This window comes from Phaenicophaeus curvirostris, chromosome 7 (assembly GCF_032191515.1).
Source record: "Phaenicophaeus curvirostris isolate KB17595 chromosome 7, BPBGC_Pcur_1.0, whole genome shotgun sequence".
Taxonomy (NCBI): Eukaryota; Metazoa; Chordata; class Aves; order Cuculiformes; family Cuculidae; genus Phaenicophaeus; species Phaenicophaeus curvirostris.
Genome location: NC_091398.1, coordinates 10,427,896 through 10,499,984, shown reverse-complemented (window position 1 = coordinate 10,499,984; position 72,089 = coordinate 10,427,896). Strand labels below are relative to the sequence as shown.

The following is a 72,089-nucleotide window of genomic DNA, read 5'->3' as shown; positions in this document are numbered from 1 at the left end:
AAACTTGGCAACGGAAGTAAAGAGTAACAAGAAGGGCTTCTACAGGTATGTCAATCAAAAGAAGAAGGTCAAAGAAAACATAATGAAACTGGTGGTTGGAAATGGTGATCATGTATCAACAGCCGAGGAGAAGGCTGAGGTACTTAAATTTTGCCTCAGTCTTCACTGATAACTGCTTTCCTCATCCCTCCTGGGTCATGGGATGGCAAGATGGTGACCAGGGGGGTAAACCCCTCCCAATGTAGAGCAAGATCAGGTTTGTGACCACCTGAGGAACCTGAACATCAGGTCTACGGGACCTGATGAGGTGCATCCCAGAGTCCTGAGGGAATTGGCAGATGTGGTTGCCAAGCCACTCTCCAGGATATTTGAAAAGTCATGGCAATCAGGAAGAGTCCCTGGTGACTGGAAGAAGGGTAACATTATGACCATTTTTAAAAAACACAGAAAAGTTGACCCTGAGAACTACCGACCTGTCAGTCTCCCCTGTGTGCCTGGGAAGATCATGGAACAGATCCTCCTAGAAACTATGCTAAAGCACATGGAGGACATGGAGGTGATTAATGGCAGCCAGCACAGCTTCACCAGGGGCAAATCCTGTATGAACAACTTAGTGGCTTTCTATGATGGGGTAACCACAGCAGTGGACACGGGTAAAATGACGGATGTGATCTGTCTAGACTTCTGTAAAGCCTCTGACACGGTCCGCCACAACATCCTTCTCTCTAAATTGGAGAGATACGGATTTGATGGGCGGATGGCATGGTGGATAAGAAACTGGTTGGAGGGTTGTATTCAGAGAGAAGTGGTCAATGGTTCAAAGTCCAGATGGAGATCTGTGATCTGAGGTGTCCCTCAGGGGTCCGTACTGTGACCAGTGCTGTTTAGTATCTTCATATTGACAGTGAGATTGAGTGCACACTCAGCAAGTTTGCAGATGACACCAAGCTGAGTGGTGTAGTTGCCACATCGTAAGGACAGCATGTCATCCAGAGGGACCTGGACAGGCTGGAGAAGTGGGCCTCTGAGAACCTCATGCGGTTCAACAGGGCCAAGTGCAAGGTCCTGCACCTGGGTGGGGGCAATCCCCGGTTTCAGTACACGATGGGGGATGATGTGATTGAGAGTTGCCATGCAGAGAAGGACTTGGGGGTGCTGGTCGATGAGAAGCTCAACATGAGCTGGCAATGTGCGCTTGCAGCCCAGAAGGCCAACCGTATCCTGGGCTGCATCAAAAGAAGTGTGGCCAGCAGGTCGAGGGAGGGGATTCTACCCCTTTATTGCTCTCTTGTGAGACCTCGCCTGGAGTATTGTGTCCTGTTCTGTAGTCCTCAATGTAAGAAGAAGATGGAGCTATTGGAACGGGTCCATAGGAGGCCACAAAGATGATCCAAGGGCTGGAGCACCTTCCATATGAGGACGGGCTGAGAGAGTTTGGCTTGTTCAGTCTGGAGAAGAGAAGGCTCCAAGGAGATCTTACAGCGACCTTCCACTGCCTGAGAGGAGCCTACAAGAAAGCTGGAGAGGGACTATTAATAAAGGCTTGTGGTGATAGGATGAGGGGGAACGGGTATAAAATGGAGAAGGGCATATTTAGAAGGAAGATTTAGATTCATAAGGAAGAATTTCTTCACCATGAGAGTGGTGAGACAGTGGCACAGGTTGCCAAGGGAAGTTGTGGCTGCCCCATCCCTGGAGGCGTTCAAGGCCACGTTGGATGGGGCCTTGGGTAACCTGATGTAGTGGGATGTCCCTGCCCATGGCAAGGAGGTTGGAACTAGATGGTCTTGAAGGTCCCTTCTATGGTTATATGATTCTATGATCTTTCTTTCAGCGTATTAAAATGTGACTGGTTAAGCTCAAAGTGTCAGTTTGGATAAGGGGGAAGGGTAATTTGGTTTCAAAATCTTAAAACTTGGCGTTTGACTCTACTGGAACAAAAAATTCTGTCACTCACTTGTGCAAATACAAATTCATCTCTTTGTTGTATGAAATCTTGCTCTAAGGAGTGACTATGACAAACTGAAGGGGCAATTTTCTGGATTGTTTGTGTGACTTTGGACAAAGCAGTTCAGTGTTTTCCATCCAGAACCAATAGCAGTAAGAAGACTAATTGTTAAATGGAGACCTTATTCTTTCTATTGATACAAGTAGCTATCTGCCTATACAGTTATGGGGCATGCCCGCACCCCACAAAGCAATGCTGTGTTGAGACACTGGAGCCAGCTCTGAAAGAGCTGACATATCCCTACTGTCACTGCGAGACAGAGTCACACAGCACAATATACTTACGTGTGCCCAGCGCTATACCCTAGCTTGTTCAGAGCCAGTTCAGCTCCCTCTATTCAACCCTTCACTGCACGCACATATGTTAAGCCTACATATTTTCCAAACTTTCCCACCTATTCCCCTCATTATCCCTCATTTTCCCACTGTTAAAAAGTAAATGCAATTTTCTACTTGTAGAATAGCTGTGAGAACGAGATTTATGATGTTCCAAGATCCTGTGGCAATGAGACCTCTGTAAGTGTGTAGGCAGCAAGGTAAGGAGATGGCAAGTGGTACAGGTTGCAGAAAGTAAGTAGCTATTTAACCACTGATAGTTTGTGATGCTGTTCATAGACGAGCTAGAAAAAATACTAAATATTCTTGTTTGGGCTGAAACTATTAATCTTCATGTATGCTGTCTGATTCAGAAGAACGGAGGCTTGAAATGCTTGTCTGTCTGTGCGTTCTTTTGACACTTGCTGAAAAGAAGTTTTCAGACCATGTGTGTTCGTGAGCTCTTGGCCGAGACACTGAGCTACTCCTTAAGTTCACTACATGCAGGCTTATTTTGGAGTTGAGTTTTGTTGCGGCAATTGCATGCAGTTGTTGGCTTTTCATCACAGAGTCAGCTCTTCACTGGATTTTTCCAGCTCGTGAGATGTCACACCATATACAAGTGGGATGTTGAACTTTGAGCAATGCAAGATGAACAATGTTTAATTCAGACATCAAAAAGCAGACTTTGGGTGAGGGGAAGAAAGAAGAGACAGAAGGAGAGTGAGAAGTGTCTCAAGTTAGTAGGAATGGATTTCCTACATTAAGATGTAGGCTTGTTGGCAGACCACCTGGGAGAAGATGGCCTTGCTGGAATTTTGGTGATCCATTTGTCTCTCTGAGATTATATTTCCTATATTAACTACTTGATCAAATAAGGACTTGCTCTCTGATGAATCTCTCAGTATAGCGTGAGTGCTACACAGACCATCCAGAACTAATACTTATTCCAAAAGAAATATTCTGCCATGCTCATGATGTCCTCAAGACATTTTTCCCCCTAAGATAAATTACTTGTGCTATATCAAAGCCTAATTTTCCCTCCTGAAATCAAACTGCAAAGGGGATGGCATGGGGGCCTATTTATATCATGAATTAAATCCCTTTTCTTCTTTGCCATTTTGATTTGCCGTAAGATTTCTATTTACAACTCAAAAAAAAATTTATCGTGTCTTGCTCTTTTATCTACATACTGTCATAAATCTCGCTGCATACGAGAGATCTGTTTTTAACATTGTTCAGATGGAAACCTCTTTATATAGCAGAAAGGATATCTACTATTGGATAGTACTTTAGGTAAGATAAGACAATTAAGATCATTTGAATATTGGCTAATATCTGTACACTTCAAAATTCTTATGTGAGGTAGTCATGACGATAGATCTTTGTCAGTAAATTAGTCTTTTTTGAAAATTAATTTCAAATGTATCTTTTCATTTCAGTGACAGCTGAAGTAATTTTGTGGCGTTATAAAGAATTTTATATGACATTTGTGTTGCAAAACGTGATGTTAGTATATGAGAGAAAGTACATAGGGTTTGATCTTGGCCAGCGAGGCAATTTAGAAGCAGTCTTCAGCAGCAATAGTCTGATTCAGTCACCCATAAACCTCTCTGAGGGTGGCATGTCCTCAGCATCCGTATGCTTCAGTACTCTATCATTGTCCTAATGTAGCCTCTGAGGGAATCTCTACCCCAGCTTCTCTTTAAGATGTCTTCTGGCTCATTTTTTATTTGAAAAATCCATTTTTTCTGTGCTCAAAAGGAGCCAGATTTTCTGCACTAATGCACTGACCAATTCGGACTGCACTACAAGGTGAGTCCTTGGTGAGCTCCCCATGGGCTCCCAGTGCTGGGCAGGCAGCTTAACAATGAAATAAAAGATATCCCTTAAAGTGAGGGGGGATGCATGCATGTTCTTAAGGAAAATTGAAAGCAATGGACCAGGCTCTTAAAATAGCAAGAAACTTTTCAGCTGTTCCTGTGGCAGCAAAAGTCCCCCTTTCACAAGTTTGTCTGTATGGCTTCTTTTCTCAAGGTTGAGAAACTGATCTTCTAGGCAAAGGTAGTTTGGGGAGTTACTACAGATGCTAGGAAAAATTCTCCATCGCATACCATTAGGCACCTTCAGCCTTGTCTATAAAAACACATGGAGAGCACATTTCCGGGAACATTTTAGTTCTTAGGGGCAGGCTGATTTCCTCTGAACAAAGCCACGATGAAATAAAGTCATGGTCTGGCCCCCAGCCAACAGCCAAACAAGTTCAACTGTTATGGGAAGACTGGGTCCTTAAATCCCTCTTGTTTCTCTCAACTGTTTCCCTTTGTGCGGCAATTTTTATACAGCTACTGATTCATTGCTGTCCTCAGAGCTCTTGGGTTATGGTGTGCCAGTGTGTGATTTTTGGGGTTTGCCAGATAATATTTGACTATCACAAAGCTATAATTTTCAGTGTAGAAAGAAAATGGCGTTGTTTGCAGCCTTGTGTCACAGGGAAGCCTTATGTGATGTATTGCAGTGCACATCCCAGAGTCTGAGTTTATTCTAGAAGAGATCTAAATGCAAAAGATTTACCCACTTTCTGTCTATCTGGCTCCTCAGCTGACTGTAATGCTGGTGGGTGGCTTTTCAGCTGCAAATCTCTTTTGATCCTCTTTGCCATATTCTAATGCCTCGTGTGTAGTTAATCCTCTCCACTGTGCTGCTCCCTGGTGTATTCAGGGATGCAGTTTGCATGTCCTCCCATGCTTCATGTTTTATTGCTGTTAGACGTTGATAAAAAAATAAAGATCACTTGCATATAAATTAGTAATATTTTTCCAGCTGGTATTCTGTCTTATTAGCAATAATGTAAATAATATTTGGCATTTGCTGTTTTCCTGGTTTGTGTTTTCTATCAGTGCACACAGGGTAAGGAAGGATGGTTTCTGGAGTCTGTACACAAACAACACCTGAACAGTGGGGTGGCTGAAGCCACATGTCCACATTGCCTCTTATGGACAACTCACTGCTATTCTTTTGTCAAACACAATCTCCAGTTTTATACAAAGACTGAAGCAAAAGGTACAGCTGCCTCTTTCCTCAAAGCTCTTAGGAAGTTTTATTGCTGCTGTTGTGGTTTTCCTTCACAATGAATGTGCAGTGCTGCTTTGGCGATTTAGTGCTCAGCTTCTCTTTACACCATGGAAGGGAGCCAACAATTAGAAAGGTTCCCTAAAAATCCCGTAGTCATTACTGTGGTGCCAAGATAAGCCACAGGCTTGAGACCGGTGTTTGTAATTCCCTGGAGAAAAACATTTACCCCTCTGATAGCACAAAGCCCAGGTCAGGGCTCAGCACCATGGAGAGTTCATTAGTTCAAATGGTCAACCTCCTCCTGCTGAAAGAAATTCCACTATTCTGGAAAAATTGTCATCTTGAATGAGAATTAATATGCATATTTTTTTTTTACATTTCTTGGCTGCTTCTGAATTCCTCAGGTGTCTGCTCTGCTGTTGCCTGGAGACCCTGACTGCTCTGCACCTGGGAAGCAGGGGTAATTCAGAGAGTCCCAGGAAGTCAGCACTGCTTCCTCTTGCAGGAGACACAATCTGAAAAGCCTCAAGAGTGTCAGGAAAGCATGAGGCTTTATAGCACAATAATCTTTATGCTTTAGAGCAGCCCAGAAGAATCTAGTATGGTGAAACTACTTCCTATCAGTCCAGATAAATACAAAAGTCTTGAATTTTTAGTTATTTTTCTTAGTTTAAAAACAATTTTTCTTCTAGCTACACTTCTAGAGCATATGGTGCATATAACACAAGGCTTTATGTTACAAAAGCATATCAATTGTTTGAAGGAAGGAAGGATACACTTGTATATGGTGTGCCTCATAATCCAAAAGTCAATTAACCCCATTATTTCTCTAACAGATAGAATCATAGAATCATAGAATCATAGAATAACCAGGTTGGAAGAGACCCACCGGATCATCGAGTCCAACCATTCCTATCAAACACTAAACCATGCCCCTTAGCACCTCATCCACCCGTGCCTTAAACACCTCCAGGGAAGGTGACTCAACCACCTTCCTGGACAGCCTGTTCCAGTGTCCAATGACCCTTTCTGTGAAGAATTTTTTCCTAATGTCCAGCCTAAACCTCCCCTGGTGGAGCTTGAGGCCATTCCCTCTTGTCCTATATAATGTCTTGTCCATAATGGTTGGTATGATGTCCTCCTTCAGTCCTACAACCTTTTTCCTTACATCTTTAGGCCAGCTCTAGTCCTGCCTTTACCTCACTATGTGTGGGCTACAATGAAATTGTCTTTTTGTATTGAAACAGTGCTACAAAAGATGTAACCTATGTCACATAGCTATGTTTTAGTGATTAATATTTACTCTGTCTTATTAATGTTTCTTGATAAACAAAGGTATAAGATAAGAGAGGTACAAAATTGATGAAGAATGGAAAAGAGGAAACTTATTACAAAACAGGCATCAGTTTTCTGACTAAAAAGCAGAAATAAGGAAACCATTTCAGGCCTTACCTTGCAGAAAACAGAGGACAAAAGCCTCCATGGGCTACTTCTGACTTAAAGCTCTCTTGTAAAATCGGTCTTGTCTGTTCTACAAAAAAACCAATGTATTTTCTTAATGGGGTCCTTTTAACAGTATGGCAATGAGATGTTATGATGTTATTTCTGGAAAATATTGCAGGTTTTAATCAAACAATCAAAACCCATTTTGTGAATTAACTCTTGTTTTAAAGATTCCTATAATTGCCTAGATTTCCACTACAAATTTTCTATTAACTTCTGGCTTAACAGCTAACAGACATTGGAACAGAAGCATCCAAAAACTGTTCTATTCAGCTGGCTAAGAATTTGTACTGTATAGAAACGTAACTTAGTTTGTATCCCCTCTTCTGGTTTCCTCTTTTTTATTACTGATGACTATAGTTCTCTGGGAGAAAAGAATTAATACCCCTCATTACATCTCATTTTATTTGAGCAGAGCACTTTTACAGTGTAACATTTTGTCATAATTGTGTTTTTAGTGCATTTGTAAGCATCTCAGCAAGTTCTATGTGAGTCATGTTGTTTCTTCACATAAAAATTTGCCAATATGGTAGCTGAAGTAGTTCCAAATGTATTCACATAGGTGTTGGTGACTGGATGAAATGAACTACTGTCCACTGAAGCACTGCAGGACACGTTGAAGTGTAAGTACACAAGTAAAACTGAGAATTTCCTTCAAGTTCTGCTTCTAAATGGGGTATTTCACCCTTTTTTAAAAAAAAAAAAACCAAACCAAATAACCTATGTCTTTCCCCAAATATCCCATTGTGATCATGATGAAGACTGATGATAAGAGTTAACTGTTCTCACATAATTCTGGGGATTCATTCATGTGTATGAAAGTCTATGAATATACACATGGTCCATGTGCTTTTTCTCCTTTGAACTATAGCGGTATATGTACATCCAAGTGACAAAATCCCCACCCCCAAATTAATAGCAATGGTTAAACATTAAATAGTCACGATATCTTCATACAAGAAAGATGGAATTAGACTTTACATTTATATTCTAAATTCAAAGCTAAAGGTTATTAAATCTTTTTTTGAGAGCAGGAGGATGGGATGTTCCAAAAATAATTGTCATCTAGAAATCAATGCTGTGCCATAAGGTTTGGAGCAAACATGCAACTATTGTCACATACTTTTGGTAGTAACAGAGTTGAAAACTAGGGCAGCCCTGAGTGATTTCTGTGGCATATGCCTGAGCATACTCTAATCACACTTGTTCTTAATTTTAATCAACCTGCTACCAAACATCAAGGAAATATGTTAAGAAAAGAGGAGCTTTGAGAAAAGGCTCTGGGAAATCTCAGTTGTGCGCAGAATATAAGAGCAATGCAAAATGAAACAAGCATTAGGTAAAAAAAAGAGAAAAAAGTATAGCTGAGGAAAGGAACATCTTTCCCGTTAACAAAGTATTTGAAAATAGAGCACTTATTTAAAAGGCAGTTACTTACTCTATAAAACTGTTTGTTGCAGTGAAGTACACCTGTACTGGGGCAGACACTACCTGTCCTAGATTCCCTTCTTTAACTCCTCAACTGAATTAAAAATGCGTGCCTCAATCCAGCCCTCCCTAATACAGGTGTATGCATGTATGGTAAAACAAAAATTAACTGAGAAAACAGAGTAAGTATGAAGTTGCTCAGACAACAACCAAAGATTAGGGTCTGAGTTGGCAGTTGGACTTGGACAGATCCAATACTCCTCCATGGAGTTTGGTAGCCCTTTTTGAGTACCACATCCCATGTCAATTGGTTCTTAAATTAAGCATCGTTTGGGAGAGAGAATTCTTCTTTCTTTGCTTTGTGCAAACTTTTGCACAGCTGTCATCTGGTCTTGTAATGTCCATGATTCAATTTGTACCATTTTCCTCCCATTGCAAATGTATTTACAGTACATGCACCTTATTATCAAAAGTGCCTGTCTCTCTCCGGGGACACCCAAGGAGTTGTCCCTCACTGGGGTGAACACCTGAAAACAGAGCAGAGCATGCCATGCATTTAGAGGGTTTACCTATATTACAGGAAGTTCTAGCAAACTCTAAGTAAATAACTAATAAATCTAGCTAATAAAATGAATACAAGATCTTACAACATCAAACTTGTTTCAAAACTATTTCTTCCAGAGGCAGAGTGCCCTTGTCATGGTATAGCCCTACCTAGCCAAATTCAGCAGCTAAGACTGTGCAGTTGAGCCTCCAAAATCCCTTCCGCCCCACACTCTGCAGGGAAAGGGAAGAAGGAAATGGGTGGAAAAGGGCTTATAGGTTGGAAACCAGAACTACAGCTTTAATGAAATGATAATGATAATGATAATGATAATGATAATGATAATGATAATGATAATGATAACAACACAAATAATTAGAAAGTAATAAAATATACACAAATATACGAGATCGTGCCCCCCACTCCTTGATGACTGTACGTCACAACAAATGATGCAGAGTAGACACTACGGAATGGGTCTATGGCTAGAAGGGAGCTGGACTCAGGAACTGGATTCAGGAACACATGGATCCGGGTTCAGAAGCAACCAGACAAACTATGTCCTTGCTGGACGTCAGCCATTGCAGAAGAGAGACACTCATGATCTCTGAAGTTTATACTGAGTATGACGTATGTGGGATGGAATACTCTGTTGGTCAGTTTAGAGTCACCTGCCATATTTGCCCCTCCTCACAGGCGCACCTCCTTTTCTGCCAGCTTGGGGATGGCCTTGGTTAAGTATAAGCATTGGTCTTTTTGCATACCAGTGCCCTGTGTTATCACTTTAAGGAAGACTGTCTCAAAATCATGCAGTTAGCTTTCAGAGAATGAAGTTACTTACAGCAGGTGAGTTAGTCACAAAACTGACTCTAATTTACCTCAGACTACAACCGCATTAGGAAATTGCTTTCAGCCACTCAGACTGGGTAGTGGGGAGTACAAGAGGCAGCACAATCTGGGAAACTGAGTCCCAGGAAAGTCTTTGGTACCTGTGTCCTCCCAAACCAGTCCATGTGCAGCATGGGCTCCTGTGTCCTGGCAGGAGTAGGGTACTCTGGGGATCCTATGGCCCCATTCCCTGGGCAATTCCTGCACCTCTGAGGCCTCTGTGCTGCGGCTGTGGTACCTCAGATTTGGGCATTGTGGTGTGCAATATCACTGCACCTGTGCCTGGACCCAACCTTTCACATTGACATGTTTTACTAAATATTTCATTGACTGCCTAGTGATAGTCATTTCAAATGGATGCTCTGCATTTGAGAAGACTAACTGCTTTGCTTAAGCCAAACATAATAAGCTGTCTTGCATACTCCACAGCTAATAAAATATTAAATACATTTTGGCACCCAGGAATAAATACCAGCTCAAAATCTCATCACACAGATCTCTGTCTCCTTAACTCCCTGTTCCCTCCAGCTTCACACTGAAGTGCTGCTGCTCAGACCAAATTGTTGTCACGTCACGACATGGGGAGGCACGTGGGGCTCAAGAGCTATACGTAGTTATCTTTTAGGACGTAATGATGCAGTCAGATTGGGCACTGCTGATGTACTCAGAGTCATGCAGAAGCACATTCTATACCTGTGAAATGGCTGACCTGCCTCTTGAAATTGCTCAGCGAGAACTGCACTCACTTAAAAGCTGAAGTTAAAAGTAGAGTCTTGAGTTAGAAAACAGGCTAGGAAAAAAAGAGAGCACAGTAGCCATAAAGTGCGACAAAGATGCTCATAATTTAGTTAGGAAATTTTTATTTAAAACAAGTTTGTATATAGCTTAAAATCACTTCCATAATAATACCACTGTGTTAATGCAAGGTAATGATGCCTTTCCACTACTCTGTCCTGTTTGAATTCCCAGGACTATGATTTTATTTGATTTGCTCCTCCATACACCCAGAGGCAAACTAAACCAGCAATAAAAACATCTGACAAAAATCTATCCAGGTCAGTGGGTACTGAGTGGCTCCTTGAAATCAAAGCATGTAGTGCTGCTGGATTTAATGGGCTTTGGGACAAGTTTCTAAAACCTGCTCCTGCAAACACTTGCTTACATGCACTTAGCTCCCAAGCAGATGGCTCCTGGCTGGGGGACTTATCATCCCAAAATCATGCATGTGAAGAACCAGGGCCAGTGCTGGTCCCTGTGGTTGCCTGCCCTGGGAACTACTGTGAGGAGGTTGGCAGGGCGAGTCGGGCTTAACCCCTGCCCTCTCCCTTTAGTCTCAAAGGGCAGCACAGTTCCCATTAGTGCTTTGGTGAAATGATGAAGCAAATGCAGCACATACAAACCCCGCACACAGCACTTGTCAGCTGAATGCTTTCAATGGACCCTGGAGACAGTAATTAGTTGGTCACAGGAGCTGCAAGAAGGGATCCTTTCACATAAGGATTCTGTTTGTGGAGGTGTACAGCTGCCCGCTCCCTGCCCCCAGCTCCCTAGGCTAGGAAAGGAAGGCTTTGCTCTTCCCTGTCACAGAGTGGGCAGTGGGGACCAGAGGGATGCAGTCTTCTGTGACTGTCTAACCCCATGCTCAATGCAGCCCCTTCAGGACCTTGTAACAGCAGTGGAATGGACTAACTCTGACCCAGCAGCTACACTTGCAGTAGCATTTTTCTTGCCTAATGTTACCAGCGTGGTCTTTTGTTTGGTTTTAATAGTGTTGCAATAAATTGCTTGGCTGGCCCATACCTAACTGGAGACGTGTTAGAAACGTACTTGACAAAAAACCTGCTGCATAAATACACAGGAGGACTTAGAACAGGTGTTTAAAAGGGAGTGCTACCACTACGGAAAGGCATGAGCGCAGTGTCAAGCCCTGCAGCAACCCTGGCTTTTCTCCTGTTGTGCAGGACCCGGGCCAGCGTGAGCCTCAAGTCCCGAAGCTGCTGCACGTCCTGGGGTGCTGTTTTCCAGTCCCAGCCAGGTGTGAGCACGGCAGCAGCCTCTTGCAAGCAATATGCAAGGTGTGCCTTTTGCAGAAGCTTTGCTGTCAAGCCAGCTCAAAGGCAAGAATGCTTTGAGATCTTCATTCACCCCTGTTAAGAAACGTTTTTTAGTTTTCGCATCACTTTTCTCTTAGAAAGACTAAAAGTGTTACTTCAGGTGCTTTGTCGAGGAAGCTTTCTTTTAGGGCAAGGGCATTTTTAGAAAAGCTTTGCATTACCTAGTGTTTCTCCGTAGCGGTGCACGATTTGGTGCTCATTGTCAAGATAAAACAGGAGGAACATCATCCGGGCCTCGCCCCTCTCCTTTCCAAGGGCTTTCTCCCCTCCAGCTTCCCCAGAGCATCCTCGCCGCCGGCTCCGAGCGCGCCGGTGTTTCCGAAGGGCTGAGCCGCCCGCGCGGTGCCGGCAGCCGCGAGCTCTCATAGGGCAACTCTGCCCTTCCTCATTTCCACGGCGGAGAAGCCAATGGGAGGCGGCTTTCCTGGGTGGCTGGTGTTATATTCCCCCCCGCAACCCCATTTCTTCGTAATTTCTCGTCGCAGGCCCCACCCCGGCGGCGCCCGGCAGGTCGGAGCGTGGCGGCGGGCAGCCCCGCCGCGCTGTTGGGATGGACTTTGACGGGGTTTTCGTCTCCTCGTCGTTTCCCAACAGGATCTTGCGGGACGAGGGCCTGACCGTGCCGGTGCCTTCGGAGGAGTTTCTGCCCCAGGGAGGGCGGTGGGCGCCCCGTTCCGGCCGCCCCCGTGCTGGTATGGCAGGCGGGGGCACCCCGCCCCGCTGCCGCGAGGATGGGCGGCGGGTTCGGTGCGGGAGGGATGCGCTGTGACCCCTCGCGGCGTGCGGTGACCCTTGGTCGGGGCGAGCGGTGGCCGTGGGCAGGACCGGCGTCGTGAGCTTATGCTGTGGAGGAGCGGAGGAAGCGCAGGGATTCGAGGTGGGGTTCCTAGGACAGGCGGTGGCGAATGCCTCACTCCTCCCATCTTCTCAGAGTGAGGTTGCTAGCAACGAAGTCATCCAAACTGAGCGAAAGAGGTGCTGCTCCAGCTGGGCATCACCTTAGAAGAGGGGTAGCGCCGTGTAAAACGACGTGAGGGATGCGGAATGGGAAGGTAAAAGGCATGGCTGCTTCTCTATAAGCCACGTTCCTGCTGCGAGGAAGACGGAAGACAACTGTATTTGTTGGACGAGGTGGTGTGAGGGTTTCTTGTCTGCCCCTGCTCTGCCACAAGTTATTTTTCCAAGCTTCAGCACAAACCCATGTAGGAAAGGTTACCTTGATCTACCATGCTGTAAAATACAGATTTTGGACTGTAAGATCAGCCATGGCAGAAACTGTAAAACATTTAGAAATATCTCCTGCTTTCTCACAGTTCAGGAAGTAGGAGTCCAAATTAGGTTTCTAAATATAGTAGGTTTTGGGGGGAAAAAAGGGAAGAATACAGGGATTTATACTATAGTCTTAAAGTGGCATTTTTAACCTTCAAGTATGTATGAATTAGTTTTCTTCTGAACATGATGTTCTGCTGAGAAAATTCTTTCTTTAAAATCACTTTGGTTTGTACTAGACATACTGGGGGTTGGTTCGTGCTTCATAATGCTCACATCTCTGAGGACCAGTTGGTTCTGTGGGCAGGGTCCTGTGGGGAGAACCAGCAGTGCTGCCAGGTTGTGTGGGGCACAATGGCCTTGGCGCAGGCCTGGCCACCCCACTTCTTGGGTGCAAAGGTGCAGCTCCATGGAAGTAGAAGCTGGCATGTTAGGAGTGATGAAATTCAAGAAAACAAATGCTGGGGAGAGCGATGAAACAGAGTGATTTTTAAGGTTGATGCAGTTCCTTTTGCAGTTCTGAGTAGCTTTTGTACAGCTGGAGCATCTGGTCAGTAACTCTTCACCTTGTTTTTCTTGCTCCTTGCCTGGTTTCTACTAATTGTTAGTAACATAGTTGTGATTTTAAAACATGGGACAGTGTGTTCCTCTATGTTCCTATGTAGGACATGGGAAAATGGGTCTTCTGTTGCATTCTGAATTCTGATTTCCAGTTTTACGATTAGTTACTGTATAAGGAGATTAAAGAACACAGTGGGGTTGTGTGCTGCTGTTCTTGTACTCTTCTCTGGTTCATCTTAGGCAGATCCTGGCTATCTCCTTCCTTCTGGCTTTCGTTTGCATGAATCCAGTAGGGTCTTTGCCTTTGTAAGGACATCGTGAAGCAAACCAGTGTGCCTCATTCATATCTTATGATCTACAGCTCCACATGTTCACAGTTGAATCTACTACAGTAAAACGCAACCCTGTCAGACCGAGATACTGATCCACTGTTTTACCTGCTGCTGCTCATCAGTTCTTGCTGGCAGGATCCCCAGGCTGGGCAGCAGCCAGTGACAATGGAAGGAGGGGCTTTCTTGCTTGTAAAGATTTGTTCATTGCTGTTTGTCATCTGTAGCAGTCTGTCTTTGGCTGGCACCTGTAAAGGACAGTAAACAAGGCTAGATCCTCAGTTTTAGCACAAGCATAAATGGCTTGATGTCTAGTGTATTCCTGAAGGTGGGCTGTTAATAGGTAGGCTGTAACTCCACAGTTGACTTACTGGGACGGAAGTTCTGTGCTATATATGGGAAAATACAGCCTTCTGCTCTACCTCATTCAAAACAGTGTCACAGCATTGTAGTAAACCAACAAGCTGTTTCATTTTGATCCAGTGCCATGCTTTAAAGCAGTCTGACCTTGGTATGGGACTCAGCTAGTCTCTCCAACTTGCTTTTTTCCAGCTGTAGATTTGCAGCTAATGTATATGGAAGGTAGGCTGATAATGTTAACAGCTGTGGGCTTTGCGGAAAAATACGTTGAACCATTATCTTTCAAAGTTAGGCAAGGCAATGAAACAGCTATAGGTCTATGTTGCAACTTCATAGCTATTTGTTAAGTTTTGTCTTTGATTGCTCAGCAGTTCTGAGTGTTATTTTGTATTTGGGTCTGGGTGCCTAAGAGAGTTTCAGACCTCTTCCATGACTACTAGCTTTTCTCTCTGATTTCTGTAGCTGAATCCCTTCAATTTTTGCTAAACTTCCTGCAGAGTTTCTGAGCAACTCTGCGTCTTCCTCATGCACTTTCTTCAACAACCCTGCTCTGAGGCCTCGCTTGCTAAGGCAACTCCATTGGTCCATTCTTACTCTTGCAGAAAATAGGCTTGCATAAAGATTAGGCATCCCACTCTTGTTTGTGTGAGGAAAAGTCGTTAATGTCTCTCCCCTGTCTATGGCCTGGCAGAGAGTCTACTGAAAAATGTCTGTTTGCTTTTATTCTGAGACATTGTGGGAAAACAACACTAGGAATTGAGAAATCAAGCAGAATTAATACATTGTACATATTTTCTCTGAAACAGTAGCATGTACAGTTGCTTGAATAAGTAGCTAAGTTAAACCAGAGCAGAACCTGTAAGAAGTTCTCAGCACCTCCTTCCCCTCTGTGCTGCATTCAGGTCTGGTACTGATGGGAGGGAGGATTTTGGAACAGGCTGACTGAGTACAGTTTCACTTTCATTAAATCAGACAGCTACCAAGCACACAATGTTCTTTACTTTTAACAAGACTTTTTTTTCCTGGATGAAAACTAATACTGTGGCTGCTGAGGACTGTACCTACTGGCATTGCTGTTTTCTGAACTAATGGTATTCTCACCTAAAGGCTCCTTTCAGTACTTCACCTTTGCTTGCTACATCAACTGCCCTCTTTTTGAACAGCCTTTTAAAGTAAGCTGGAGGAAATGCCTGATTCCGAGGAGAGTGCGTGTTGTTTCCCCATTCAGTCACAAACTGAGGTAGAAGCCTGAAAAAGTTTTATCTATACTGGCCGTGGAGGTAGGAGGGGGAGTAACCCAAGCCTTTGAAATTCCAGCATATACAATGAGACAGATAATCTGGAGACTTTCATTTACATGCTAATCCTTCAAAACGGTTGTTTGGGTTTCTACATCCAGCTCTTTCCAAACTGTAACTCTTATCCCTTGTTGGCAGTAAGCGCTGGGAAAGGGAGAGGAGAGCCCTGTGAGGACTGAGGGCTCCATTTTTTTCTCTTCAGTGCTGGAGTGTTTTTGCTGTGCTTAGGTATTTCAGTGATTGCCTGAGATAGCTGGATCTTGGGAATCATGCTTGTCTTAAAATAGCTCTAGATTTTTAAACTTCCTTTTCCTACAATTAGAAGGAGACTTTATAATAAATGTTAATCCATTGGGCCTGCTCTGTAGGATTTGCAGAAAACTGGATGTTAAGGAGAGGCAAAAGTATAAAACTGGTGGATTTGTATGCTTTGAGAGCCCCTGTCTGGGGCTGCTCTGCACAGGGAGACTGAGTCCTGCAGTGATGGAGGCGATACTATGCACCAAGTGAATGATTCATCCCTGTAGCATTTATGTGGTATTGCTTGTTCAGAACTGCAGAATATACAAAGGCATAATATCATGTGTCCTCATGAATAACATCCCACATTGTTAGGGAGAGGAAAGGCAGATGTAGGGTGTCCTGGGTTTCTGTTTCTCTCCATCATTACATAGAGGATGTAAATATTTAATGTGATTAGGTGCAGTTCAGAGGGCTGGATGCCTAAATGCTGTTTGGTTTACCTCTGCCTTCAGTTGCCCACCTTGAGTTTGAATATCTGAGCTACAAAGAGTGATATTTATTGTTCCCAGGATAATGACAGCACAGTGGTTATCCAACTATTCTTCCTATGTGCTTGGAAGATAAAGGTCCAGGTCTCAGCAGAAGCTCTAAGAGGAAGAATGGAAAACAGGGGAAAACTTTTAAGCTTAGGCAAAAGACGGGGTGCTCCAGATGCTGGCATATTACCCTTCCGATATCCTTGCTGAAAAATCATCCTTAACTGGACTTGCAGTGGAAGATGATTGGCATCCTGTACACATGCCTAAACAGTTGCTCCATTGTATATGTGGGATCACGTGCTGTATATAAATTGTTGCAGCCTGGCATTCAATTTCATTTCTGAAGTGCTGTATCATTCTTTTACTTTTGACAGAATCCAATACTGTGGGTGAATAGGCAAGCAGGTTCATCTGACTTTGTGATAATATGCAACTTTGACACCTTCACGAGTGCTAAGTTTTATTTTTTGGGTCCCTTTGCAGAGTCCCAGTTGTGAAGCTGTCTGTGCAGGTCTTGGGACAAGCAGGACAACTTGCTAAAAGCAGACACATTATTGGTAAGTAGCATACTGAGCTCCTCTTTTGGATACAGAGGGAAAAACTAAAAGCCTCTCTGGCTGGAGGAGAATTTCAAGCACTTCTATTTACACCTTAAAGTTTGGAAAGCGAGGAGCCTGGCTCTGCCACAGCAGAAATTATTCACTGTGTTCAACTGGGTAAAGCTGTATTAAGCTAGTTTGAAAAGTATGACTTATTTTTAATCTGCTGACTGCTAGAATAGAAAGTATTATAGAAAGCAATTCCTTGCAGTATAGCGTTGGACTTCAAGGAGACTTTTTAAAAGGTTTTATAGATGGAAACCATTTAAGTGGTAGCAGCAACTTATTAGCCTGTGATAGCTAGAGATATTGTGTAACAGCACAGTTCTTTCTCTTATCATACGAATACATATGAATCATATGAAGGTGTATTCCAGAGACAGGCTAAACTCATATTTATCCTTTTGTGATTATTTCTTATTGATCTTTGTAATACCTTAAAAAGTCTTATTTGTTTAAATTAAACTACAATTATAATATTAATGCTTTTCCCCCCCATCTTTTTATTGTATAATAGTGAATTGCAGGCATCTTTTTACCATTCTTTTTTTTCCTTCAGCGGTTAGAAATGAACTTACCTTGGGAGGAAACAATTCACCAGGCTGGCAAAGAGACTGCTTAGCCCTCTCACGCAAGGTGAGTTCAGCTATGTGGTAAAACTCCCTCGATATTGTCTCTCCTCTTGTATTACCACAGGGCACAGATGTAGTAAATAACATAATAGGTGATACAACACCTGAAGTTGTCCTCAGGAGCTTCCAGTTCCAGGGATATAGAAGGAAATTGATTGTTTTTCATCTTAAAATAATGCACAGCTGTTATGGTACTGAAGTTAAATGAGATATTTAAAAAGCATATTGACTATATGTCCACTGTAATCTAGCACAACTAGGAAATTGTATTTTTAAGATTAATGAAATCAACATTTCACTCACTGTAAAATCAGTCTTTAGAAAGAGGGTATGTTAATGTTTTTGATGCTGCTGCTTTAACTCCCAGCTGGCAGTGTAACAGAGCAGGCTACAGCTGCCTGACCTCTGCCTGCAACTAAGCACAGCAGCTTGTCACATGAGGAGCTGCAACTGCAGAGGTTTGGACCTGGGGCTCAACTTAATCTATTGCTCAACTGGCAATAGATTAAAGCTTGGACACTGAAAGAAACGGACTCATCTCAGACAATTTTGTCTTGTACAGTTATTGAATCAAAAATTGCACCAGGAGTAAAATGAACTTTTTTTGTTTTCTCTGCGGGTGTGATCGCTGGGAAGAAAGCTAGAGATGTTAAAATCCCTATTCATCTTAACACTCTGGATAGTTAGGTGGAGAGGAGTTAAATGGTGTTTACAATGCAGAAGCAAGCAATGGTTGTCAGAAAAACAGAAGAGCAGTCAGAAGATTTGAAGGCAACTTCATTTGTGATCATTTATGTGCCAACAATTATTAACTCAAGTGGAGCAGGCAAACTATAAAACTTACTGCAGTGACTTGGAAATTACTGCGCTCCATAAATAAAGAAATGAGCAACAGTCAACAATTTAAACTAAGGTCAATAACTTTGCTTTTAAGCTCAACTAGTAATCAATTAAGAACAATTTAGTAGTCTTGCATGCCTTGCTATCTAGAAGTTTTATAGCCCACCCCTTCCTCTGTCTAGGACTGGTGCATGCTGCAGCATGTCGTTATGCACAAAGGGAACTTACTGAATTTTATTAAAGTGATTTACGAACATTTCTCTACAACATCAAAATATTCTGATAGTATAATATGAAGAAGATATGCAAATGTCTGTAATGTAGTTCATGGTTTCAGAAGCCATTTAGGTCTGAATTCCTGCCAAGAACATCACCCAGCACTTCTGAGTGCTGGCATTTCAGTTCTACAAACCATTTTCTAACAAGTAGTGATGTTTTTATGAACCAGCAGAAAGAGAGAAGCTTATCACAATGGACCTGGTTCTCATGAGTCAGCTGCTGGACTAGGGATGCCCCATCCTACCTGTAAAGCAAAATCTGCCTGCATATGGGATTGATTGCCTCTGCACATACTTGCCTGTGATCAGGTTACGGATTGGAGCCTCTGTTTCCACCAGTACATAAAGCAAATAAATAAAGCTTAACATCTTTGCCATGATTATGTTTTCAAAAGCTGTTTACAAAAAAAAAATCTTTACCTTTGGCTAACCTTAGTACAACGTCATTGGGTGAAGCTGTAGGGAACAGCTGGTTTCTGTGCAGCACAGTTTTTATTTTGGCTGGCTGTCTATTAACTCTGATAAGTGGGAAAGTTCATGCCATGCAAAGTCAGGCAAATCATGAGATACTGCTTTGCCTGCATAGAGAAACTAGCCTGAGAAACAGCTTTGTAGGCTAATAAACAACATATACCAGAATTTGGGGCAGACTAATTCTGACTCTTAACGAGTTTGGCAGAAGGACCCTGTCAGGTGTTGTGTTCCTCACTCCCTTCCCTAGATCTCGGGTTGTACTGCTTTAGTAAGAATGGTACTCTAGCTCTGTCAGAACTGCCTTCAACACAGTAGTCTGCTGCTGCTTCTCCTAACCTCTGAAGTGAAAAAAACGAGGAGCTGCTCTTGTTTCTTGTGAATACCTTCTAGTGACTGTGTGCTCAAGCCTCCTTGAGCAATAGCAGAATGACACCAAGAATTAGTGTCACTCCTGCCTGAAGGGTCTGCAACAGCCATGACACAAAGCTCATGTTAGGTGGTGGTTGCGGGGTGCTTCTGTGGGGTGGTTTGGGGTTTTCTTTTTATTTTCTTTAGCAGCAGCAGTCACTGGAGTTAAACAGTATTTGTTTACAGATTCAGGAAAAGAGCACTGCATTGTCAGTTTGGAAGAAACAGATTGGTTTTTTTTGTTTAAGACTTTTACACTTCTAGATGGCTTACAGCATGTACTGGGAATTGCATTCAGAGGCAGCCTGAATTCAAGTCAGGCTTTATGTACTTGTAGTAGATGGATGTTACTGATAAAAACATTTTACGCAGACCATGGAGAGATTTATTAAGGTTGTTTCTACAAGTGTCTGTACCAAATTTAGCTTTCTTTGGAGCTCACAGAGAATGGCTAACTATTGCATTTATATGAAATGCTATTTTGACAGAGTTCTTCAGAAGTAAAGAAGCACAAAAGGGAGACATTCTGGTCTTTGAAAATAGCTGGAACCACTGGGAAGCAAAAGCAACACTGTGCATCAAGCAAGGAAGCCACTTCCTGGTTATCAAAATATGCTGTTGAACTGAATTTTGCAGCTGCGTTTTCAAATGTACCATGGGATGCATCAAATCCAGGCATGCCTTTACAGGTTCAAATGCTATCCAGGATGAAAGGACTGGGGAAGGTAATGAAAGATGCACTGGGGAGAAATCTTCACTGATAGCAGTGAAGACGGATGAGAAAGGTCCATCAAGCACTATAGTGCTAGACTATGCACACCGTCTCTCCCGTGAGATTCTTGATCAGGCAGTGAAACAGTGGGCAGTAACTGAAAGCAAATATAGTGACATCCCTTATATTGAAAGTGATGTGCCCTGAGCCCTGACTGGCAAGGACTGTCTTCACAGTAAGCGTTGTGTGTGTTGAACCGTTTGTATTTGGTACTAGTGCAAATAAAGTAAAATCAGCTGTGATTTGAACATAAGGCCACTATATGAATGTATTTACAAGGAGACGCTGAAAAAATTTGCCTTTTAATCTGTATTGCTAAGAAACTCATTGGATTACAATATAATCTATTAATTAGATGTCATTTGTTATCAGCCATATGTTGAGTATATTCTGTCTTTGTATGTGTTGAATGTGATCTGGAATTAGCATTAAGACAATGAAAAGAATGTGGCTGCCCTGCAACTTGTCCAAGCACTGTCACTGAGGCCCCAAAGATGGTCAAGTACAAAGCATGGATTACTTACATGTACTGCATAAAAAAACAATGGCCTGATTGTAGGTAATTTGTCCATGTTTTTCAAAAGTGAAACCAAGGTCTACATGTATCAGCGATAATTGCTGTCATAAATTCTACCTTGATTCTCTGACCTGTCTAAATCTGTAAACCACAAAATGAAGGGGATGAGAAGCGTTTTGTAAAACCAAGTACTATTCAGGGAACCAGGTGGATGATGATATTATTCAACTTGCATTCTTAAGAGAACCAGTGCAAAACATTACAATATTGATAAATAATGTGTTAGAATTAACAGATGCTCTGGCTTCTGTAAGTGCATAAAGGCTATTCTCTAAAATCCTGCAGTCGGATAGTTTAATTACATCTGATCACTGTGTTCAGACCAAAGCTTTGGGGTTTTCAGTTTCTTGTTTTCTTTTTGTGTTAGGGCGCTGGGTTTGGGGGTTTTGTTTTGTGGTTTGGGGTTTTTTTACTGTAACCAAGAGAGGTGTGCAAAAACTACTGATGTGAACTAGTGAAATGAAAATTCAAGGGTGTAATAATGTTTTAGGACTATGTATTTCATAGAACCATGGCTGTATTATGTACCATGTGTGTAAATTACACACTAAAGTAACACAAATGGGACAGTATGCCTTCTGTAGGCTCACTGCTTACCCATTAGTAAACCTGTGTATGGCCAATCCAAATATGAGCTACAGAAACCTAAAGCCTAAGCAGTGCACTGAATTAGTGAATAAGCCTTAGGCCCAAAGCTGAAGGGCTACATTCTTGACTGATTTTATCTGGCTTGCATACACACATGGTACGCTGCTTCTCTGGGAATTGCAGTCTGACCTACTGTACTCCTAACTAGCATTTGAAATAGCAAGAAAAGGATGAATTAATCATAGTAATCATAAACCTGCAGTTTTGCTGACATTTTATACAAAGTTAATGCCTTGTAGAAGCTTGGGTTTTTAACACTTGTTTGTTCTTTGTTATGGCCAGCTGAAAAGACATAGGGCTTTTTTTTTCCTAAATCAAAGCGCTTTCCACTCTATGTTTTTGTTTTCTACAAAAATGCTTTCCATACTAGCAAAAATTGTTGCTATTTGTAAAAGATACACATAGTTCTAGTAACTGATACAAAGCATGATTTTTGAGCCATGGTAAGCAAGCAGAAAGAGGACCGTGCAAATTATTATTTTCAGCTTATTCTCAGACATAAGACAATCTATTAATTGAGTCAATTTGCAAACTTTGCGACATAAATGTAGTTATTTGAAATTCACCTGTATCAAGTAAGTGGTTGTATCAAGAGTAAATGATACTTTTTTTGTAACACAGCATAAGACTGCTACTAATTCACACTGACCAGACCCTGCTAAGACTATTCTCAGACATTTGCTGGAAAAGGGATAAAGAATCTGCTTATTATGTTTTAATGCCATTTTCTTTGAAGTAATGTAGTTGTCTTTGAAGCCATATGTAAAACGGGGCTAAGGTATTATCACTCATTTAATTTCTACAGCTATCAGTGATGTTCCTTGAAGCTCTAAAGCATGTTAAACATTAAATCATATCCTACATTTGCTCTATCTAAAAAAACTCCATACTACATACTAGGGTGAATTAGAAAGCAAAATCAAAACACTGATCATATCAGGAATTATTAACTGGATATTGCATAACTATAACATTAAAAAATATTCCTTTATTGCAAAAGAAGGCCAGCCTTTTTGGAACATCAGACTTGTCTCAAGAGTGTTAACATTGCCAAAACCAGTAATTAAAAAAAAAGCCCACACTCCACAGATGTTATTTGCCAGCTAGGTGAAGAGCAGACAGAAAACTGCATTCACTCTAAGAGTGCATTTAGGTCTGTTTGCATTGATCCTTGTTGGCTGCTTGGGGAGTCAGGTGCTGCAGTGCTCGCTGTTGCAATGTCTCAAAGCCCTTCTTTGGATGAAGTTTCAGCATCTGGTGCCAGGCTGCCAGTGCACAGTTCAATGGCAGGCAGAATTTTAAAATAGTGTAAAATAGCCTAAAAACCTCAAAATTTCCCCAGAGGAGAAATTACCTAGGTATAATTAAACATGCATCACAGTGAGCTTCCGTTCGGAGTACCTGCTGTGTGAGACGGCTGCACTGCTTGCTCAGAGTCACCCATAATGCAACAGCAGCCGAGTTGCCTGCTGCTTGTTATGTCCAAACAGCCACTTACCTGCAACCACAAAGCTCGTCTTCCCTTCTGCTTGAAGATTACAGCAGCTTCAATATGGCCTGAAGTGCAAGTCCAGCTGGTTTGTGATACTTTCTACAACACAGGAACTTCAGGGAAAACATGCAGTAAATGGAAAGCATGCAAGCTTGCAAACAAGCTTACAAACAACAAGCTTCTCACCAGGAAAATAATCTCTTTTACAAGACATTGTCCTTAATAAATCCTTAATAAAAAAAGAATCTTTTCCATGCTACAGTCTGGTGAGAGACTGAAGGAGATCTTATTCCAGAGTTCTGCTGTATTTTTAATAGGCACAATGGTAATACATAAGAATAATAAAAATAAAGTTCTTTACCTAAATTAAGTTACATCTGTTTACTTATTATTAGATTATCTAAACTGTGCTATGTCTTATAAAGCCACTTACAGTTGCCACTGATTCTTCAACTTGATTTTGTGTAATAAAGGCCCTTCCATATGGAACTGGCATACTCTGCAAAACCATTTACTTCTATTTAGGAGTTAAAAATACATTTGCTTTATATTTTCCCCAGGAAACAAAAATATAGTTTGAGTGAGTACTATGTGACTGACTTGGTATTCTAATAATGGTTCAAAACACACTAACAGTAGCACAACTTAGTAAAATCAATGTTTCTGTAGTAAGATACATCAGTATTCCCAAATAAAACACACTACAATCTATTTTTACAACACTTTTGTGGAAAATACCTTCTTGTGGACTAAATAAAATTAAACTTACCATCTGCTTGTAAGACTCTTATTTGACAAAAATGCACAGATTGAACAGGATCTTGTTAGCATGAATTCCCATTCACATAAATTTTGGAAGCAAATGAACTTGCAAGTCAAAGTTTATTGATTCAGGATTATACTCTTGCTAAAATGTTTTACGTCCTTTTCAGTAAGAGAGGGCATGATTCCCTACACCCTGGGGATTACTGTGTTTTTCATTAAATATAGCCACTGAAGATTGCTCCTTTTGTACAAGAATAATGATATGAACAAATTTTTAAATAGTAAATTAAAAATAGCCATTGTTTAAGAATCTAAAGTATTTAAAAAATAAGGGGAGGAGGTTTACATTTCTTCCAGAACCAGCATGAGGTAGAAATACAAGTAATATTCTCAGAAGTTACTGTAAAGACATTAATGAAATCTCTCAACTACTTTGAAAATGAGCTAAGGGCCTGTCTCATGGTACATGGTAACATTAACTGGCAGCTGAAATTTAAAAAAAATTATCTTAAAGATTCTAGTGACAAAGTAAGGTGCCATTTTTTTCTTGGTTTTGCTCTCCACTTTGCTCACCTCATTCTTTGAAAGTTACTCTAGTAGTTCACCTTGATGCCTGAATTTCCTGGTCTTTGTTTCCAGGCAACAGCTTCTAGGAGGGAAGGAGCCTTAAGCCAGTGTGGACCATTACTGTTGATAATAAAAACTGCCCAGTGTTGAAAACTTTGTAATGGTTCCACTGTAGCTCTGACTTTTTGGTTCTCCAGTGCTGATTACTGACTGTGTTATTAGAACAAATGTTTTCTTCCTTTAGTCTCAGTGGTTCATCTCCTGTGAAGCCAAAATTCGTATTTGTGACCTGTCTATAACTGTAGAAACAAGTAGGAAGAGATACTGATATATGCTTTTCTTAACCATAAAAAACTATGCAGCCTTAATGTTGAAGAAAGATTAGTACTTATGTGTCACATACACGACAGAGAAATTAATTTTACCCCCTCCCAGCAAAAAAGATTATATTTTTATAAAGGGGCTCTGGTAATGTCATATAACTTCAAGTACTAGTATCAGAACCCACCAATCTTCAATTTCCATAAAACAAGGTTTTATGTGTATTTAAATTTCGATCCCAACAAATACATTTATCAGGATATGTCATGTTAAAAAACTGTACAATCCATATAGCAGCAGGTATTTGATGTTTTCCCTTATTTGTTACCTTCAGTATATATGCTGCATCCCCCCTAATTTTCACAAATTTTCCACCCAGGAGACAGGATGTTCATGAGCACAAGCAAACGGGAATCCAGGCTGGCTGGCATCCATAAAATCCAGTCACTTGCAGTATTAGGGCCAGGCTGAGCTCTACTACTAAAATCAATAGACAATCACTAACATCAATGAAAATGTGCTGCTTAGTGTTCAGATGAAGGTCTGAGACAGTTATTTCTTCACCACTGTAACACCAAGAAAACCTAGTAATTTTTGAAATCACAAAAACCTAATTACACAGTTCAATCAAACTTAATAGCATTTTTTTTAAAAAAAATTTGTTTTACAAGCAAACAGTGTTTTAGGCCCTGGCAATATTTTGACATCTGAAACAATGTCTACATCAAGCAAGACTGAATACTGACCAAATGTTAAATAAATGGAACAAATTCTTGCTCTTGTGGTCATAATGTGTCAGACTGACCCTTTATTTAAGACTACCCAACACTACGGATTTAGCAAGTCTTGCATTTTCCTGACTGTTTCAAAGCTTTAAGTATATTTTATTTTCATTGTATAAAGAAGAATCTCAGGCACAATCCCAATTTAATGGACAGTGACAGAGCCAAGAACACAAAAGTCTCATAACTTCTTTCTTATTAGGTCATCCCTTAACTATGCTGTCTTCCCTAAAGTTTCATCCTAAACTAAGAGTTTAGGATGCAAAAAATTAAAAGTTAATCATTGCATAAAGCATAAAATGAAAACAATTTGCCTTAAAGCAATTTTTCACCTTATTAACCAGAGATATGATTATATTGTCATTATGGCAGCATAATGAAATAGAAAGTTCCTGCATGCAAAAAACTAGACTTACAAATCTCAGGCTAGCTAAAAGAATCTTTATCACACTACTATTAATTTTGATATCACGGCATTAAGCAGATCTATAAGATGTCAACAGGCTTGATCTTTACAACTTGAGATCATTGCTTCCCAGTGGCTTAAAACAATCATCCACAAATTCATCACTGACTTCTTCTAAAGCAGCTGGCTTCCATCTGGGGCACTGGTCTTTGTCAATCAGCACTGTTGGGTGGAGTATAAAAACACAAAGGTTACTTGGAAACTTCCTTTAATTAAGATGACTTCAGATTGCATCAAGACAGACAAATACAGTGTTGAAGGCATGTTAGCAAGAACAGCTGCACTAGCAAACAACAATAAGATAAGATTTTATTTATGTGTAAAAATGAACAATATTAATGGAATTCCAAAGTGACCTTCTGAGCATCTTCCTAGCTCCAAGAAAACCCATAAAGGTGCTATTCAAAATGTGACAATTTTATAATTTTAAAATGAACAATTATAGTAACAGTGGCTCTCGAGGATGCACTGACTACCCAACAGCACTCCTTAACTTACATTCCCTTCACATTTGTAATGTCAGCGCCTGATCTGGAGATGCACGTGTGTCATGGGACACATCCTGACCAACATGGCCCATGGTATATATGGGAGGGATGGCAGGCAGGAAGCATCTTTCAAGTTTCTTCACCCTGAAGTGAAGCTTCTTTGTTCTGACAAAGATTTCAGAGCAGGATGGTTCTAAAGGCATATGGACAGTAGATGTTCAGGGAGACTAGACAGGTTGAAAAATAACAGCTGGGTATTTTGGTAAGTTGTTGTGTCTTTTTAAGCAGACTTCATTCTTCGTGCCTGAACTAGAATTATCTAGGATAAGACATGTACAAAGGAGCTGGATTTTATGTTCAGTGGGAAGAATTCCTAACTAAAGATTCTGTCTTTTCAAAAGACAGGCATTATGGCAGTTCGTAGTAAAAAAAAATGTGACTTGAAATCTTCTTTAAACTTTTCCCTCTTTAAACAACACTTGGAAAATGCCTATAAAATAAATGTAATAGAAATGACAACCGCACTAATTAATATTTCTGTATGAAGACATATAAGCATCACAAGTCTTTATCTGGCATCTCCAAAGAGAAAAGAGAACTGGAGCCCTGCATCCATTTACCTACAGGACTAAGGACTCCTTAGATATAAATCAACACTAATTTTGAAAAGAAACCCATTATATAGATAGAAGCTGCAATTCCACTGAGAGTGGAATCCTTGCGAGCAATTCTTTAAAATAAATTTGCTATAAAACAGTGATTTCACTAGACCATTCAACAGGGTAACTTACTGAAAAGTTAAGATTCTACAAGTTAATTTTAAACACTGTAATGTGAAGCCATTGATTGGTTTGGGTAAAAATACATCATCGTCCCAAATCAACTATGTTCATTCCACTGGAGTAGTACTTACCCAACGATTTTCTTCAACTTTAGTTGAAGTTCACAATGTGGCCAAAATAATCTTAACTGTTATCCACAAAAGACAACACTGATTAGAGATGCTTTTAATTAGGGTGGGGGAAGGAAGTCCATGTGTCCACTAGTACAGCTTCAACTCTGACATGCAGTAGTGATAGCGGATAGTTCTCCACTCACTACTGTGCAATCAAGTTAATCTTTCTGCTTGGATCTGTGGCCACTTTTGCTCTAGTTAATAAACTGAATGATCATACTGGTCTCTCCAATGAAATCTTTAATCTTGCATGAGTTAAAGTATTTGTTTTTCAATAGGATTGTGAAAATACTCCCTTTCTGCATTAATTTTTGTATGTTTTGTGTTTTCCCAGCTTGAGGTATCAATCATTACAAGAACAGAACAAAAATTCTGAAAACTAGGCTAAGGCAAGTTAATTAAGTAACTGAGTATAGGCATTGTGTTAAGGGTTTCTTTTACCTTAAAAAAAAACCCAAACCCACCAAAACCCAAAAAAGAATAACCCAAACAAACCAACAACAACAACAATGCCCCTCTGTTCAGTACCAGTGACTTTACCAGCCTTCAGTTAAGTGTTCTACTGCTTAGCTTCATTCAGCACAGTACAAACACTAATATTTCTAAGCACCAGAAATTCTGTAAGTTGCAATGAAATCTCTCTACCTACTCGCTGAGTGCAGCAGGGCAGTGTGCCTGGGACAAGGTTCACATCTGCCAGCTGCTCGTACTGCAGGAGTGAGGGCAGAAGCCATATGTAAATAAGATCTTTGCATGATCAGCAGTATGTAGACAGCCTTTACAATTTCATTTGAAGTGTTCATTCCTGCACAAGTAGTTAGGAGGCTAATTTAACAGATTTTCATACCCTCAGGCTGCTGAGTTGGTAGTCTACCTGCATAAGTTTGACCACTGCCTCCAAAGATGATAGTTTTTCTTATGCAGCAAGAATTAAAAAATCCAAAATTCTTGAAAATTACTCAGTCATGCATTTCTTAGTTTCTATATTTGTCCACAAATCAAGGTGAAGAATGGATACCTAAAGTGTTCAAAGACCACATTTACCAGCAGATTTTCAGCGTAGTTGAAAGAGAACTGGCTAAAAGAAAAATGAAATTTTGACCTCAGGTTAAAGCAGGGTTAAAAAGCTTTAAACATAATTTTAATAGTAATGCTAAAAAGTATGGTTTGAAGTAGATAAAAGCTGTTATTAAAATCTGACCTATGGCCACTGCTGCCACAAAAGTCTTCAAAAACTAAAATCTGATTATTAGATCATAACTTTACTTTGTACCCTCTTGTGGTACAAATGGTCAACAGCTGGCTCTTAAATGCTTGGAATTTAATGTTTCAATAAAGAAAAAGCTAACATTAATTAACTTGATTAATGTTTTTATAATTTTCATTTTTATTCACTATGGTTGATCCTGTGAAGTACATAATAACCTTACTTCCTATTAAAAACAATGCTCAGCACTTTATTGGATAATTATTTTAATGAGATTAGACCTAACTACAAAAATTATCTTGAGTCAGAATTTGTATCACTCTTAAACAAGAGAAACAATCTGAGAACAAGATACATGCAGTAAGCAAAGAGCCAAAGTGCTTCAATAACGAATTATTATTATTATTAGCAATCCCCTCCATGCAGCTGGATCTCTGGTGGTTATTTTTCATTTCCCTTGGTAAAATTAAGCTTTGCTACATCATCTTATGTAAAAGAGGAGCTTCTCAACTGCAGTTCTTGCAGCTTCTTTCTTTACAAGCAGTTTGCGTAATTTACTGGCCATACTGACAAGCGACTTGCTTCTGTCCTCTACTGCATCCCCAGATGGTTTCATGACCTTGTGCATTACAAGGGAGAATTTGGTTTGGCATTCATCAGACTCTCGGACTGAGTTTGTCACTTCCCGAATAACTACATTTGAGCAGCTTATTTGGTGATTTTAGAATAGATCCTAGGAATATTTCTAAGATATCTTTATCCCTATTACCAAAACAATGAAAACTACACACTTCTCAAATGTGTGGTAACATTTTCAAAGGAGACATCCTAATAAGTACTTAAAATTAATTCATTAAAATCAGAAAATTTTTCCATGCTGTACAAACAAACTTTACATCTCTCATTCCAGGCTATCTTTAATACAGCATTACTGATAGTGAACACTCAAATTAACATTCACTTCTCAAGTGGATTTTAAACTACTTTACAAAGACAGATATAAAAAATGAGGAGGAAGAGGTGTTAATACATACTTGAGTATATAAAGGTGTGAATTAAAAGCCACGTTCTCTCAACCCTAAAATGTTATTTATCCAAATGTCTTCTACTGTACATTTCCTGGAAAAGGAAACGCCTGTCCTTTGTTTCATCTTGTGCTGAATAGTACATAAATAATTGCTATGGTTTCTAGCAGATGTGGCTTTGCATTTGGCAAACTGCATAGTGAATCAGCACTAGAATCAAGGACAGAATACAAGTCTGTCCCCTAGATTAAATTGCTGAGCTTCTGCTTTACTTTTACCACTACCTATATTGGCCAATGCCTTAAATGCTGAAATATTTAAGATCAAGTTTGCATATAGAGTTTTTTAATGGAAAGACACTTTTATACAGATATTTTGGACATGAGTGAAAGTAGTCTCTGTTATAACAATTTCTACACAAGAGGTTTTTCATGACATTGAGTCTGAAACTATCTTACAGCTATGCGGCAACACTAAATTTAGACACACAAATGATACATATAACTACTTAGTACTATCAGCATTACATGTATTTTGAACTTCTCCAATGAACTGGTAAAACTTTTTCATGGTGCTGCACTACCAGGTGGATAAATAACATTAGTATACTAAGATGATGCAAAGGAAACAACACGGCTGTTGCACTTTGAAACAAATAATAAACTTTGCTTATTGGCCTCCTGTATGGCCAAAAACTGCAGCAAGCTGGGAAGTGTTTGGGCTACTGCTGCATGCACTTCTCCAAACCTCCAGAGAAGCAACCAACAGCGAGTCTGAGAAATGTTTCTGGTGTGTATGCTTACCTGCTCGAACCCCTTCATAGAAGTCATGGCCTCTCTGAAAGATTAAAAAATAAATAAATATATCCCATCTTTCCCTATCCCACTTCTGCTTGAAATGCTTGCTTTCAAGAGTTGGTTAAATTCCGCTTGAATTGTTCTTATCTAGTATTACTTTCTCTTTACTTATGAAAGGGCTTTATATTCTCTTGCTTACACGCAACCACAATTCTTAAAACCTTTCCAGGTCTGTTGAACTGTAGTTGATCAGCCAACTTTTACTCAGAGCAAGTGCAAAAGCTGTGTTTAAAATATTTCTGTGTTACATCTCATAGATTTTCCTAAGGAGTTTGCATGATGAAGGTGTGCAGGATCCAAAATTCTTCAGAGAAAGGCCAATCTTCAGGAATTGTGATGTATTTACTACGTATCCACTGTGAGGGTGGTGAGGCCCTGGCACACGTCGCCCGTGGAAGTCATGGATGCCCCATCCCTGGAGGTGTTCAAGGCCAGATTGGATGAGGCTATGAGCAACCTGATCCAGTGGGAAGTGTCCCTGCCTGTGGCAAGGGGGGTGGAACAAAGTGATCTTTAAGTTCCCATCCAACCCAAACCATTCTATGATTCTGCATACTTGGAACACTTTGCAGACAAATGGAATCCTGGAAACATCCAGATATTTTTTATAAAGGTAAACATGACATTTAAATTGCTGAGGATGCTTCACTAGCAATGAAGCAACAATACTAGTTTCAGGAATGATATGGCAAGGACATCATCAAGCACCATGATAGAGCAGAATTCAAATTATTTTCACCCTTTTTTAAAAAGTAACTATCATTAACTACTACAAATCAGACATATAAAAATCTTATTTTAAAATGTTGGCAAAACTAATAACAATGCCACAAGGAAGCTTTATGAGGAAGATGTTCAAATAATTCATTTAGCAACTCTGTTCTACTGAAAGGATCACTTCCTTGTGTTATCAAAGTACTCAGTCCTTAATAAAAATAATACTATAATCTCTTGTTTTCTTCAACAGATTTATCACAGGCCTCCTGAAAGGCAGTGATATACAACTATTCCCATCCTGCTGATGGGAACTGACGTGCTGAGGGCTAAGTAATTTAAATAGGAAATCTGTTCAAGAACAACATTTTTAAAATACAAACTTTCTACATTGTAGCATTATCATATTTTTCTTAATAAAAGCCCCCTATCACTCCCTTCTGACCATCATTCGAGTTGCGTATAAAGACATAGAACTGGAAAAAGAAATGACAACCTTACAAACAAATAAAGATGATACTGAAAATGAAACCCTACAAATTGTGAGCCTTTTGTGTAACCTATATAAAACTTAGTTTCTGACAGACTTGATACCCCTCTGTGGCTGAAAAAGAGACAACAAGCCCAGCCGCTTGCTTACCATGCATGCTTGGCTCAGTCTGTATTCCATTGTGAGTACATCTTGTAAGTTCATGGAAGCTCCTTCTCTGAGCTGTCTGAAAGTTATCTTTAACGATGTAGGTGACATCTTACTAATAGTCTGGGGAAGACATGAACACTTATTTTTATCCTCTTCAACTCAGACACATTGAAAAGTTATTTTTCCCTTTAAACCTTGTGAAGTAAATGACATCACTCTTCTCCCTGAGCTCACTTAATTGATAACTATTCCTCCTGCCCCCTTTCCATGCTGTTTACTACATGAACTTACTTGCACAAACTTTACCAGCAAGATTCCTGGGATGCATATCATCACCTGCGGAAAGTCCAAAACTTCTAAGGTCACATAATTTACAATCAAATTACTACTAGCCAGAGAATCTAAGGCACCTTGAAAGCCATTTCCAAGCAGATTCTTTTGAGAAGTGAAGGCAAGTGTTACAAGCAATTACACTCCAGTTTTTAATATCCTATAAGTAGTCTGAACCTGTCTTAGATGTTACTGATATTGTAACTAGTATCAGTACTGTACAGCATTTAATTTTTATTTGGTACAACACTCAAGAGTGGTAAGCTATCAGTGAGATTGGTCACAAACTTCAAATAGTTGCTTTATGATCATCTGCAAAGACTAGATAATATACTAAGAAGAAAACTGTGGAAGAAAAAATATTAAATCAAACACAAATGTACATTTGTCCAGGCTTTTTGTCCGAGATCAACAGATACTGCAGCAATTTACCCCCACATCATTCTGCTGATAGGAAGCCTGGAGGTCTTGCCTTCCTTCTTCTGACAGAGCTACCAGCTATAAATATTATGCAACAGACAGGTTTTGTTTAAGGAACACAAACAAATGCTGTAAATCTGGCTCTCATGACTATCCTTCAATTGACAGCATGCCAGTAAACAGTAGAGGGAGGTGGGGAGAAAGACAGAAACCTAGTTAAGAAAACAGAACTGAGCTTTAAAGCTTTCAGGCTTGTGGGGAAAGAAGCTAAGTCTTACTGTTGCTGATCTTTGATTTCTTACTCTAAACAAGACTATTCTCCAGCAAACCCAACTAAAAGCTCTGTATTAGTCACAGTACAATAAGCATTTTCTGTTAATCAGGGCATTTTCCCCACTACCGAAAAGTGGCAGATGGTAAGATTTGCCTCTTTACATTATTTTCAGTGCAGACATTAGACACTACCCACAGACTGAAACAGCAGGTCATCAACATTAACATTTTTTCTGCCTCCCAATTACTCTTCATCCCTCTCCAGACATCAGCTGATACAGCCATGACCCATTTTGCCTACATAAGCTGGAAAACATGCAACTGCTATACCAGCCGGAAAAGCACTTGTTCCATCATACTCTTATTTGCATGTTGACCACTTCACTTGAGAGAGAAACTGGTTTAGGAAGAATTAATGCTGTTTCAGACTGTCAGAATTTCCTGAGTTCTGGTAAAGCTCTAACAATCAGCTACCTATCAGCAGAAAAAGAAACCAGCTATCAGCTACACCTCTAATTACATCACCATGCGGGTCTCAGATGGATGGTGACTCCTAACTGGACTCCTTATTTACCATAATGTACTCTTCCTGGATTTACCTTTGAACTGGACCTTTTCTCCTTTTGAGTTTCATGTTCTGTCATCTCGATTAGAAAGTCTTTGCTCAGAGCAGTTTAAACAGTATGCACAGTGCAATCAGATGGTTCCCTAGGTAAAATGTTAATGGTGAGAGCCTTCTGGCCAAAGAAAGCACTGAAATGAGGAAGACCTGAAAACAGAACTTAACTACCCTAGTGCATCCGGCAGCTACCTTATCTTGGCATATCAATGAGGTTGAAGGTGGAGGAGGCACTGCCATAAATCAAGCTGAAAGAAGAAGAACAAGGCAAGAAAATGGGTAGGTGTAATGGCATAAAAATGAGTTACCCGTGTATCTATAAAGAAATCTTCCACACAGAGAAGAAGAGGGGATCAGTGCTAGGGAGCAAGTCTGAAAGAGAGACAGGATAGGGTGAAGCAGGGAGTACTAAAATGCAGACAAGTCTTCATAGTAGTATTTGACATCTATTTTTGAGACCATCTTGATGTCAACATAGCTACAAGCTGAATTTGCAATAGACCCTAATTCCAACAAGATACTACCAGAAGGTGTCTGAACTAAGTGGCACTGACTCACGGCAGTCCTTTAAATGAGCTGGAATAACAGCTGCATGAAAGCCTGCCAAGCAGGCATTTTTTGAAAGTTGAAAGCAGAAGTACTGTAGACTGAACAGAACAGGATACCTAGGATAGCATGGCTAACAGCATATTATTATTGTATTGGAACTAGTAGTTCCATTTTATCAACACTAAAAGGTATTTGTGTACAACCAAGGTGTGAGTGTACCTGGGTACACCCTCCAAGTTAGGGCATTTGTATTAGACTTGTAGTTAGGGCTTATTCCATAAGCTTACTAATACATATAATAATACACACAAAGAAATAAGCACACACATTGCTGTTACTGAATCCTTCACCATCTCTGTAACATTTGAATGTGCCATTGTTCCTGTATCTGGACATAAAAGTGAAATCTTAATTTCAGAAAGTGACAGGAACCTATCATCTATGGACTTACTCTTGGTCCGCTGTTCCTGTGATGCTACTGGTGAGGAAAATTACTTCCTTCACACAAATCAGCAAATTGCTGTCATGCATAATGTCTGATAAAATCAGACTGTCGTGGTTTTGCTACATGTTCCCTGCTCTAACGGGATGGCTGAACTCTGTTCCTCCGAGAGATGTGACAGCAGGCCAGTGCTCTGTCTGTAGGTGGTAGCTCAGCTGCCAGGGTGCAAGACACCATTCTTCCTCTAACTACAATTAAGTTTAATTACAATTCTGCTTCCGTGGTAAAATGAAACCTCCAGGTAACCCGCACACATTTTCTGGAGAAAGCTAGATTTACACCTGAATTCCTTTTCAACTTTTTTCCCACAAATGCATATACCTGTTTCTTTTTGTGGATGTTTCAAGGAAGAAATTAAGTATTTGATCCTACAAGCCTGCTTAATCTGCTTAGCACAAAATGTGTACTGTTAGAAACTTGGCTGGAACTTATGTACTTGCTCACACCAATAAGCATTGCATCTGACAGAAAATGTGGGGTTTGGGGTTTTTTCCCCCACAAATTTCTGTATGGACAGAAACACCTTATTTTAACAGAGTCTCATCTCTTGAATAGAACAGACAACAGACAGTTGTTCAGGAACTTCTATCAGCTCCAAAGATAGTCATTCATTTACAAATCATATGAAAGAAAAAAGCTGCTATAAAGTCCTATTACAGACATGAAATAAAAACACTGGGGAAGCAACAAGAGAGCCATTTTTCTGTTCAGGAATTAAAAAAGCTAGTTACACAGAATCGTATCTTCAAAGTTATTACATAGTTCTTGGTTCTAAATAAAAATATGAATCAAATGTACCATGGAACAAGAACGTTGGGTTTTTTTGTAATAACGAAGATTATGAGGCTGCAGATGCAGGAAGCAAGTCAAGCACGTCTGGGTAACTAGAATGAAATTTGAATACAAGTGGGGAAAAAATAGCTTTCTCTTTCATTCAATTTTGCTATTATAATACATACGCTAGACTTCTTGCAGTGTACTAGGTGTATGGGTTGGCACAAAGACAACTTTAAAACTTCCTTTTTATAAAACTGTTTGAGAGTCCCAGTGACAAAATACTAAATCTTTAATTAAAACCGAAGCCCAAAAATGTATCTTTTTATCTGGGACAGGAGGCCTAGTGTTAATGATACTATGTAATGAAGTTATATTCCTTATGCTAAAATGGAAGTCTGAAGATGATCCTTCCTTCAGCAGAGTCAGTACATGGATTTGTTCAAGCAAGTCCAGAGGAGGGCCACAAAGATGATCAGAGGGCTGGAGCACCTTCCATACAAGGACAGGCTGAGAGAGCTGGAGTTGTTTAGCCTAGGGAAGAAAAGGCTCCAGGGAGACCATATAGCAGCATTCCAGTACTTAAAGGGGGTCTATAGGAGAGATGGGGAGGTGCTCTTTATCAGGGAGTATAGTGAGAGGATGGGTGGGGAATGGCTTTATGGTGAAAAAGGGGAAATTTAGATTAGACATTAGAAAGAAATTTTTTACTGCAACGTTGGTGAGGCACTGGCACAGGTTGCCCAGAGAAGCCGTGGCTGCCTCATCCCTGGAAGTGTTCAAGGCCAGGCTGGATGAGGCTATGAGCAAACTAATCCAGTGGGATGCATCCCTGCGCATGGCAGGAAGGAACTGGATGATCTTCAAGGTCCCTTCCAATCCAAACTATTCTATGATTCTATGATGATGTATTTTTTTTCAGTACAAGAGCAGGATTTCTTCTGTGAGCTGTAACTAAAGTTAAAACAAATCTTTTGTTAGAAAAACGCTTGTGTTCTATCCAATTGTAAGTATTATTTAAATAGCTCCAAGACAAACCTTTACAAGGCACCTGAATACAGATACGTCAAAGGAAAAAGAGAAAACACACACATTACATATAAATTAATATAAGTTTCTTCCTGCTGTTGAGACTGAAGCGTGTATTAAGTGAGTAGTATTACTGTACATTTTTTTGAGTAGTGACTACATCCAACACTCAGAAGTGCATTATAAAGATGAAAAGATACTTTGTGATGATAAATTGCTTGCTGTTTACCCAACTGAGTTATCTGGAATGGAAGAATACAAACAACACTGTTCTGGTACTGCTTTAACCCTTGGCAATAAAATGAGAAGCTATATAAGGAACCTTTTTGAACAACAACCACTGATTGTGAGGAAGGAGAAAACGGAGTTTGGGTTCTTTCTTTGATTAGATTACAACTTTATGCAACATACAATGGTATTTGCATTGTGTAGTTCTACAGAGCAATATTCATGTCTGAGCAGAACTACTGTCAATCCCACAGGACTAAACGTGAAAACTTGAGGATATCGGCCCAGCATCCTACTGCTGTCACGCAGTAGTATTTATATTAAAAGGTGACTCAAGTCTGCCCCATGACAAGAAAGTACAGAACCAGACTTAAAATCTCTAACAAAAATAGCATAGAAGACGATACCTCTAGCTGCTTAATGGCAAAAGGAGAACCATCTTGCTTTAATTTTTTAACAATTTCTTCCACACTGTTGGCTGAAAAGAGACTGATAGAAAAAAGAAAAGGTTACTAAAGAAATAAATTGCTTCAGTCTTCCTCTTTTCTAAGAAGTTCTAGTAAACCCAAAATTGGAAACAGAGCGTAACCAGCTGATTTGGCTTTTCTTAGCGATGTGTTTCCCATTGTACAGTTTTAAGTAACTCAGTAGACAGGCATCACCTCTTCCTTTACAAATCTCTAGCATTTCAATAAACTCATGTGGAAAGTGATATTTATCCAGAAACTTTAATTACCACCATCAGTCTCATCTGTATTTTTATAACACATCAAATCCTTAGGTATCAACCCCATTCTACTGGTTTGGTGTCAACACCTTTTGTTTGAACTCTGCCATCCTTCTTCAAGAGTTTTAGCTGCTTATCACTCTCACTTACTTCTCCTTCCCTTTCGGATACACAGAAGTTCCAAACAATCACAGAAATGGCCTTATACCAATGAATATGAATGTGCTACGTAACATTTCCTATCCAACTGAACAATTACTCTCACAAATCCCCATCCAATTTCTATAGAAAATGCTCATTTCAGTTTGTCATAAGGTTGTTGCTTAATACAATGGTGTATGACTCAGGCAAATAAGCTCAAATATTGAATGTACTGACGAGTGAAATATGTATTGACCTTCAGATAAAGGTCCCTAAAGACAAGGAACTTTAAATTACTAACTTGAATGTAATTTCTATCACCTTATCTGTGGAACACTGATATTGTTATTTGATTTAACTTCATGTTCTCTATCCAAAAGAATAAAAAAGAAGACAGATTGCTTAATACCTGTTAATCTTCTTCATATGTTCATCAAGTACAAACTCCTTTTCTTGATCAAGTTTGCTCTATTTAAAAAGCAAATACATATTTAGTTATTTTAGACTGAAAATCTTACCAGTGCTGAAAAATTTCAATTACATGTGTGAGAGAAATATCATAAAGTAATATTCATAAGACACTGACATTTTTAATGAATTACAATTCTGCATTGTATATAAATGAACTTGTCACTTTATCTCGTGATGCATGCTTGGAGCTACTATGCATGCACCTTTTACTGGGTGGTTATCTTGTACACAATTAACCATTATAACTCTATCTATAAATATCTTTTAAAAACGCTAAGAAAGCCAGCATTGATAAAATCTAATAAAAATGGAAAATGTTTAAAAAAAAAAGTAGTTTGAGTATATTAAAAAATATACTGGCATGTATATTTGTATTTTAAAAAAATGCATTTGTCTTCCTTATGTTTTCTCTGCCACTTACAAAATATTACTTAGACAACTGAACAGTGTGGAAGATCTGTTGGCCTTATGTGGAAAGGCTGTCAAATTTTTCAGGCTGTCTGGCACTAAAGAGTTGGACATAAGCAGATGTTTCACTAACAGCAGCGGAAGCTGAGAAAGCCTCCTTGTCATTTCAGCTCTAATAACTAAAACTACACAGCTTCTTTTTCCAACCTATGTCATCTTCTAAAGCAGTATACTGCAACATATAATCCTCCTATTTTGTAGTTTTCTACTTTGTCAAAATAATCAGGACTACAATGTAATATAGCTTATCCCATTTATTTTCCTAATTAATCTTTATATATGAACTTAGTAATTCCAGAATAGAAATAATAAGAGTAGACACTGTGCACTTCAAAGCCAAACAACTGTGGGGCAATATCCAGATTGACTGAATACACTGAATCCTGATTTGATGCCAGAAATTCCCTTTTATGTTTTTCAAATAAAATTACAATGCACATCAAAGTAGCTAAAACAGCCACTGAATAAACTGATTGTAAATGCCAATACATGGGGCTAGCACAAACATTAATTATGTATTATACACAGGCAGTGCAAGCAGGGACAGGTAACCTGTGATGTGCATAGGGCTGCTGCCCGGTTGTGTAGGGATGAAGTCAGGAAGGCCAAGGCACAGCTGGAGCTAAACTTGGCAACGGAAGTAAAGAGTAACAAGAAGGGCTTCTACAGGTATGTCAATCAAAAGAAGAAGGTCAAAGAAAACATAATGCAACTGGTGGTCGGAAATGGTGATCATGTATCAACAGACAAGGAGAAGGCTGAGGTACTTAAGTTTTGCCTCAGTCTTCACTGATAACTGCTCTCCTCACCCCTCCTGGGTCATGGGATGGCAAGATGGTGACCAGGGGGGTAAACCCCTCCCAATGTAGAGCAAGATCAGGTTTGTGACCACCTGAGGAACCTGAACATCAGGTCTACGGGACCTGATGAGGTGCATCCCAGAGTCCTGAGGGAATTGGCAGATGTGGTTGCCAAGCCACTCTCCAGGATATTTGAAAAGTCATGGCAATCAGGAAGAGTCCCTGGTGACTGGAAGAAGGGTAACATTATGACCATTTTTAAAAAACACAGAAAAGTTGACCCTGAGAACTACTGACCTGTCAGTCTCCCCTGTGTGCCTGGGAAGATCATGGAACAGATCCTCCTAGAAACTATGCTAAAGAACATGGAGGACATGGAGGTGATTAATGGCAGCCAGCACAGCTTCACCAGGGGCAAATCCTGTATGAACAACTTAGTGGCTTTCTATGATGGGGTAACCACAGCAGTGGACACGGGTAAAATGACGGATGTGATCTGTCTAGACTTCTGTAAAGCCTCTGACATGGTCCGCCACAACATCCTTCTCTCTAAATTGGAGAGATACGGATTTGATGGGCGGACGGCATGGTGGATAAGAAACTGGTTGGAGGGCTGTATTCAAAAAATCAACTGCTCAAAGACCAGATGGAGATCCATGACAAGTGGTGTCCCTCAGGGGTCTGTACTGCGACGGGTGCTGTTTAGTATCTTCATCAATGATATTGACAGTGAGATTGAGTGCACACTCAGCAAGTTTGCAAATGACACCAAGCTGAGTGGTGTAGTTGCCACATCGTAAGGACAGCATGTCATCCAGAGGGACCTGGACAGGCTGGAGAAGTGGGCCTCTGAGAACCTCATGCGGTTCAACAGGGCCAAGTGCAAGGTCCTGCACCTGGGTGGGGGCAATCCCCGATTTCAGTACACGATGGGGGATGATGTGATTGAGAGTTGCCATGCAGAGAAGGACTAAGGGGGTGCTGGTCGATGAGAAGCTCAACATGAGCTGGCAATGTGCACTTGCAGCCCAGAAGACCAACCGTATCCTGGGCTGCATCAAAAGAAGTGTGGCCAGCAGGTCGAGGGAGGGGATTCTACCCCTTTATTCCTCTCTTGTGAGACCTCGCCTAGAGTATTGTGTCCTGTTCTGTAGTCCTCAATGTAAGAAGAAGATGGAACTATTGGATCGGGTCCAGAGCAGGCCACAAAGATGATCCAAGGGCTGGAGCACCTTCCATATGAGGACGGGCTGAGAGAGTTTGGCTTGTTCAGTCTGGAGAAGAGAAGGCTCCAAGGAGATCTTACAGCGACCTTCCACTGCCTGAGAGGAGCCTACAAGAAAGCTGGAGAGGGACTATTAATAAAGGCTTGTGGTGATAGGATGAGGGGGAACGGGTATAAAATGGAGAAGGGCAGATTTAGACTAGACATAAGGAAGAATTTCTTCACCATGAGTGGCACAGGTTGCCAAGGGAAGTTGTTGGATGAGGCCTTGGGTAACCTGATCTAGTGGGATGTCCCTGCCCATGCAGGGACAGATGATCTTTGAGGTCCCTTCCAACCTTAACTATTCTATGATTCTATAATTACCTATACAGCTACATTCACCTCCAAAATCACAACCAAGAAATATGCGAATGTCCACTGGGAAAACAGCACCTTTCTCCCCCTGAAAATATTGCTTTAAGACCTCACATGCTTTCCCTACAAACATATCTGCACTCTGCTGATACGTATCCTGCTGATAATTGCTTGTTCACAGTCTTTCAAGTATCTCAAGGTTACAAACATATGAAGTATTTGAGACATTAAAAGAACAGCTTGAACCTTTAAATTCAGGCTTCAAATGTGGACTGCAGATGGCCTGCATCAAAATAATGCTAAAATTTACATCAAAAGCATCAAGCTAGCAAAACACTTTTTAAGGTCAATGAAGACAAAATTTCTGGGATGGAAATATAACATCTACTTCCAAGTGAGCAGTGCAGCACTTAATAACTAGCACTACAATTTCTGCAGCCTCTGGACTAGGCCAGTAGTTCCAACCCTGTTGCCTGTTTGGCAGAATCCCTCAATTTCAGGCAAAATCCCCAGATGGCACTTGTCATCCTGTACAATTCCCAGTTTGCTAGTAGCTATCTATTTTGCCTTCTGCAAAGTGTGCTAGAAATCCAGAATGATGAGGTGGAAATTAAGTAGCCATATATTTTCTACATCATCATGCTACTGGCTGGAAACTTGCATACAAGCACAGAGAAAAGAGCTCATCCGAATAGAAATTTGAGGTGTCTCCAAACTGATAAAAAGTGAAGAAAGACCACTATAGGCTACAAATCAGTATTTTATAGAGTGTAAAGTGTTTCAAATCCCATTATCTTTTAGCCATAAAAGAAATTATCAGTAGCATGGATAGAAGCAAAATTGTGTGTACGTATATTTAACAATTCTGCTTGATTTCAGTAACTGATCAGATTACCTTCGTATGGTAAGAGTTCAGTAAGTCTGCAATATTTTCTGTTGAAGGTGATTTCAGTGCTATCAGATCTTTCTCTAAGGCAGGTAGCTATTAAAAATAAGATTTAATGAAAAGTAAGTAAACCGAAATGTACTTCTTGGATTATTACTGCTATGATAATAGTACTAAAGAGTATATATGTATATAAACATCCCCTGACAGCCCAACTTTCAGACAGATCTTAAAGTGGTACCAAGTAAACAATACAAGGAGCCAGAGTTCACTTGTCAGTGTTGAACCATCTGGACTTCATTATGTCTACAGTGATTGGCAAAGAACTTTACTTCCCTAGCAGACCCCCAATGCAGAGCTACAGCTGCAGAAGGTAAAGCAGCCTGAGAGGAAAGAGCAGAAGCTTGGCAAGCATGCTACGCTCAAAATAGCATCTAACCAGCTCCACAATGACAGCCATGGGTCCTCACACAGAGAAGGAAAGCAAGTCATTGTTTTTCCTTCAGTTATATCCTTGCAAGTTACTGGAACATTATGACTCTGACTTTATCAAATATACTAATTTTTACACTTTCTTACAGCCACTGTAAGAAATACATAGGTCACATGCTAAGGAGACTGATAAAGAACACATTAATGGGGTGTTACCTAGATTAAAAACGTTGCAGTCGTATAAATAATCCGTAACCTCAGAAACTATTGTCTAAATTCTGCAATTTTTCAAGCAACTTCAGTTATGCTCAGTAAATGATGCCCTTCAACAACAGAATCACAAAGACGGCAACATTTGCCTCCTCTTCAAAGCAAAGCTCTCACTAGTTGGCAAGCATTATACTGACAGCTTGAGAGAATCTTAGAATGCCCATCCACAGTGCATGGCCAGCTAATATAATTGCACCTCTGCAAACACTGAAGTCAGTAAGAGTGTTTTGGTGTGCTACACAAATCAAACTTGTAATTGTGGTTGTAGGCTGCGCCCTTGCTAACACTGGTTAGCAGCTTACCTTTTCGGATTCTACAAAATGTGTAGCAATGCCAGCTTTTAGTACATCTCTTCCTTTCAGTCTAAATCCTGTTAGTGCAAGGTAGTAGCCAATCTTTCCTGATAGTCTTGGCAAGAAATATCCTCCACCTACATCAGGAAAAAGGCCTGTAATACACAAATCAAAAAAAGAAAAGGTGTAACTTAGTAGCTCCTTCTTCTTGTCTCACTCATATCCCTTACTTAAGCATGGCTTTCTTGCCCAAGTTTCTCCTTGACTTGGTTTGACATTTCTCTGTCATCAAAACCCTTCCTAAAAGCAAACTCTAGAACACCTTCCAAACTGTATTCTTTCCAGTGGCACATAATTTACCAGCATACATCAGACAATAGTGTTCATTCTATTTACCAACAACCTGAGACATTTTTAGATGCCTGAAGAATCAAGCGTGCTCTCAGAAAAAACAAAAGTGGCTCTTGCACAGATAAGTTTGAACAAATTCCATGGCTGAGAATTCATTAATAGATCAACAATATCGCTAGGGCCTTCCTGAAGGTGGAGGCACAAGGTGCTGACGTAACACCTGGCTCTTGGACAGTGCTATGATTAACCTGCAATATAAAACAAACCCCATAGCTTTCCAGTTTACTAACTATCTTAACATTTATATTTTTTAAAAATCTAGAGTAAATTCAAAGCTGTGAATAAAATTTAGAAGACTTAATTAAAACTTGTAATTGAAAAAGATATAACTACTTTAATGGCAAAAAATTAAATTTAAAATCATCCCCTTGTCAATATCTACCTTAACCTGATATACATGAATCACCTACAAAATAAATTCAAAGACTTTTTTGTAACTTTTAACATACTTAAAATTAAGAAAACTTAAGCTTAGATGTATCAATCTCAGAAATCAAAATGGAAAGCAGCATTGTTCAGTTACAACTTTGAAATAATCACAATGGTGCATTCATGAAACTGGAAGTCTTTTGAAGAAACAAAAGGTGAGAGAATAAATGAAACATAAAAATAAATTTAAAAGAATAAAAATGAGCAATAGGAAATTCAGCAAACAGTTACCAAAGCATAGAGATTAACTGGGAAGATTAAGAAGTACATAAGGAATTTAAATGGATTTCTGATAGGAAGTGGTAACTTTTCATTCACAAGTAACTGCTTTCAGTCACAAAAGAGTAAATGTGTGTATTACAGAACGACTCTATTACAATTATTTTAAGATACAGGAAATTTGTGGTCCCTCAGTATTCCTCCCCCTTGGATGGAATCAAGGGGCGGTTTCTTTCAGACAGCTTCTCTTCAGTGTTTTCCTCTTCTCAATAATCTTTAAAGTTCATCACTGCCTTATGTTCTCACTCATCTCTCAGTTTCTCTTCTGGCTCCCTTTGTTCTGCTGCCTCTAATACGTCACAAAGTTGGTTTTAGGAGCAACTTCCAGTCAGTTATAGTTGTGGTATTCTACTGCCATCCCCACTGATATGCACTTTGCTGTTAGCTGATTTATTCTTCCCATGGGCTACCGAGACAGATCTCCTAAAATGGTCAATGTCTCAATGGCACCCTTCAAAAGTCCTATGCTGTATTAACCCAAATTCATCAGTTCCCTTCTTTTTCATCTGTACTCACATTCCAATTAGTCTACTCAGCATTTTACCAATTTGAACCATCGTATTTATGATGTTAATGCCAGGATTGTCATTTAGTTTTATGTTTCTATTCATCTGTCTCCCCTTGGATATCCTATGATTGTAAATAAAACCCTCATTTCAAAATTACACTTCTCTTACAAATGCCTTCCAAAGCAAAAATGAAATTACATGATCCTCCCCATCCACCAGGACTGCAACAACCTTTTCCTCTTTGCTGTATTTAAAATACCAATACTGAAGCACTATTCTCCCCATGCTCCAGTAAGTTCCCAGAGCCATCTTCCCCTTGGGATGTACAGGGCCATTCCACATGGCCATACACAGGGAAATTAGTTCCGAAAGAACTGTGAAGCTGCTTAGCTTAAGGTGCTTTAGAGCTGAAGCAAACTAAACCGACTGAAGGTTTCTTTAATTATTCAGGAATTTACAACAGGATTAGCAAAGGTGTAACTAATGCACTTTAAACTTATTTGGTTGCATACATGTAGTCCATTATAGCTTTTACTGTATCTTTTTCAAAGTCCTTGTCTTCCTTTCTTCTTATAATTTTATTTTTCTTGTCCCTGTTTGTGGGCATAAAGATTCCAGTATTGCGTGTATGCTGGGGCAAACGGCCAATGCCTTGGTATACCTGCGATATTAGCAGCAAGCAGGAAGCAAACGGCTGATGTTCTCATGCTTGCTAGCTTGTTGCAACCTTGGAATCTTTATTGAGACCCATGGGTTAATAGGAAAGGAATGCACTAGGTGGAAAACATGGAGATAAGGGACACATCTGCGGGAAATGGGGGTTGCACTCTGTTGCTGTACTGCAGGATTCTCACAGGTAAAAATTCACTGGAATAGCTGTTACTGGATACAGAGGCACTATATAAGGTTTGCATTCTCTGAATAAAGTTCATCTCAGTTGTCGCCCCCATCGATGAGGTCCGTGCCTTAATCGCTACACCTGTTCTACATATTACTCTTTATTCTCTTAATAATGCTTCCCATACACTTCTACTTGTGACTGGGTTTCTCTTAATGTATTCCATATAATGATTTTTTTTCTTTTGATAGATCTTACCAATTATTTCTCAAATCCCTACTTAAATAAGAGAAGAACCGAATGTCTGCTGCGCTGACCAGGCTAAAAGCCTATCCCCTGTAATGCTGACTGGCAATCTGTGCTCTGAGACAGACACAACATGCTTCACTGTAACCTCAGTTGTGAAACTCTGCAGCTGCCAAGCATAAGATAAAGGCAGAGATGCTACATAAGGTAGGAAACTTACTTTGCAGAGATAGTTGGAGATTCATTAGTAATTGACCCATAGAAAGCTAAAAACTTAGATATTTACAAGAACGTATCCCTATTACTATAACATCATCTTAAAACCTGCTTCTTACAATATATTTTCATCTTTTGTTCTTCCCAACAGCGGTTTTTCCATGCCTTCCTACACATAAGGTGCTTACCAGTCTTTATCTTTCCTTATCTGTCAGTTTTAGACTCCTACAATCCAGAATTGCCTTTTATTTCTATTTGCAAAGCGGTGCATCTGTCTATATCCTTTTATTTATGGGAGGGTATAAATGCAGAACAATGGTGTGAAAATGTAGCAGCTGAATGAATTCTTTGTTTTTGTTTCACAGAAAAGGTGTAATGCCTACTGAAATAAATGAACATATGAAAAAATCAACTAACATGATATCTAGACAATTATGCATTTCAAAGATACATCCCAGAAATCAAAACAGCTAAGCCCTTAAATCCAAACAGATATCAGTGGGTTTACTTCTAAGTGACCCTGAAAGGGTTTTGATTACTTTCTTTCCTAAGCAAGTTCCAAGATTTCTTGTCCATGTCTTCAAGTCTATTTTTGTTTGAATAAACCCTTGTCCACACAAGACATGTATGTAAAGTACATCATTTTTATTAATATAAGACCGTGCATTTCTTAACCTTTGAAGAAGACAGTGAAAAAGATATCTTTATTATCAGAATAATTTTATATGACAAAGAACTGGTCTGTTTAGTTTTCAAAAAAAAAATATTGTTTTCTACAAACGGTTTCGTTGTACAACAACTGATTACAAACTTCAAGAGTTTAGCAAATTCATGCTGTGTTAATGCTTGACCTATCTAGTTTACTAAATTCTTCTTCAGCAGAGAAAAATATTGAGGGCTGCATTAGTTATTGTTTTTCTCATCCCAAACTTACTTGTTCAGAAAAATTACATTATATTTATTAGCTAGCAGGAACCGCTCTAATATTTTTTTCAGGAGTTAAAATGATAATGAGTTTGCTTATACTTCAGGATTTTATTATGCTTTATTTGAATTGACAGTCATGGCTCATATAATATTTTAAGAATTTCAGACTAAGTTTTATGAAATGTTTCATACGGGCTGCAGGAATAAACAACAGATAATAAGTTTTGTGAAATGTTTCATACGGGCTGCAGGAATAAACAACAGATAATATGTGCAAAACACTAAAAACATGGAAAACGCTAGACCTTTTAAGCGTTACTAACAGGAAGCAGTAAAAAAATCCAATCCTTAGCTAAGTGTGAATTTTAACTTTAGTTGTAATGACATTATTGAGATGAAAATATTTTCAACAAAAGCAGAATATCATAACTTTTACTATCTCTTCAGAACAGACTTGTCTTGGGTTTTTTTACATTATTTCTTAGTTTTAACAGTACGCATTGGTTTGGAAATGCTTTTAAGAAAATAGCAATCACTACACCTTACAACTAATTCTTTGCGGTGAAACTAAGATTGAACCATATCTGATGCCACTTAAGCTGTTTAAATACCAGATAGGGCTCTCTAATCTGAATAAATGCGGTCAAGACTGCTACACATTACAGACTAGCCTTATTCTCCTGCTTGAGGACATACAGATAAGAACAATGACATAAAGATAAGAACAATAGCAAACATCCTTCAGCTGTCTTGCCTTGGAAAGATATAGAAACGAGATATTTTGCAGGGGAGACATGCAGGATAGGTTGCACGTTTTGAGGACCCTTCATAAATGTGATAAGCAGGGAGAAGGGACTTGGACATTGATGAAAGCATTAATGGAGTATACCTGTCTAAGACAGGGAAATGTGAATGATTTCATAGAAGCGTTCACTTTGACTGACTTTTCTTGAGACATACCACCATCTTCATATAGCTCTGAGATACATTTTATTTTGTACATCTCAGAGTTGACAAAGAAGCTGTAGGATCAGACATTAGAAAACACAAGGTACATGTTGCTATTTAAAAACCAAAAAAGACGACACTGTGATTACACCTGCACATTATCAGTACCCAACTGTAACGGGTCTACATTAATAATCTACAAGAAAAGTTAGAATTTCAAAACCCGTCTCATTAAAATTGCGGATCAGTTTGTTGTGCAGCCTGTTTGACTCATACTGAGTTCCAAACGTAAAGCTGACATACTTGCACTGGGATCTTTAGACTTTATCTGCCTACATCTGTAGCAATAACTTAGTTCCACAGATCTGCTTCCATGTTTAAAAAATTATATCCTGACAGTCTTTGTTGTCAGCCTAAACAGTAAACCCCCAGTTAAGAACCTCAACGATCAATCTCCCAGAACACAGATAAGTTCCTGTTAATTTAATAGAAGGTACTTTCCACAACCAATTCCTTTTTAAAATTCTTTCATTACCACCACTGCTTTCTGTCAAAGACTTCTCATCTTGATTACACAGTGTAACTTCAAACTTGTTAACATGTGATAATCTGTCAAAATGCTTACCTATTGCTGTTTCTGGCATTGCAAAAATTGTCTTTTCTGTAGCAACCCGGAAATGTCCATGGACCGAGAGGCCAACTCCCTATGCATGGAGCACAAGCAAAGGACACAGTTGTAAAATTACTGGTAAAAACAATCATAATCATAATCCTCTGCAACACACCTCTTGCTTTGTTCTACAATCAAATGATATTGGATGCACCATACACATCTCAACAAAATATTAAAAGGCCTTTTATGGTTCAAACACTGATAAAGCATGTTACTTTTATGATTTGGCTGAAAGAGTGTTCTACACTTTAAAAGACTGATGAGTCATGCAGAGATTAACGTCAAAAACCCATGAGTCACAGCAACAACAAAAATGAGTGAACCCATTAGACTACTAAGGCAGTTGCTATTGCAAATATATTATTTTTGCACATAATTCAAACAACAAATCCACCAATACTTTTGGAACTTACATTAATTGTACAAACTCGTAATTATAATACTTTTAAAATAAATCATAATTAGCTTTTCTTATAATGTAATAATTACCTATTTATCAATACAGAAATATTTTAAGCAGTAAAAGCCTCCAGCATTTTTGATTAAAAATTGAAGCATGTGGTTAGAAACTTGCTTATTTAACCTGGGGACTTTTGTTCTCTGGGTCAGAAATAGAATTCACATTTCTAATCATCTAGTCTTCTTCTTTAGCAGTCCTTCCTGATGAAACACTTCCACAAGAGCAGAAGAGCTCCTGGTGCTGTCTATCACGTATTTTCTGATTTAGGCAGTGAGCAGCAGCAAGAAAATATGTATTTTCAGTTCACATAAAACTAATTTAATTTAGAGAAATGTTCCATAGGCAAACTGAAAAACTTACAGACAAATGTTATCTGACAAAATTACTATCATTTGGTAATAACATTTGAACTGGGCACAACCACAACACACAGGTAAACAAGTGTCACTTCTCAAAAGCTTATCTAAGGGGTACACATCAATAGAAATGCGCATTAGATTCCACCTGGAGACAAAACCCTGTACCGAATATTTCACAAGAGACTTCTTCATACAAATATTTTCTCTCTTCCTTTCTACTCTTTCAGCTTACTTCCTTTCCTCACTGTTAAATTTCCCTTTTCTTAGTCCTCCTATCCATCCAATTTTTCTATTAAAACTAAGACATCTTAACTTAGACCAAACCAAGTCACTGGCTAATGAAGATATAACATTTCTAATTGTTTAGATACTAGAAAAATGGCACTTTACCCAATAAAAGCTACTAGTGTTCACAAAAATCTTCACAATGATTCATACTTTCCACCAAAAACAGTGGAATTAATTGGGTGAGACTTGCTTGGACCAGCATTATATATTTGATGATATTATATGATAGGTTTTTAAGAAAAGAGTAGAACATGGTAGAACATATTTTCATTTTACTTATCTAGAGAGATCTTTGGGTGAGTTTTACATGAAAATTCTAAAACATTATCTCAATTTAATAAAAATTACATCCATTTCCTCACTCCATGTCACTTCTCTGGACTCTTAAAATTCTGCCCAGCAAGAAATTAATTCTCACTGCTTATTCCATTAGAGCGATACATGATTAAATTTGAAAATACCTTCAAGCTTTTTCTATAAAATGAATATCAGGTTCTAATGTAGATGTATGAAGTTTTTAAGATTCCAGTTTTATTTCCTGAAAAATGGACACTTAAGGTAACTGGTCATCATACTTGATTTTTTTTATCCAGAGACTACACCAAACCTACACAGATGAAGTACTGCTGCTTCAAGAAGGCAAACAGTATTTGAGTAAATGTCTGAATCTTATTTGCATAGGGTGCAATCCTATGTCTCATCCCTTATCTGTCTTTCAGCCCTTTCACTTGAGGACTGGTCAGAGGCTGCAGACCTCCTCTGAGTAGCAGCAAGGGCAATGGCCCTGTATTTACTCCTCTTGCAACTGCAGAGGTACATGTAAAGCTACATTCACTCTTAAAATGGCTCCAGAACTCTTGAATTAAATGGAAATGTGACTTCATTGCTTCCAACTTTTTTTAATATCATTAATAACAGAATATTTTCACTGCACTGAGTAAAGCCTGTTCCTACAGCAACAGAAAGCACGTTTCTGCTGATATTTTTATCCACATTCAGCAATAATGACCTCTGCATAAAGATGATGAATTTTTAAAAATCATGCCTATTTTGCACTTTCTAATGCTTAAATGAGGTTTTTTTCTAATCCCCTATCTAAGAATACAAATACTATCTATTATAAAGCATTTTTTTCCTGCTTATTTTCTAGACAATCAGAAGTTTGCATAACAACTCAAATTTTTAGCTTGAATATTAAATAACAAAGACTAGAGTGTGAATTCCATGAAAAGGATGTTTCTTCGAAGTTTGTTCTTTTTTATAGTGATAACAATAACTACAGTTTTAATAATAAAAAGTTGAAAGAGGTAACTTTCTTTTGAAAGAAGTAATTAAATCAGATTTCACTTTCTCAATTGCTTGGGCCGTAACTGGATTTGTTTTCTAGATAGCCTTCAAGTTTTTTAGTATAGATAAGAGCTTAATTTCAGTTGTACATTTAAAAGACTAAAACTACAGAAGGGACAAGCATCTTGGGTGGACTACAGGGAGGAAGTGAGATCATGCAGAAACAAAATCAGAAGGGCTAAAGCCCAACTAGAGATCAGACTGGCCAAGGTGGTGAAAGATAATCTTTCTATAAATACATCAGTAGTAAAAGGAGGACCAGGGAGAATATTCAGTCTTTACTGGATGCAAAGGGAACAATTGTGACATAGGATGAGGACAAGGCTGAGGCACTTAAAGACTGGGGCAAAGAAAGCATTAATAGTAAGGAAAGTTGTTCCCTATGTGTATATCCCCAAAAGTTAGAGGAGCAGAACAGAGCTCCTATGATCCATGAGGAGTCGGTTAGAGACTTGCTTAGCCAATTAGACACTCACAAATCTATGGGGCCAGATGGGATTCACCCAATAGCATTGAGTGAGCTGGCAGATGTGCTTGCCAAACCCCTTTGCATGATCTTCCAATGGTCCTGGAAGACTGGGGAAGTTCCACTGGACTGGAGGCTGGCTGATGTTGTGTCCATCTACAAGAAGGGTCGCAGGGAGGATCCAGGGAACTACAGGCCTGTCAGTCTGACCTCAGTGCCGGCGAAAGTCACGGAACAGGCCATCTTGAGTGCTATCACACAGCACATGCAAGAGAACCAGGTGATCAGGCCCAGTTAACACCGGTTCATGAAAGGCAGGTCCTGCCAAACTAACCTGACTGCCTTCTATGACAAAGTGACCCGCCTACTGGATGAGGGAAAGGCTGTAGAGGGATTTCTTCACAATGAGAGTGATGAGGCACTGGCACAGGTTGCCCAGGGAAGCTGTGGCTGCTCCATTCCTGGAGGTGTTCAAGGCCAGGCTGGAAGGGGCCTCGGGTTTTTAGCAAATGCCGAATAGTTATTTTAATACATTCACTGTATCTGTTTAACCTTCTCCATCAATTACAGATGCTTACTAGTTTAAGAATACCTTTATAAAGAACAAATTCTTCCAGTCAGAAGTCTAAATGCACTCGTCTTCCATTACTGGCTTTTGTGTGGTTTTTTTTTTTTTAAATTTAGCTGAAATCTTACACAGCTGGAGTACCACCAAGAAGACCCTTCACCCTATTAAAATATCAGCAGTTGGGTTGTATTCACTTCACCACACAATCCCAGCATTTACACATACAAGTCTTGATGCTATAATGTCTTTATTAAAATACACTACATCCTGCACCGGCAGAGTCCTACCTTTCATGATCTTGAAATATATACTAAAGATAATGTCTTCTTTCGGACTTTTCAAAGATAATAGATTCCTATGGTGAATCAGGCTTGCTTTTTTATCCAGATAGTTTTTCTTACTACTTGCATGAAACATTTTTTCCACAGACAGCTGAATGTCTGAATTTTTTAAAGGATACTTAAAGCATAAGACTAGAAACTATAAGTTAAGAAAATAACAAGCAATCAATTTAAACAATCCTTCTGTAAGGTTTATATGTGAATTCATCAAAACCATAGATAAGAACAGAAATAGTTGTCTGACAATAGAAGCTAGTGGCTGTGTATAGAAAATTTATCTTTGATTGCCTTTTTTTTTTCTTACAAACACAGAGCCTAATTAAACACATTTTGCTAATGAAACACAAGATGCAAATTACTGACAAACAGAGTTATGAAATACAGCTCCTATAAATCTTAAATGTTGTAACTGGGAGAATGTATTATCTTAAATCAAAAATGACCCTTATCAGTAAATTGGAGAACTCATCACATCTAGGGAAGCTATAAAGAAACTGAGGGCTGATCAAAAGAAATATGCCTGTTGTGAACAACACAGTTAAACATCTGTTCCCATACATTAAAGTACATCTGTGTCACATGTGTATTTCCTAAAAAATGTAACTCAGTTTTATCCTATCACTGCCTAGGAAAGCATAAGTGACAGAATAAAAGAAATACAAATGGAATAAAAGAAATACAAACAGAAAAGGCCTTCAGAAATGTTGCTTCCATCATCTTCACTAGGCTAATAAAGAATTTTTAGCTGTTCAAGCAAACAATTTTATGATAATACCAAAATTAATATTGTCTGCACTGAAAGTCCTGTTGTAACAGTTCACATCTGATGATTACATTCACTTTTAACTGCATGAGAATATAGTTCCTGCTAGGGCTAAAATCACAAAATAAACGTTGCAGTCAACAAACAAACTGAGCATAACACAAGAAAGGGCAAATATATCTTAACAGAGGTCTGTGAAAATAGCTAAAGTGCAGCAAAAATGTTTTCAAAAACTTAAGCTGGCGAAGTGAGTGAAATTGACTTAAGAAGCAGCAGAAGCTTATAACTACGCTAGATCAAAAATCACTAATGTAAGAGCATTACTCTCTGCATCCAGACACAGCAAACCTTAAACTGAATCAAAATTCATCTTCGTTCATCATTAATGTTATGGACCACCACAAAGGGTATAATCCATTTTCATCTGTAGATACTAACAGACAAGATGACTTAGTGAACAAGACCCATGCAGCAATAGCAGAACAACCTGGACTAAGAATATAACTTTCTTTGGTTGATGACACATAAATCAACTTTATACAAGTATTTTAGAGATATCATTACAGAACAGTGCTTTTTGTGAACTTTTCAATCATTTAGTGTAGTATTTTAAAACATAAAATATTAATGTAATATAATTTAAATATAAAATATTAATTTTCACATACTGATTATATATTAGAGAATCTCAGTCCAAATTTCTACAGACATACAGAAGCTCAGCAAGCTGACTGGAAATATGTTATCTGTAATAATACCTGATGCTTCACTCTTAAGTATTTTCCTTACAGCCCGGTGCCAAAAATGCAAGAAAGCTTGTGCTATGATTAATGACCAATATCTGATGAACACTCTGACACTTTGTGGCACAAATCAGTGACACAGCCCATTCCAACCATGTGTTTTCAAAAGTATACTTTTATCTTCATCATAGATTCAGACATAACATTTAAAAAATCTCCAATATCTGAATATCCAATATGACAAAGTACCAGCATTACTTGTTCTATTGACACAAACATATTACAAAGCTTTTTTTTTTTTTTTTTTCTTGAAACTGAAGAAAGACTTCCAGTTCTTAAAGACCAGCTCATGCAATAGAACTTTATTTAAACAGGGGCACAATTATGTGAACGACAGGAGTGAATTGAGAGGATTTTGTAATGACGTTCTCAGGAAAAAACTCTTTAGAAAGCTAAGACATTAAAACTAACTCAAGGAGAAAATAAGCATTCAACTACTTCTGGAAATGAGAAAAATTAACCAAAATATGAAAGGACGGAGAAGCAGGAAAAGATAACCCTCTTCAGAACTTCTTCCCTTGATCTATAATAAAAGGAAGGAGAGGGAAATAATGAGATCACTCTCAATGTGAGACTTGGCATCTACATGACGGCCTAGAATCAGAAAAAAATAGTGGAACTTTTAGCAAGAAAGTGTGTGGTGTTAAATGGAAAGAACAAAACAGCACAGTAGCCTGCAAAATCGCTGCAAAGACAGACAACAGCGCAAGGGTAGGAAAGCTTTCCATGTAGCCACAAATAAAACTTCCTTTAAACACAGACAAGTTGCAGAAAAAAAAACGACAATAATCTGCCAAGTACAGTTTAAAACTTCATTTTTAGTCTCAAAGTAGAGGAGTGATGTTTGCTTTATGATATGATCTATATGTCACCACATTACACAGGAAGGCAAACACTCATTCTGTCATTCTAAAATACAAGGACAGTATGATTGGATAATACCAACATCTGTACAATACACATTTAGAAAGTCTGCCTTTCTTTTCTGTGTGTAAACTAGTGGCGTCTGTCCCCTTTCATAGCACACATTAAATAAGTCGGTCTTTGTGGGACTGGGAGAGGGAGGAGAAAGGAGTTTGAAATACTGCACCAGTACTGACCCATCATTAAATACTTGTTTTCAGGACAGTGCTTTATGATAAACCCTTTGGAGAATAACATCACATGCAAATCATTGAACACTCAGCAGTTATTTGCTGTTGATGTCAAGAGCTGCTGGTTATTATAGTCCGATTAGCTACAAAATTAAGTGCACCATTTGTCCTTAGGATCACACGCAGGAGCTAAAGCAGGCAGATCAGTGTGCCAGATGGTAAATACACTGTAATATCAGCAAAGAGCAAATCCTTTCTTAGTACTGCCTTAGCATTGTTTTCAGCACACTATTACAACAGCTAAGCGGTATGCAAGTCAATTTCCCAAAAATTTCTTTCAAAGTACAACAAATAACTACTTGCAAAATCTGTATTCCATTTTAGAGTAAAAGCTGCCTTCAGCTCTGAAGCACTGGCAACAAAATGGACCACAAGCTCCTATTTGGTACACAAGCATGTGTTTGCGGAGGGAGGGATAGGAGGAGAGGAAGAGAGTGAACTGGAAAGCAGCTTATCTAGGTTCAGTATGACAATTACTTTTACTTCAGGGCAGATTATGGAGCATAAATTAAAACAAAACCAAAGATGTTCATGTTTCAGAGCCAGATGACTGACAAGAGTCATGACATATTTATAAAAAGTAAGAAAAAGCAGAAGCAGAAGTCCCAAGAAGCACTGACATTTCTAAATTCCAGCTTCTTAGCTGTAAAAAAGTATTAAAGGGGTAATAATGTCCATTACAGCACAGAAAATCTGTGCTATGTACAATAATAATTTTTCATGAACTTTTATAAGCTGCAGTTAGTTACCCTAAGCTCATGATACACGTGTATATTTACTAATAACTAATAAGCAGAATTTCTATAGTTTGCAATAAAATTTGCACCACACAGGGAACACCAAAGGAGTTGCCATTTGTTCTGAGAAATATTAAAATATATATTAAAAATTGTATCACAAGTGAGCAAAAAATGTGAGATTTTACAGTTATGGTTAATTCTAATGTTTCCTAGTTTCTGAATGTTAGCTCCAAATTCTGCTATCTACGCCTCTGTATAGAAGCTATATGCACACAACTTACATCCTAAAAGCAAATAATTTTAAAAATCACATACGGAAGGACATATTGCAGCGTGGAGGAAAATGGGGAGCTTCTCACTCCCTCCTTGTATTTTATATGCCTGAGGGATATCAGAAAACAATTGTTGCAGTCTATAATATTTGTCTGGCTTCTTTTTCCACAGATTCTCTATTCACAGCTCATAGTTCAAATGAGACCATGATGAAGTAAAGCAGTCGGTCGTCTTTATACTTCACACCTTCTTCTTTCAGTCTTCAGACACCTCAGCTAAACATACCGAAATGCCAATAATCAATAGTTTACAAGATTTTAACTTTGATTTTAGATACAGGCTCACAACTTTTATTTACGTATTTTTATGGAAAAGAAAAGGCAACCATCAAGTGTTATGTTCACAATGATGCTGTTTCACTAGTCTGCAAGAGACAACAGCAATGCCAGGCAAGTTTCTTGGAAGGAAAGACTCAGCATAGATGTTCATACCCACAAATGGCACAGAGAGAAAGGGTAGACCCTTTTCTCTACTTTTACATCACTGGGAACTGCTGTCGGTTATGGGCAGACTCAGGTTGTGGACCACTGAATCTACTGCAGCAGACCTGCTAGTTGAATCTCAGAGGCTAACTCATGAACCCTATAAATAAAGAATTTTATTTGTGCTTTTTATCTGCAGTGGTAAGAAAGGTCTGTCTTTTTTCTAATGCTGCTTTGGTTCTGACTACAGAGCATAAGGCCATCGAAAAAAACATAAATAATTCCATTTTACAAATACGTAGTTTAGATTCAACATTGATGCTCACTTTTCTTTGAAGTATTTTGAAAGAAACAAGAAAAAATGTTTCTACCCACATATGCCAGAATTTTTACAAATATGTTGATGGCAAAATGAACATTCCTGAAGAATTACAGACACAAAATCTGAATGAAAATGGGGCAGGATTAGGACAGCTATCACTCAGCTCCAACTCTTCTGTGTACTGGAATTATATTGACTAAAATATATAAGGTAGAAGCTGCTTATGACATCACTACCAGTTTACTTGATGAGAACTATTAATATAATAAGAACTGTTGACCAAATCCTGCTAAAGTATAAGTTTAGACATTTGTAACCAAAGGGGAATCAGGGTCAGATGCATAATAGAAGGAATATTTCCAAACCATAGAGTAAGTTCAGGAATTTGGCTGCCTCCGTTTCTCTGGAGCCCCACCTTGATTAAAACAGTGTTGTCACTTGGTAAGCGGCATTCTAAAAAAGCCTCATATTTTGAACAGCATACAGCAGAAAAGTTTCTGCTCATAAACAAACTAGGGAAACAGAGCCTAGATAGTATTGCTATGAAATGGAGGTCACAATCATCTTAAAGTACATTAAGATTTACTAGCAGTGTGCAATCAAAATAAGTGGGCACCCTAGCTGAGATCATTCAGAAGGCAATTACTAATGAAGTTTTATTTGATATATTCATTATGTGCTTGGATGATGAAATAACAAGGATTTCTATAATATACAGTGTTTTTTTGTGAAGGCAAACACTTTCATGGGCAAGATTAGAACGATCTCACTCTGGAGAGCAGATAGAAACCAATGAAAAGAAAACTACACTTAAAGTGAAATCAAATGAAGAGGTTACAAGTATGTTTTCTATGGAACAAATGCCTTGACGTTTTTCAGGGGCTTACAGCAATCATGAACTTAATATATATAATAATGCAATGCTGTTGCAGAAAGAACTATGTAAGGTATCACAGCAGAGTCCCTACCAGCAGCACCAAATGGCTGATGCACTCACTCAGCCTAGATTCAATAGGCCGGGGAAGCCTAATCAGACTGATATGGTGGAGCTATAAAAGGCAATGCCAGTGAATACAGCACTCAGGTTTCCTGAAGGTGGAAAGGAAGGAGTTGTAGGCTCCGGAAAAAAAATGTAGCTCCACAAGATTGGCTCTTTGGCAAATAAGTTCTGTTCAAGAAGAAGATTTAAAAAAAATCAGTAAAAGATGAGCAACAGAGATATGCACTGTGATGGGAGTTTATGTAATGCAAGTAGAAAAGAGGTAAGAGTAATAGCTTTAAGAATAACTAGAAGTGGTGGCCTCTTAGCACCTGATGCTTTGAGATGCTGCTATTTACATGAGCAGTTTGTGACAGAATATCTGTGTAATATATGTGGGATAATTATTCTGCTCTACTTGGTGCCAATGACTCCTCCAGCTGAAATACTGTCTGGTCTCTGGTAATGAACTGTAAAGCACACAAGTTGGAGAGATTCCAGAGGATTGCAAGATGACCAAGAGACTTATTCTTTAGTAAAGGATGAATAACTCTCCTTATGCCTATTAAAAAGAAATGGCTGGGAGCAAGGAACACAAGTATCTCAAAATAGTCTTACAGGGCCGTGACTGAGACAGGAATCTATTGAGTACACATACTAGAGACTTAAATTACCTACTAGGGAATCTTCACTTGAAAGAATAATTAGGCACTTAGGTGGAATATCTAGAAAAAACCAGAATTCTTACTGTTAGAGAGTTCTGAACACATTAAGCCAAAATCTGCTAAGCAATCATCTACTTATATTTAAATCCACTTCAAGCGAAAAAGATTAATCCTGAGGCTTCTCTCAGCTCTATACATTTGTACAGTCTAAAGCTTAACATATTGGACATCACCACCTGAGTGACTAACACAGACACAAGTACTATTTTAGAAAATTCTGCTCTTGGATAGACACTTTAAAGATATTCTATGTAACTTAGGTGTAAACTGTCAGTTTAAGTAAAAGCCCTTGCCGAAAACACCTGTACTGCTAGGTGTATTGACAAAACAAAAGGAAAGCCTCTCATGAACCCAAAGATCCAATTAACAGGTTCTCTTCTCATGTTCACAGTCCATATACCTGACATCCTTCTCTGTCAAGGAGAGAATAAAACAGCCAGTACTGCATACTGCTCTCACAAACTGGGCCCTAGAATCTGAGGAGTCACAGATAGAAATAAGGTTGGGGTTGGGTGCCTTTTATCTCTTTAAATTGTGAGCTATATTAATGTTACAACTTCCTATTACTCTACATGAGTAAAGCAGGAGTTACTTCATATTTTCTCTACATGAAAATTAGAAAGTAAGATTCTCAGAATAGTTCAAAGCACGGGGCTTTGCAAAGGATATAAGAGAGCTGTCAACTCTACCAAACTCCATTTCTGTACTGAAAACGTTGCACATGACCATACTAATTTAAAACCTGCTTACCCCACAAGATCTTTCCTCATCCTAAAACTCAAAGCATTAATTGTTAAAGCAAGAAGCATAACATAATGGCATAACCTTTATATGACTGTAACTTGCTAAAATAAACTTAGCAAATATACTGTCAGAGGCTAGATTAAGGGATTAAAGCCTATGTTTATTTGTCCAAAGCCAAGAATTCCTAAATTTGAGTAACAGTCTCTACTAATCAGTAAAAAAAAGTATTTTAAGGCCTATTTTGGCCTTATTAACAATTAAGCATATAAACATTCAATAACATTAGATGATAGGCCTGAAACAGTAGCAAACTACTTTTCACAAAGCACAAAATTCAACTGTGAAACTGTTTGCCACAGGCCCTTCTGAAGATCAAGCCTACCTAAAATGTCCAAAGTACTAGATGAATGTAGAAGTATGACTACTGATGAGTATTCACCACTGTGGCTCTGAAATGGAATGGTTGGACTCGATGATCCAGTGGGTCTCTTCCAATCTGGTTATTCTATGATTCTATGATTCTATGAAATAAAGCCTGGCTCAGGAGACTTCTAAATCATGCATGCTATAGCATATGCTACTAAGGAAGAGGCTACTTTATGCATGCTATCGCAGATTCATCCCTAAACTAAGGTCAGTGGCCTTTAGCTCTTGAAAATCACATACATCTGCTTTGGCAATACCACCGAAGTTTTAAGTATGCTTTACATAGTTATCCCAGTGACGTGGATCACAGTAATTAACTTCCAAAGTCTATGGCCTATACTTTTTTTTTTTTTTTTTGCTGTCAAATATTCAGCTTGAATTCTAAGTCAAATTATCCAAAAGCCACTCTGTCTAGAATACGTTCTTTGGCTCTGAAACAGGTTTAAAATACATTTTAATTAAACCTTTTAGTCTATTAGAAAGAGTATCTGACATTATAATATATTTTGTGCCAAAGACTTATTTAAAACCATAGATTTAGGCTGAGCTTATAAAGTGTACTCTATTCATCTCCGAAGACCTTGAGAAGAGATTTTTCTAGATCCAAGAAGCCCATACTTAGGACCACATTTACAGACAATAATATTTTTTTAAAAACATATATATGTTGAAATACTCTTTCTTGTCTACTGTTCAGGTATTTCATTTAAAAAAAAAAATCTGTGCAAAGAAGTCAACTAAAATAATTTGAATAGTAGTTTTTAGCAAGACAAGAGTACATGCCCAGTGTGCCCTTCAACTGTATGTGCCCTTTAGCAGTAAATGTGATACTTATAAATCGTTTCACTATTTTTCAGTAAAATGTAGTCACCTTTGCTTCATCCAACATACTTGTCACTAGAACCTGCTGCTCAGAGTAATTAACAAAAAGATTAAAATTTATGTTTATAACTGAATACTAATGTTCCATGAATTGCAGGCGTATAGGCAAGAAGGTGCAGAAAACAAGCTCCACAGCCCCATCTGTTGGCTAATTAAGCTCTCGAGAAAGCCCTCTATGAGCCTCTAGCCGACAATGCTAAGTGGAATCAGTTTGGTTTTTGACACAATTCCAAGTTATACTATCAAAAATCTATGATACACATGCATCAGTAGTAAATTTTCTACCTAAGCACATAATAGCTGACTTTCTAACACAATGCATAGTTTCTAATTTATTTTAAATTAAACAACAGAGCATGGTGCTTTTTTTTTGAGCAAGGTTGAGATTGACTTGCTTGCATTTTCATTCATAGACAATTGGTCTATAGTGAAACTGCAGTGTTTAAGAGGTATTGATTTTTTTAAGCCCAAGCTAAATCCACTTGCCTCTAAAGCCATGGGCTTGAATATAAATTTTTAAAGGAATTTCCTGTTATTTTTAAGTAATTGACAAATATTTCTAGCTCCTGTTGACTTACAGGGACTAAGATAGACGGAGTCTTGAGCATATGAAAGAGATCAAATATGACTCAATTGTGTCAAAAAACAAGATCCTAGGATCTGAATGACTTAAAAGAAAGCATCTAAATAGACCATGAATAGAATAGCTACTTGGTATGAATGCAGGTCTAGCGAATAATTACAGCAGGACAGAGTACTTCTATACAGCAAGGAGAACAAGATAACAGTGTGACCATGACAAGTTCAAGGAGTGTTTTATTCTTTTTAATCTATAAAATTCCACTGCCATGAACCTACTTGTACCACAACACGGCTGCTGCAAGCATTAAGTTTGGTTAAGATCAGTTCTGATGGGGCTCCCAATGCTGAAAATGGTGAAAGAAGAAGAAGGGAGCTAACACACTTTTCCTACATAAATACTCCATTTAGAGGAGTCAAAGCAAGTCTTACAGACAGGAGAGGTAGTTGAAAGGAAAAGCATAGAAGACAACACAAAATTAACACAAGACACACAGAGAAATTAATCAGTGTTGAAAAACACTACTGCTAACCTTCTTTATTTAATTGTCAGTAGATAATTCCATATACTGCCAACAAGAGAGGGGAAGAAAAAAAAAAGTGTGTTGATGAAAATACGCACTCCAGAAGGCAAGACACTGTCTCAGAGTAAACCGCAGCCGTATTAACAAGTGCAAATTAAATAGCACTCAAGGTTAAAAAAATAGTTTGAAAGTAGCCTGGAACTTGAGACCTACCTGCTTGTTGCCCTATGCTAAGTTGCATACTTGCTCAAGCGAAATCTAGTTCCCTATATGCAAATGAAGATAACTGCTAGATATGAATGAAGATAATTGCTCTAAAGGCAATTAAACACTGTCAAGGTCTCACTGAAATCTGGGTATCTAACTAATGTTTCAAGCTAACTGCTGTCTTTTAAAAGCTCTTTACAAGAAAGAGAAATAATAAAGAACCTTAGTAATGCAGGATCATCTGACTCCATTATGCTCTTTCCAGTCCAAAAAATTATTCATTTCAAAAGACAAAATTCTATTCCTGCTTAGGCCACAATCAAAATAGGCAATTTATAGGACCTCTATAAAGACATCAGCTGCTGGGCAGGTTTGCTTTTTCATAGCTACCTATGCTATTATTCCATAAAATAAATGGGCTCCTTATCACTTATACACAAACCTTCAGGTCTCCTATATTCAATAAAAACCTTTTTCTGTAAGAACACGGAAAAAATTATATGTGCAAGGAAAGATGGAAAAGGAAGAGCCGTGACAGGTGATGGATCATGTGGTGTTCCACTTCCTGCCTGCTGTCACAAACATAACTTAAATAGACATCCATATATGCACAGACTGACTTCACTACCAAACTAATTGTTCTAAATAAATTAAGATTATTGTATTCTACTCCCTGTTATGGTACAAACATATCTGACAGATATCAAACTGAAGAGAACAGCATGGAATCTTCTCCATGTTGCTTTGGTAATAAGGCGGGGGGAATCAAGATCCTATAACTCACATTTTAGGAGTACAGCAGAGGTGAGAAAGTAGATGCATTTCCAGATTATTTATTGGGAAAACAGAGAACTCATGTTATGAAAGTCTGTTAAATTATAGCTTAGAATGGCATTTTTCCAATTTTTCAGAGTTCTCCTTTAATTGTATTTTTATATAGTTCTATTTTATAATGCATGTTGAGGGGAAAATTATTCTCAGCTCTCGTATGATCTACAAACCCACACTTCAGTATTCTGAAAACTTTTGTGAGGGATATTTCCTACTGTAACAGGATTCTGCTTTTTTTCTCAGCACAACTGCCAGAGCCTCAGAGAAAGCAGTTGCACTATCAAAGAAGAGCAGACGCACTAGAAGAGAAGCAATCTACCCTTGCAAGCAAGACAGACAGGTTCAGATTACAATGTTTGTTCTTGAACTGAAATGTTTGCGATGCCATGTGTGCACTTCATTCAGCTCAATTACAGAACATTGCATTACTTTCAAACAAATTACAACACCATACCACAGTACTTCACTTACCCCTCCCATTGTAATGCCATTGATAAGTGCCACGTATGGCTTCTTGCAAGTGCCTGTAAGAAATGTAAAAAAAACAACTGTACATTCTTTCAAAAGAGCGGACCTGCGACTGTCTGTATACATGACACATTTTCCCATGTCTTACTTCAGCAAAGGTAACAGGAAATAAATGGTAAATTAAACAGTAAAGTATCAATTTATAATGAAGGTATTTCATGTAATTCTTACGCAATGAAAAGCAACACCAGTTACTGTCTTACAGTATTCTCAGTGCTGTAAGAGTACTTGTACACAACCATCAAATATCAGGTTGTTTGCTATGGGAGTACCTGACAATTCAGCCATATCTGGCCCCTTTGTAGGGCATTGGAACACAACAGGTTCCTTTCGCCCTATCTCACAGCTGGGATTAACAGCACAGTGTGTACCAACACAACAGGACTTTAATACAAAGTTAGACGCGGTTAGCTTTCAGCCAAAATGTGACTATAAGCTGCTGCAATGCATACATGTTTTGTCTTGCCAGCTCTGTTGCATGTTAAAACCTTGAATGTGGTGCAGGCAGGTCAAAATGATAATTCCTTAAAGTACCAGAGTTTTATCTACCAACTTTATTTGTTCATGCCTTTAGGAGGCACGAAACTAGAGACCTGATGCTTTCAATTACCATTCTCAGAAAAATTTCACAAGTTCACTGTGAATGATACTGCTGGCTCACATTCAGTGTTTTCAGGTCAGACTCAAAAGTTCAGTCAGATTACTGATACAGGTATCTGCTGCAATTGTTACTAGCTTTTCTGCAGCAAATTGTTTAAAAAAATGCAGTTCAATTCTACAAATTAGTATTTGGAAAATATAACAGAGTTGTATTTTTAACTTTGATCTTACATGAACATACAAGCTAATGTATGTGTTCTAGATGCTAGTCTTTGCAACAAATTTCTATAGAATCATGCCTTTCCTATGCTGGGAAAGCAGCTCCCTTGTGTATTTTTAAGTTGTAACACATGAGATATAAATAAATCCTTTTGGCAGAAATCTCAGTCATAAAGGAATACAATCATACCAAAGTTATCAAAAATCTAGGTTTTGTAACTACATGCACTATAGACATAGAACACCCTGAATAATTTTAAAGTATGTACCCTTGCAATATTTGAATAGACTAGAACAGTTAGTTGGAAGGGACCTACAACGAAGAGCTAGTCCAGCTGCCACAGTAATACTAGTCATTCCCAAGCCTTAAACTGTTTTTTCTGGATGAAGACAAGAAATTTACATGATAAACATGCTAAAACTGGGAATTCTGTCAAACAAAGTAAAAGTACTTTCTCATTCTAATAACACTGTGCACTTCTGATGACCTAAGGTGATATACAACATGTTCACCACTCCTCCTGTAGTGACTAATATTGGATACAATGTTTACAAAAGTCAAACTGAATCCAACTAAAGTATGTTTGGAAAAGTTTCTTCTCACCAAAATATTTAGCTCTTGACTATCACCCTAAAGAATTAATATTCATCCTTAATATTCACACAGTGTCTTTACAGGTAGTTATTTTAAGATCACATCCTCCTAGGTACTCTGCAATAAATTAGGCGGTTAACTATTATAGCCTGACTATTCATTTACGCAGTTTATTTAAATGGAAAGCTTTAAAATAATTTGATCTTGTGCTTTCTGACTGAATATTAATAATTTTCAGTGCATCTACTTTTACCTCAGATTTTCTTTGAAGTACATCAATGATACTTAGTGCAGAACTGCACCTTCTGCCACCTAAGACTTAATTCATCCGTAGCACAAATATAACTACACAGAACAATGGGATGGAATAAGGTAGCTATTGCAATAGCTTAAGCAAAAGAAAAACTCTGCATGCAAGGTAAAAAAATAAGGTATGTTACACTACTGGTATTGAACTTAACAAAAAAAAAAAAATACTACTTCTATTATGTTATCACAGCCTTCCAAAGATTAGCAAAGAGAGAAAGTGAATTTACATTCTAAGCCATTACTATGAAAACTACTGCTTCAGAATTTGCTATTAAACATACCTATGGCATTGTTCAGGGTATATTCTTCTCGGAAGAAATCCTGTGCCAATCTATCTCCAACTTTTCCTGCCTCTGTGATGGCTTAAGAGAAATAAAAAATCTGAAGGTAATTCTGGTTAATAAAAAGTGCAAGTTAAAAAAAATCATGTCACATAACAGTTTTTCTCCTACAGCAACCAAACAGCAACTTAGTTCTGCTTTATTTTATTTGAGAAAATTTGCTCAAACTTAAATACCACAGAATCACAGAATAACCAGGTTGGAAGAGACCCACCGGATCATCGAGTCCAACCGTTCCTATCAAACACTAAACCATATCCCTCAGCACCTCGTCCACCCGTGCCTTAAACACCTCCAGGGAAGGTAACTCAACCACCTCCCTGGGCAGCCTGTTCCAGTGCCCAATGACCCTTTCTGTAAAGAATTTTTTCCTAACGTCTAGCCTAAACCTCCCCTGGCGGAGCTTGAGGCCATTCCCTCTTGTCCTGTCCCCTGTCACTTGGGAGAAGAGGCCAGCACCCTCCTCTCTACAACGTCCTTTCAGGTAGTTGTAGAGAGCAATGAGGTCACCCCTCAGCCTCCTCTTCTCCAGGCTAAACAACCCCAGCTCTCTCAGCCGCTCCTCATAAGGCCTGTTCTCCAGCCCTTTCACCAGCTTTGTTGCTCTTCTCTGGACTCTCTCCAGAGCCTCAACATCCTTCTTATGGTGAGGGGCCCAGAACTGAACACAGGATTCGAGGAGCGGTCTCACCAGTGCCGAGTACAGAGGGAGGATAACCTCCCTGGACCTGCTGGTCACGCCGTTTCTGATACAAGCCAAGATGCCATTGGCCTTCTTGGCCACCTGGGCACACTGCTGGCTCATATTCAGTCAGCTGTCAACCAACACACCCAGGTCCCTCTCCTCCAGGCAGCTTTCTAGACAGACTTCTCCTAGTCTGTAGCACTGCATAGGATTGTTGTGCTCCAAGTGCAGGACCCGGCATTTGGCCTTGTTAAGCCTCATGCCATTGGACTCTGCCCAGCGGTCCAGCCTGTTCAGATCCCTTTGCAGAGCCTCCCTACCCTCCAGCAGATCCACACTTCCACCCAGCTTAGTGTCGTCCGCAAACTTGCTAAGGGTGCACTCGATGCCTTCATCCAGGTCATTGATGAAGACATTGAACAGGGCTGGACCCAGCACTGAGCCCTGGGGAACCCCACTTGTCACTGGCCTCCAGCTGGATTTCACACCATTTACCACCACTCTCTGGGCCCGGCCATCCAACCAGTTTTCCACCCAGGAGAGTGTGCGCCTGTCCAGGCCAGAGGCTGACAGTTTCTCAAGCAGAATGCTGTGAGAAACTGTGTCAAAGGCTTTGCTGAAGTCCAGGAAGACCACATCCACAGCCTTTCCCTCATCCAGCAGCCGAGTGACTTTGTCATAGAAGGCGATCAGGTTAGTCTGGCAAGACCTGCCTTTTGTGAACCCATGTTGACTGGGCCTGATCACCCGGTTCTCTTGCATGTGCTTCATGATAGCACTCGAGATCACCTGCTCCATGACTTTCCCTGGCACTGAGGTCAGACTGACAGGCCTGTAGTTTCCTGGGTCCTCCCTGCGGCCCTTTTTGTAGATGGGAAATATGAACGCAAAGTTTCAGATTTGAGTCAATTCTATTACACTGGAGTCTTTGTCATATACTTGTGACATGTCCCGTTTGTGATATTTTTGTACCAATAAATAGAACACTCACTTAAAATGATTACACTGAAGACTGAATACTAAAAATGGGAAGCCAATTAGAGCAGGACATCATTCAATAACAATGCCTGTTCACCTAAAATTTAAAACCAATGCTAGTTTTCACAGTTTGGAGATTTCCTACAATTCATAGTTACAATATAACCACAGATCACAATTGTCAGCTCTGTATCTACCCATCTTGGACACAAATTATCCGACAGTAACAGAACTACCTGTTCCAACTTCAAGTTTCTTGTAAAGAATCTGTCAGTAATGAAAACCAGGGAAGAAAAAGGTATAGACAAGAACTCTCTCTTCTCAAGAATAACTGTCTGCTATTACCAGTTTTTATACTTTTATACAATGTTCTGATAGCCATCTCCTGATAAATAACTTAAATAGCATCCAAACATCAAGGCATCATAAGAAGTCAGGACAATTAATCTTACTGTTGTGCAACAAGCCTCCTGTTACCTGAGTTACAGTAAACAAAGGAAATCATTGCCAAGTAGTAAGTGGCAAATATAGGTCAAATGCTTAAGTGACCACAATCCTTACCTCTGATGTCACCTCCAGCACAAAAAGCTTTTCCCTCAGTTCCCTTTATAATTATTAGAAAAGTTTCAGGATCTTGCTCCCAAGTCTAAAAAGAAGTAAACATTTCCATGTAAGATTAAACTCTGTGCAAAAACATTTCTCTGTATACTGTCTAGAATTCTTATTTTACTTTTTGAAAAAGCAAATCAAACCATACTTCAAATAGTTTGTCTTAAATTGAAGTCTGAGAGTAAAATGTCTTTCTGCCACTCCTGTGCCCTATTCAATCTTGACACCAGAGATCAGCAGAGCTGCCTTGTTTATTTCAGAAAAACGCCTATGCAGAGCTCCCAACCTCTGCAGAAAGGCAGCGCCCCCTAAAACAGCGCCAGATAAATTGGGAACACAATGCTGAGACAGAATAACAATGTTTCAGGCCTAACAATAGAAGTTATATAAATCCAAGGTGCATGGCAAGGAAAACAGCATTGAAATTGTTGATGTATTTTGTCAAAATGACTAAAATCAAGGACTGGCTCAAATCAATTTTGAGTACAGATGCCTTGCTAGATACAAAGTCTATGAGGGGGGTCTGAATTAAGTATACTGCTACAAGACTTCAGCAGTGGTATAACCCTATAGAGAAACAGATGCCTTTTATCCTTCACCCTGCACTTAGACTACGCTTATATATCCCTTCTTCAAGTAAGTGTACCCAGATAAGAGAGAGATAAGACATTCCTGTATACCAGCAACTGTCCTTAAAATTACACCACCTTCTAAGGTGCGCTTCAAATAACGTCCAATACTCAGCACTACAGATGAAGTATTTTTTTCTTTAAATCTTCTTCAAAGAATGCATAAACTTGCAACACAATCATCTACCAAAATACCAAAAGGTGGGAAGCTATCCAAAAAATACTGGCATCTAATAAGTTTGACTTCGTGAGGATGATAAAATACCTTTAAATTAAAAGGGAACATGTGAAAGCTTAAAATTTCACATTACTTCACTAGCTTGCAGAAAGAGTGCCTGTAAAGATATAAAAAAAGTTCTTTAAAGAATGAAACTGACAGTAATTGCTTCCTAATGACTTGAAACTTTTATTTCAGCCACAGGGCCTCCCCACAAAACACGAACCTAACAAAGATGCACTATATAGCTTGGAATAGGCGCATGCCAACTCGCCAGCTGGGTGTTGCCAAAATGAACACAGAAACTCTGAGTGTGGCTTACCTTAACTCAGTCCTGGTTTTAATATGGGTGTCTCTTATCTATCCAGATGCTAAATTTAACTTTGTCTGAAAGCTTGGTCCTTAGAAGGAAGAGAAGACACATCAAACTTGCTTGAAACTGTCTGTTCTTTCCCATCCTATAAATATGACACCCAGATTTATAGGATTTTAGGAGAAACTGTGTGACTGCCAGTGCACTCACACAGATTTTCACTCTCTAAATTGGTACTATAAGAAGTGTCAGGCTGAATTTTAAAATTGGCTTGGACAGTGTGTGTATAGTGGATGGATAGAAGCTGAGCTACTAACCTTTATTTGTGGATAAATTCGATGGATCATAGAAAGATTTAATGCATTGAGAGCCTTGGGTCTATTCAAAATTATTATTCCCGCACCTCCTCTCTTTTCCAACACCACTTCAGCCGTGGAATCTGTGTGCTTAGACATCTTCTGTACACGACAAAAAAAAAATAAATAAAGCAAACGTTATCAGTTAGGTACCTTAAGTAAGTACTTACAAGAGTGTTTAAGGAAACATTCTCAAAAAGTATTTAAGATCATAAAACACGCATTTTGGAATTGCATTCTTAAGCTTTCCCAGTGTACTTCAAGGTACATTTGCATTTCCTAAACAACAGTGTTTTGAAAACACTTTATGTTTGATTTCTTAGAGTAATAACCTTCAGACTAGTATCCAAACCACATACTTCTTTGACAATGAACGTCTTTGAGTTCATTTAAAACAAAAACAAACACCAAAACACAAATTCATGGTTGACATTCTGAAATGCCTGCAAAAAATTACAGCAATGACAGTTCCATGTATTCTAACTGGCAGTTTCACGCTGCAAAACCAAACATCCACATTGCATTGTCTGTAACAATTTTTAACAGTAGAGAACAAATCACTAAACTATTTTCACAATTGATTTCAAACTCACAGTTGAAGGATATTTAAGGAACACATGGAAGCTATCATAGAAACTAGCTGTAAAAGTAGGTAAGGACAAAAATATTAAACATTAACTTACAGTATAATACAAATTTGCAACAAAGTGCTCAAAGACACGGACAACATTATGCTGGAGCCATAAAGTACGGCATTCAGAACCACTGTGAGCAGACACATTAGAAGATCAATGTACTGTTTGTCTCAGGGGAGTTAAGAGTCCTAAATGCTTCCAACCAAGTCAAACAATATGCAGTTTCTTACCAGATGCTGTAATATTACTTGCAGTCTGTTGAATGGCTTCAGCCTGAGAAAGAAATATTAAAAATGTAGCTAAACCAGCTATGTAATCCCCTAATACATAACTGCTGAGTGAAGCAAAGCTTTGTCAGGAAAATTTCTGAACACAATTATTTTACATTCTCTTTTTCAAAACAAGGTAAAAAGAGAGTAAAATTTTGACATCAAAACAGTTGGAAACTTCTTTGCTTACTAGCAAACAGCAGATACTAACACCAACTACTACTGTTGTCTATACATTCAAGTTAGAAGGAAAACCTGGAAATAACAAGATGAAGAGTTTAGGGGGTATTGTTTGACATTTAGCAGAGCGTCTTTTAAAGATTTACGTCCCTTTTCTGGACATTTTAACACTAGAATGTTAAAAAAAACCAGTCTTGTCAAAATTCTGTGCATTTCCAAAGCTTCCACTGCGTCAGACCTGCCCTCATGATCCATGTATGTATGTTTGCATTGCAGCCCCAAAGAGATACTCATACTGTGACAATTTTTGGACACATCACTCAATTTAAGTTATGATGATGTTATTTATCACTGTGCTGCATGGGGGGGGTACAGTTAACATTTGCTAGACATCAGACACCTGGCTTGTGTTAACAACTGACTTTTTCTTTCAGCCTCTTAGGAGCATAAAACCCAGCCAATTAACATGTTCATAGAATCATAGAGTGGTTTGGGTTGGAAGGGACCTTATAGATCATTCACTTCCAACACCTCTGCCATGGGCAGGGACACGTCCTACCAGACCAGGCTGCTCATGGCCCCATCCAACCCGGCCTTGAACACCTCCAGGAATGGGGCAGCCACAGCTTCCCTGGGCCAGTGCCTCACAACCCTCAGCATGAAGAGTTTCTTCCTAACGTCTAATCCAAATCTTCCCCTCTCCAATTTAAAGCCATTCCCCCTTGTCCCATCACTCTGTGCTGTAGGAAACACTTATTCACTGGTAAAATATTGAAAAGGACAAAGTCTTTGAAGCAAAGGCTTTACTTTTACTTTACAATTCAGCACTGAACGGGATGCCCCTCTAAAAAAGGCATACCATCTTACAAAAGCAGTAGGTACACATACTAGGTTTATACAAAGAACCACCTAAGTCCTTAAAGAGTGTTTATTTTTTTAGGTTATCCAACCATGTCCGGAGAGTTCGCTCTAGTTATCTCCTGACCCAAGACAACTACATCTCACAAGTCAATTAAGCATTTCAATAAATTCTCAAATCCCTACGACAGGTTATCTCTTGATCTATAAAAAAAAAAAAGCTACAATTTACAATTAAGCATATAGATAAATTCCTGCAACTCTAAGAGAGTGTTTATTCCTTCAGGTTATTCATACATTAACTCTTGATACATGACGGATTTATATTACAAGATAATTACACATACAAACCAGCTGCAGCAAAACTTATCAATTAATTCTCGCAACGCCCTTGTAAAAAGTCCCTTCCCAGCTTTCCTGGAGCCGTTTCAGATACTGGAAGTGAAAACACTACTAGCTTATTCTAATTTTTACCATGCACGGGAGGTAAATTAAAGACCTCACACAGAAAATCAAAGCGTATGTGATAACCACCTCACTTCTGAGAAACGATGGGTTCGCATTCACCTCCCACATCAGGCAGCTCAGCACGTTCTGTGCTAACAGCCCAGCGTCCTTTTTAACGACGTGCTGGTTTTAAAGAAGGGAAAATGAACCTAGGCCTGGCTAATCTGGGTTTTTAAACAGCATTTTTCCCCTTGAATCAGCAGCATTTCAACAGCTGAGGGAGCGGCAGTAGCGCCAGCGCAGCTCCTTTTGCCCAACGCCCACCCCTCCAAGCTACGAGGAGCGCGGGGCGGAGGAGGGAGGGGGAAGCGCGAGCAGCCCCCGCCGTTACCTGGGCAGCCACCACAACCCCGGCGCCGCCATGGCGGCCATCAAAGCGCGCGATCGCGCATGCGATGGGCGGGGGAGCGCCCATCTCCCCGCCTCGGGGCGGCTCTGAGGGGCCGTCACCTCCTCCTTCCTGTTGGGTAGCGTAGGGTTGGCTCTGTCTCTCTGCTTGACCTTGCTTTTGGGATAGGCAGAAACCCCCAAAGAGGGGAGATTAGAGAGGAAGAGGCAGTTCAGCGTCGATCAGACAGAAAAGACGGGGTTGTCTTCGAAGAATGAACAGTGTCTGAAAAAAAACACAGAAAGAAAACGTGCTGTCAGAGGGTCATTGTGTCTTAACCTTCAAAAAGTAGAATTTCTTCGATAAAACTTCACTTCAGCTTAAATAAAAAATATTCCACTTTTTCCTGGTACTATCTAC

The 72,089-nt window shown here is 39.1% G+C and overlaps 1 protein-coding gene and 1 long non-coding RNA gene across 3 annotated transcripts; one reads left to right on the top strand and one right to left on the bottom strand.

Moving 5' to 3' along the window:
• The first annotated feature begins 12,414 nt into the window (after positions 1-12,414).
• Positions 12,415-20,360, top strand: LOC138722511 (uncharacterized). The gene is made up of 4 exons (XR_011337720.1): positions 12,415-12,566; positions 16,957-17,030; positions 17,632-17,708; positions 20,193-20,360. It is a non-coding gene; the product is annotated as an uncharacterized lncRNA (long non-coding RNA).
• A 5,142-nt stretch (positions 20,361-25,502) lies between these two features.
• Positions 25,503-71,721, bottom strand: HIBCH (3-hydroxyisobutyryl-CoA hydrolase). 2 transcript variants are annotated; one of them, XM_069860763.1, is made up of 14 exons: positions 71,673-71,721; positions 69,758-69,800; positions 68,854-68,994; positions 67,330-67,414; positions 65,046-65,126; positions 62,985-63,037; positions 48,203-48,281; positions 42,784-42,929; positions 41,789-41,875; positions 37,982-38,040; positions 37,112-37,193; positions 31,981-32,100; positions 30,573-30,606; positions 25,503-26,256 (listed from the first exon to the last, which is right to left on the bottom strand). In XM_069860763.1, exons 1-14 carry the CDS (start codon positions 71,711-71,713, stop codon positions 26,141-26,143), a joined length of 1,167 nt encoding a protein of 388 aa, XP_069716864.1. In that variant the 5' UTR covers positions 71,714-71,721; the 3' UTR covers positions 25,503-26,140. The 2 variants fall into 2 exon arrangements, with proteins under 2 accessions (XP_069716864.1, XP_069716865.1); XM_069860764.1 differs by lacking the exon at positions 41,789-41,875.
• Between the last annotated feature and the right edge of the window lie 368 nt (positions 71,722-72,089).

What these genes read in the sequence shown, in the direction of transcription:
- HIBCH (XM_069860763.1), bottom strand. Translation starts at nt 71,713, where the DNA reads ATGGCCGCCATGGCGGCGCCGGGGTTGTGGTGGCTGCCCAG. An exon ending in ATTTTGTAGAATCCGAAAAG is followed by an intron (nt 41,876 to 42,783) that starts GTAAGCTGCTAA and finishes TATTTTTAATAG; the next exon opens with CTACCTGCCTTAGAGAAAGA. An exon ending in TGAACTCTTACCATACGAAG is followed by an intron (nt 38,041 to 41,788) that starts GTAATCTGATCA and finishes CTTTTTAAATAG; the next exon opens with AGCAAACTTGATCAAGAAAA.